Below are 71,808 nucleotides of genomic sequence, written 5' to 3' on the forward strand. Positions count from 1 at the left end.
ATATGTGTATCACTACTATCGAGATTTAACAAAAATAGACCACTCTTCAAGGGTGCATGACCATAAAAGATATTACTCATATAAATAGAACAACCATTATTCTCAGATTTAAATGAATAACCATCTCGCATCAAACAAGATCTAGATATAATGTTCATGCTCAACGCTGGCACCAAATAACAATAATTTAGGTCTAAAACTAATCCCGAAGGTAGATGTAGAGGTAGCGTGCCGACGGCGATCACATCGACTTTGGAACCATTTCCTACGCGCATCGTCACCTCGTCCTTAGCCAGTCTTCGCTTAATCTGTAGTCCCTGTTTCGAGTTGCAAATATTAGCAACAGAACCAGTATCAAATACCCAGGTGCTACTGGGAGCTCTAGTAAGGTACACATCAATAACATGTATATCACATATACCTTTGTTCACCTTGCCATCCTTCTTATCCGCCAAATACTTGGGGCAGTTCTGCTTCCAGTGACCAGTCTGCTTGCAGTAGAAGCACTCAGTCTCAGGCTTAGGTCCAGATTTGGGTTTCTTCTCTTGAGCAGTAACTTGTTTGCCGTTCTTCTTGAAGTTCCCCTTCTTCTTCCCTTTGCCCTTTTTCTTGAAACTGGTGGTCTTGTTGACCATCAACACTTGATGCTCCTTCTTGATTTCTACCTCCGCAGCCTTTAGCATTGCGAAGAGCTCGGGAATTGTCTTATCCATCCCTTGCATATTATAGTTCATCACGAAGCTCTTGTAGCTTGGTGGCAGTGATTGAAGAATTCTGTCAACGACACTATCATCAGGAAGATTAACTCCCAGTTGAATCAAGTGATTGTTATACCCAGACATTTTGAGTATATGTTCACTGACAGAACTATTCTCCTCCATCTTGTAGCTGTAGAACTTATTGGAGACTTCATATCTCTCAATCCGGGCATTTGCTTGAAATATTAACTTCAACTCCTGGAACATCTCATATGCTCCATGACGTTCAAAACGTCGTTGAAGTCCCGGTTCTAAGACGTAAAGCATGGCACACTGAACTATCGAGTAGTCATCAGCTTTGCTCTCCCAGACGTTCTTAACGTCGTCAGTTGCATCTGCAGCAGGCCTGGCACCCAGCGGTGCTTCTAGGACATAATTCTTCTGTGCAGCAATGAGGATAATCCTCAAGTTACGAACCCAGTCCGTGTAATTGCTACCATCATCTTTCAACTTTGCTTTCTCAAGGAACGCATTAAAATTCAATGGAACAACAGCACGGGCCATCTATCTACAATCAGCATAGACAAGAAAAATACTATCAGGTACTAAGTTCATGATAAATTAAAGTTCAATTAATCATATTACTTAAGAACTCCCACTTAGATAGACATCCCTCTAATCATCTAAGTGATCACGTGATCCAAATCAACTAAACCATGTCTGATCATCACGTGAGATGGAGTAGTTTTCAATGGTGAACATCACTATGTTGATCATATCTACTATATGATTCACGCTCGACCTTTCGGTCTCAGTGTTCCGAGGCCATATCTGCATATGCTAGGCTCGTCAAGTTTAACCCGAGTATTCTGCGTGTGCAAAACTGGCTTGCACCCGTTGTAGATGAACGTAGAGCTTATCACACCCGATCATCACGTGGTGTCTCGGCACGATGAACTTTGGCAATGGTGCATACTCAGGGAGAACACTTTTATCTTGAAATTTAGTGAGAGATCATCTTATAATGCTACCGTCAATCAAAGCAAAATAAGATGCATAAAGGATAAACATCACATGCAATCAACATAAGTGATATGATATGGCCATCATCATCTTGTGCTTGTCATCTCCATCTCCGAAGCACCGTCATGATCACCATCGTCACCAGCGCGACACCTTGATCTCCAGCGTAGCATCGTTGTCGTCTCGCCAACTATTGCTTCTACGACTATCGCTACCACTCAGTGATAAAGTAAAGCAATTACAGGGCGATTGCATTGCATACAATAAAGCGACAACCATATGGCTCCTGCCAGTTGCCGATAACTCGGTTAGAAAACATGATCATCTCATACAATAAAATATAGCATCATGCCTTGACCATATCACATCACAACATGCCCTGCAAAAACAAGTTAGACGTCCTCTACTTTGTTGTTGCAAGTTTTACGTGGCTGCTACGGGCTGAGCAAGAACCGTTCTTACCTACGCATCAAAACCACAACGATAGTTCGTCAAGTTAGTGCTGTTTTAACCTTCTCAAGGACCGGGCGTAGCCACACTCGGTTCAACTAAAGTTGGAGAAACTGACACCCGCCAGCCACCTGTGTGCAAAGCACGTCGGTAGAACCAGTCTCGCGTAAGCGTACGCGTAATGTCGGTCCGGGCCGCTTCATCCAACAATACCGCCGAACCAAAGTATGACATGCTGGTAAGCAGTATGACTTGTATCGCCCACAACTCACTTGTGTTCTACTCATGCATATAACATCTACGCATAAAACCTGGCTCGGATGCCATTGTTGGGGAACGTAGTAATTTCAAAAAAATTCCTACGCACACGCAGGATCATGGTGATGCATAGCAACGAGAGGGGAGAGTGTTGTCCACGTACCCTCGTAGACCGAAAGCGGAAGCGTTAGCACAACACGGTTGATGTAGTCGTACATCTTCACGATCCGACCGATCCAAGTACCGAACGTACGGCACCTCCGAGTTCAGCACACGTTCAGCTCGATGACGTCCCGCGAACTCCGATCCAGCAGAGCTTCACGGGAGAGTTCCATCAGCATGAAGGCGTGATGACGGTGATGATGTTGCTACCGACGCAGGGCTTCGCCTAAGCACCGCTATGATATGACCGAGGTGGAATATGGTGGAGGGGGGCACCGCACATGGCTGGAATAGATCAACAGATCAACTTGTGTGTCTAGAGGTGCCCCCTGCCCCCGTATATAAAGGAGCAAGGGGGGAGGCGGCCGGCCAGGAGGAGGGCGCGCCAATGGGGGAGTCCTACTCCCACCGGGAGTAGGACTCCTCCTTTTCCTTGTTGGAGTAGGAGAGAGAAGGAAGGGAGAGAGGAGGAGAAGGAAAAGGGGGGGGCGCCCCTCCCTCCTTGTCCAATTCGGACTAGAGGGGGAGAGGGCACGCGGCTGCCCTGGCCGCCCCTCCTCTTCTTCCACTAAGGCCCATGAGGCCCAATTAACTCCCCGGGGGGTTCCGGTAACCCCCCGGTACTCCGGTTTTTCTCCGAAACCACTCGGAACACTTCCGGTGTCCGAATATAGTTGTCCAATATATCGATCTTTATGTCTCGACCATTTTGAGACTCCTCGTCATGTCCGTGATCATATCCGGGACTCCGAACTACCTTCGGTACATCAAAACACAAAAACTCATAATACCGATCGTCACCAAACTTTAAGCGTGCGGACCCTACGGGTTCGAGAACTATGTAGACATGACCGAGACACGTCTCCGGTCAATAACCAATAGCGGAACCTGGATGCTCATATTGGCTCCCACATATTCTACAAAGATCTTTATCGGTCAAACCGCATAACAACATACGTTGTTCCCTTTTTCATCGGTATGTTACTTGCCCGAGATTCGATCGTCGGTATCTCAATACCTAGTGCAATCTCGTTACCGGCAAGTCTCTTTACACGTTCCGTAATACATCATCCCACAACTAACTCATTAGTTACAATGCTTGCGAGGCTTATAGTGATGTGCATTACCGAGAGGGCCCAGAGATACCTCTCCGACAATCGGAGTGACAAATCCTAATCTCGAAATACGCCAACTCAACAAGTACCTTCGGAGACACCTGTAGAGCACCTTTATAATCACCAAGTTACGTTGTGACGTTTGGTAGCACACAAAGTGTTCCTCTGGTAAACAGGAGTTGCATAATCTCATAGTCATAGGAACATGCATAAGTCATGAAGAAAGCAATAGCAACATACTAAATGATCAAGTGCTAAGCTAACGGAATGGGTCAAGTCAATCACATCATTCTCCTAATGATGTGATCCCGTTAATCAAATGACAACTCATGTCCATGGCTAGGAAACTCAACCACCTTCGATTAACGAGCTAGTCAAGTAGAGGCATACTAGTGACACTATGTTTGTCTATGTATTCACACATGTATCATGTTTCCGGTTAATACAATTCTAGCATGAATAATAAGCATTTATCATGATATAAGGAAATAAATAATAACTTTATTATTGCCTCTAGGGCATATTTCCTTCAACACTTTGCTACAGATATTAAGTCTTTCAGGTGTGGTTGAATTGACAACTCAGCTGCTAATACTTGAGAATATTCTTTGGCTCCCCTTGTGTCGAATCAATAAATTTGGGTTGAATACTTTATCCTCGAAAACTGTTGCGATCCCCTATACTTGTGGGTTATCAAGACTATTTTCTGGCACCGTTGCCGGGGAGCATAGCTCTATTCTTTGAGTCACTTGGGATTCATATCTGCTGATCACTATGAGGAACTTGAAATACGAAAGAACTAAGATTTTTCCCTCAACTACGAGGGGAGGTAAGGAATTGCCATCTAGATCTGCACTTGATTCTCCTTCTGTTTTGAGTAAACTTGCGACACCTACTCCTGCTATTGATTCTGATATGTCGCATGTTATTGATGATGCCACTTCTGCTATGCATGATACTTATGATGAGACTACTTCTATGCTTGATAATACTATGCCATTAGGTGAATTTCTTGATGAACAACTTGCTAGGGTTAGAGAGAATTAAATTATTGAAACTGATAATATTGATGAAAGTGATGATGAAGATTCTCCCCCTAGATATGAATTGCCTGATGTGTCTAAGGGTTATGTTATGGATGAAGAAACTGCTAGAGACCTTTTCGCTTGCAAAGATAGATATGATCTTAAGAAACTGTTAGCTAAGATGAAAGAAAAGTCTTTGAATGCTAGAATGAAATATGACCCTGCTTTTGCTACTTCACCTATATGTATTTCTGATAAGGATTATGATTTCTCTGTCGATCCTGAGTTAATTACTTTGGTTGAATCTGATCCTTTTTATGGCTATGAATCTGAAACTGTTGTGGCACATCTTACTAAATTGAATGAAATAGCCACCCTATTCACTCATGGGGAAAAAATTCTTTACTACTATATCCTTAAGTTATTTCCGTTCTCATTAAAGGGTGATGCTAAAACATGGTTTAATTCTCTTGCTCCTGGTTGTGTGCGTAGTCCCCAGGATATGATTTATTACTTCTCTGCTAAATATTTCCCCGCTCATAAGAAACAAGCTGCCTTAAGGGAAATACATAATTTTGTGCAAATTGAAGAAGAGAGTCTCCCACAAGCTTGGGGGGCTTCTCCGATTACTTAATGCTTTGCCTGATCATCCTCTCAAGAAAAATGAAATACTTGATATCTTTTATAATGGACTAACCGATGCTTCCAGAGACCACCTGGATAGTTGTGTTGGTTGTGTTTTCAGGGAAAGAACTGTTGAGCAAGCTCAATTGCTATTGAATAATATATTGAGTAATGATAATGATTGGACACTTCCTGAACCAATTCCTAAGCCAACACCGAAGAAAAGGGGTATTCTATTTCTCAGTCCTGAAGATATGCAAGAGGCAAAGAAATCTATGAAAGAAAAGGGTATTAAAGCTGAAGATGTTAAGAATTTACCACCTATTGAAGAAATACATGGTCTTGATAACCCGACACAGGTAGTAAAGGTAAATTCTCTCTATAGATTTGATGAAGGTGATATTCATCGTAATAAGTCTGCTAGCCAATGCTTGGATGAGTTTGATAATTTTATTGTTAAGCAAGAAAACTTCAATGATTATGTTGGTAGACAATTGAAATGTAATGCTTATATGGTTGAACACTTGAGTGATTATATGTCTAGAGTTAAAGGTGACCTTAAACTTATTAGTAAACATGCTTCTATGGTTACCACTCAGGTTGAACAAGTGCTTAAAGCCCAAGATGATTTGCTCAATGAATTAAATAATAAGAAAAATGATAATGTTGTTAGAGTTGTGACTAGAGGGGGTAGAATGACTCAGCTGGAACCTTTGTATCCTGAGGGCCACCCTAAGAGAATTGAGCAAGATTCTCAGAGAACTAATGCTGATGCACCTAGTCCTTCTAAGAAGAAGAAAAAGAAAAATGATAGGACTTTGCATGCTTCTAGTGAAACTGTTGTTGACACACCTGAGAATCCCAATGATATTTCTATTTTTGATGCTGAAACACAATCTGGTACTGAACATGAACCTAGTAATAATGTTAATGATGATGTTCATGTTGATGCTCAACCTAGCAATAGCAATGATGTAGAGATTGAACCTGCTGTTGATCTTGATAACCCACAATCAAAGAATCAACGTTATGATAAGAGAGACTTTGTTGCTAGGAAGCACGGTAAAGAAAGAGAACCATGGGTTCATAAACCCATGCCTTTTCCTCCTAAACCATCCAAGAAAAAGGATGATGAGGATTTTGAGCGCTTTGCTGAAATGATTAGACCTATCTTTTTGCATATGCGTTTGACTGATATGCTTAAAATGAATCCTTATGCTAAGTATATGAAAGATATTGTTACAAATAAAAGAAAGATATCGGAAGCTGAAATTTCCACCATGCTTGCCAATTATACTTTTAAAGGTGGAATACCTAAGAAACTAGGAGATCCAGGAGTACCAACTATACCATGCTCCATTAAAAGAAACTATGTTAAAACTGCTTTATGTGATCTTGGAGCCGGTGTTAGTGTTATGACTCTCTCTTTATATCATAGACTTTATTTGAATAAGTTGACACCTACTGAAATATCTTTGCAAATGGCCGATAAATCAACTGCTATACCTGTCAGTATTTGTGAGGATGTGCCTGTTGTGGTTGCAAACGTTACTATTTTAACGGACTTTGTTATTCCTGATATTCCCGAGGACGATAGTATGTGGATTATCCTTGGTAGACCTTTTTTGAATACTGCAGGGGCTGTTATTGATTGCAACAAAGGCAATGTCACTTTTCATGTTAATGGTAATGAGCATACGGTACATTTTCCGAGGAAACAACCTCAAGTCCACAGTATCAATTCTATTGGAAAAACTTCAACGGTTATTATTGGAGGTTTTGAATTTCCTCTTCCTACTATCAAGAAGAAATATGATATTCTTATTGTTGGGGACGTGCATATCCCCGTTGAGGTAACCTAGTGTTATTCGAAAATTCTCCGCTTTCATGCGATTCAGAAAGAGTTTGTTAACAAGACTTGATCAACCTTGTTAGTGGATTCCTTTTGATGAGCATGAGATGGATGAAGTTCGAAAGCACAACTCTCTATACCCTCCTTTTACTTTTTGTTATTTAGATTAAATAAAGCAAAAATCGTATTTTCTGTCTGTTTTCTGAATTACCCTTGCAATAAAAAATACCCCAAAAATAAAAGTTCTCCAAACATCCTAAAAATGAAATATGATTTTTTGTAGAATATTTAAGAATTTCTGGCACTGAGAACACACCAGGGGGGCTCACCATTTGGCCACGAGGGCACAGGGCGTGCCCACCTCCCTGGGGCGCGCCCCCTGCCTCGTGGGCCCCACGTGGACCCCCTCCACTTATTCCAACACCTACTCACTTCGTCTTCCTCCAGAAAAAATCCTCCCATAGCTCAAACCCGTGTTCTAGCTCATCTTGCTGCCATTTTCGATATCCTTGCTCAAAGCTCCATTCACAAAACTGTTTGGGGAGATTGCTCTTCGGTATGTGACTCCTCTAATGGTCCAATTAGTTTTTGTTCTAGTGCTTTATTTATTGCAAATTTTTGCTGCTAAGGTGACCTTGTTCTTGAGCTTGCATGTCAAATTTATATGGTCCAAAGTAGTTTTAATGCATGATATAGCCTCTAGAAGCTTGTGGGAGTAGTTTCTATCAATCTTGTTGAGTTTGGTTCACTTTTATTTTGAGTCACTAAAATTTCAGAAATTTTTCAGAGAAAGAAAAATGTTTAGGAAAATGTACCAAGGTTGTTCCTCAAGGAAGCAAGGACCAAGGCTCGCGATACGTGAGCCGGACGATGAACCACCGAGGGAAGCTCAAGTGCGGCCTTGTGAATGGCCGTCAGAGGAGTTTATGGTCCAAGTAGGCATCAAGGATGAATTTGACGCGTATGTGCGCAACGCTGATCTTGAGGGCTTCATGTCAGATAAGTGCCCACAATACTACTACCTAACTGATTCCTTTGTGAGAAGGTTTAAATTTACATCCTCGCGCAATTCTCACACTGTTTTATTTGATCTTTATGATAAATCATATACCATGGACCTAGAAGATTTTAATACTGCTTGTAAACTCCCGCAGTGGGGCAATGTTAGCGAACCTCGCAAATCTGAATATAAAGACTTTCTTGCTAGTATCACTGTGGGGGAATCTAGAGAAATCACACAAGCTACCATAGGGAGCATTCATTTTCCTTCCATACATTATTTTGCTCTGTTTATAGGTAGACACATTAATGGTAAAGATGAGGCTTGTCACATGTGCGTTCCAGATCTTAGTGTCCTCAAGAGTGCGATGTTAGGTGATAAACAACATAACTTGGGGGCCATTGTTGCACGAGGGTTGCATCTTAACGGTACAAGTGGAGATTTGTTTGGTGGAATGTATGCAACTCGTGTAGCTAATTATCTTGATGTACCCATACATGAAAATGATATGGAGTTACCTCCTGCTTATCTAGATTATAATGCTATGGTTCGCCATCAGTTTCTTGAGAGGAATGAACAGCCCCTCCTGTATCGACTAATCTTTGACAGACAGCGCACTGTCCATGTAGCCCTGCCTGCTCCTACTTTCTTTAACTTTCAGGCAAAAAGGAGATATGTTATAACCAGGGAGGAGACGAAAAAGTACGAGAGGAGGACGAAGGCAGCACGCCTCCAAGCTGCAGCTCGTCAGGCAGTAGCTGCTGCATCTCAGTACGACCCCAGCTATGACTTTGGATATCCGCCAGGCCATCCGTGGGCATAGAACAACTTAGGCCAAAAGCCTAAGCTTGGGGGAGTACGTATTTCTCACCGACATTACATTCATGTTCACACACTCATGCCAGTTGGCGGTGCTCATACTTTTTCATTGTATTATCCATGCTAGTTTATTTTGTTTTCTAAGCCTTCTTCTTGTGTGTTTGAAAAACCTTAAGAAAACCCAAAAAAAATTAGTTATAGCTTTTAGCTAGTTTACTTTCCGTGCCTGTAGTAGTAGTAATTAAAAGAAAACCCAAAAAGATTTATCGTTCTTCTTTTGCTTGTTGAGAGCTTTCCCGTGTAAATAGTTTTATTTCTTTTCTTTTCTTTTCTTTGGGGGTCGAGAGGAGAAGACCACGATGAAAATGTTGACTGGCTCTCATATGCATTATTGTTGATTTAACCAAGAGCCCATATTACCTTGTCTTCTCCCTTGTATTAAATGCTTGCAGATTCCAGCTTAGTCCAATGCACGTGCACTATTATTATTATCCACACCGTTCGGTCGTGCGAGTGAAAGGCAATAATGACGATATATGATGGACTGGTTGAGATGAGAGAAGCTGGTATGAACTCGACCTATCTTGTTTTTGTAAATATGATTAGTTCATCGTTCCTGATTCAGCCTATTATGAATGAAAAATGTTTGCAATGACAATTAGAGATTATAGTTTGCTCATGCCCTGCTTAATTAGCTAGGAGTTTATAATGGTTTACCTTGCGTGCCAACATGCTATTAAAATGATTGTGATGTGGTATGATAGGGCGGTATCCTCCTTTGAACGATTTGAGTGGCTTGATTTGGCACATGTTCATGCATGTAGTTGAAACGAAATCAACATAGCATCCACGATATTTATGTTCATGGTGATTTATATCCTACTCATGCTTGCACTCATTGTTGATTAATCTTAATGCATGTTCATGACTGTTGTCGCTCTCTAGTTGGTTGCTTCCCAGTCTCTTTCTAGCCTTCACTTGTACTAAGCGGGAATACTGCTTGTGCATCCACTTCCATAAAATCCCAAAGTTATTCCATATGAGTCCACCATATCTTCCTCTATGCGGTATTTACCTGCCGTTCCAAGTAAATTTGTATGTGCCAAACTCTAAACCTTCAAATGAAATTCTGTTTTGTATGCTCGAATAGCTCATGTATCAATTAGGGATGTCTGTATCTTCCATGCTAGGTGGGTTATTCTCACGATGAGTGGACTCCACTCATCATTCACGAGAAAATGGCCGGTAACCGGGATGCCCAGTCCCATGCTCAAATCAAATCAGAATAATTGCAAACAAAACTCCCCCAGGATTTTTGTTAGTTGGACGGCACCTGTTGTTTCGGACAAGCCATGGATTGATGTTTGTTGGTGGTGGGGGAGTATAAACTTTACCATTCTGTTTGGGAACCGCCTATAATGTGTGTAGCATGGAAGATATCGAGATCTCTTGGTTGTTATGTTGACAATGAAAGTATGCCACTCAAAATATTATTTATCTCTGTTTCAAAACTCGAGCTCTGGCACCTTTGCAAACCCCTGCTTCCCTCTGCAAAGGGCCTATCTATTTACTTTTATGTTGAGTCATCATCCTCTTATTAAAAAGCACCAGTTGGAGAGCACCGCTGTCATTCGCATGCATTGCTATTAATTTACATTGAGTATGACTGTGACTGGATCTCTTTTACCATGAATTACAATGTCTAGTCAGTCCTTGATCTTCAGGGGTGCTCTGCATTTATGTTTTGCGGTCTCAGAAAGGGCTAGCGAGATACCATCTTGTTATATCATGTTATGATTGTTTTGAGAAAGTGTTGTCATCCGAGATTTATTATTATTGCTCGCTAGTTGATTATGCCATTGATATGAGTAAACATGATACCTAAATGTTATTGTGAATATGGTTAGTTCATAATCTTTGCTGAAAACTTGAATGCTGGCTTTACATATTTGCAACAACAAGATAAAACAGAGTTTGTAAAAGTTTTTTTTATCACTTTCAGTTTGTCAACTGAATTGCTTGAGGACAAGCAAAGGTTTAAGCTTGGGGGAGTTGATACGTCTCCAACGTATCTACTTTTCCAAACACTTTTGCCCTTGTTTTGGACTCTAACTTGCATGATTTGAATGGAACTAACCCGGACTGACGCTGTTTTCAGCAGAATTGCCATGGTGTTATTTTTGTGCAGAAATAAAAGTTCTCGGAATGACCTGAAAATCCACGGAGACACGTTTTGGAAATAATAAAAAATACTGGCGAAAGAATCAGCATCAGGGGGCCCACACCCTGTCCACGAGGGTGCAGGGCGCCCCCCGGGGCGCGCCCCCTGCCTCGTGGGCCCCCTGGGACTCCACCGACCTCAACCCTAACTCAATATATTCATGTTCGGGGAGAAAAAAATCAGAGAGAAGGATTCATCGCCTTTTACGATACGGAGCCGCCGCCATGCCCTAATCTCTCTCGGGAGGGCTGATCTGGAGTCCGTTCGGGGCTCCGAAGAGGGGAATCCGTCGCTGTCGTCATCATCAACCATCCTCCATCACCAATTTCATGATGTTCACCGCCGTGCGTGAGTAATCTCATCATAGGCTTGCTGGACGGTGATGGGTTGGATGAGATTTACCATGTAATCGAGTTAGTTTTGTTAGGGTTTGATCCCTAGTATCCATTATGTTCTAAGATTGATGTTGTTATGACTTTGCTATGCTTAATGCTTGTCACTAGGGCCCGAGTGCCATGATTTCAGATCTGAACCTATTATGTTTTCATGAATGTATGTGAGTTCTTGATCCTATCTTGCAAGTCAATAGTCACCTACTATGTGTTATGATCCGGTAACCCTGAAGTGACAATAATCGGGACCACTCCCGGTGATGACCGTAGTTTGAGGAGTTCATGTATTCACTAAGTGTTAATGCTTTGGTACGGTACTCTATTAAAAGGAGGCCATAATATCCCTTAGTTTCCAATAGGACCCCGCTGCCACGGGAGGGTAGGACAAAAGATGTCATGCAAGTTCTTTTCCATAAGCACGTATGACTATATTCGAAATACATGCCTACATTACATTGATGAACTGGAGCTAGTTCTGTGTCACCCTATGTTATAACTGTTGCATGAGGAATCACATCCGATATAATTATCCATCATTGATCCATTGCCTACGAGCTTTTCACATATTGATCTTTGCTTAGTTACTTTTTCGTTGCCACTGTTACGATTACTACAAAAACTGCTAGTGTTACTTTTGCCACCGTTACCGTTACTTCCATACTACTTTGCTACTAAACACTTTGCTGCAGATATTAATTCTTTCAGGTGTGGTTGAATTGACAACTCAGCTGCTAATACTTGAGAATATCCTTTGGCTCCCCTTGTGTCGAATCAATAAATTTGGGTTGAATACTCTGTCCTCGAAAATTGTTGCGATCCCCTATACTTGTGGGTTATCAGCCATACATCATATCATCCTATGGAGAAAGGATTGCATCATCTTTCCAAGGCCACCGACACCGCGTCAGCCGACTCCTCCTCGAAGTCCGCCACCGTGTCAGCAGACTCCCGCTCCTCCAAGTCCACCGCCTCAGCAGAGTCCTGCTCCTTCAAGTCCGCCAACGCATCAGGCCACTCCTCCTCCTCCAAGTCCGGCACCGCGTCAGGCCACTCCTCCAGCTCCAAGTCCGGCACCGTGCCAGCCCACTCCTCCTCCAAGTCAGCCACGCCAGCCGTCTCCGCCGTCTCAGCAACAGCGGAAGAGAGCCACCGCAGCTATGGTGCGTAGCGGTACAAGTCAAGGTACAAGAGGTACAGGAGGCAAGCGATTTCAATATGGTCCAAGCCTCACGCCTCTTCCAAAGAGGCCTTACGACCTAACTCCGGAGGAAAACGAAGCCGAAGTGCGAGCCCAAGTGGACGCCCATTTTGGACCAAAACCGCCACCGCCGCCAAAGGAGAAAGTGCATGAGCATGTTGTTGACCACTTTATTCGTATGGCTGAAGCACCAGCTCCCAAGCCTGTTGACTCAAACTATGAGCGCCAAATCAGGAAGGCACATCGAGCACAACAAAATAAGGAGTCGAACTCGATCTCGAGCCAAGCAGCTGCCAAAAAAAGCGGGAAAATTGTTCCCCAGCTGGGAGAACAGGCGGTGCAATCGACCCCCCCCCCCACTCATTGTACCAACACATGCGAGTACCGGCGCCGATCAGCTGGTAATAACCGACGAGCATAGAAGGCAGGCTGCAGAGCTCGGTATCATCGTTTATCAACTCCTAGAGCTGGAGCCCATGGATACGCTTAGAGAGGAGGACATAAAACGGAAATATGCCCGCGGTGAACCTTTGGTCAAGCCTGAGGAGGTCAAGAAGCTCCCAACGAGAATGTATGAATTGCATGAATGGTACATGAAAATTGCCAAGACTACCAATCAAGAGTCCCTCATGGTGAAAGTCAAGGCAGAGCATTACTTCAATGAGTTAGCTCTGTATGTTGAGTTTACAGAACTGTTTCGGTTATTCAATCAAGACGCACTCGACAAATCTATCATCAGTTGCTATTGTCTGTAAGTGATTTCTTTCTGTAATTTAAGTCTCAAGCTAGTTGTAGTGCTCGTTGATCATTACCTGTGGTATTATGCAGGATGAAGATCTATGAAATGAAAAAAGCTGGACGGTATGGCATTGGGTTCATTGACCCAAATACCATTAATCAAGAGACATGGACATTGGAATGGTATCGAGCAGACGTAGAGAAAAACATGCTAGAGTTCTTGGAGCGCCTCAATAGGATCGGTTCTACGAGAAATTCTATTTATATATATATATATATATATATATATATATATATATATATATATATGCATAACGTGTACAATATGTAGTATCGTAAAATACCAGCAAATGAAAAAGAATTAAATGAAAACACAAAATTAAAGGAAAAAAGAAATCATAAACCCCAAACCCCCAAAACCTTTTAGTACCGGTTGGTGTTACCAACCGGTACTGAAGGCCTCCCCGCCCCCGGCGTTGGCTCGTGCCACGTGGTGGCCCTTTAGTGCCACTAAAGGGCCTTACGAACCGGTGCTATAGCCCGGTTCTGCACTACTGACTATTTTTAGAGAGGAGATGGGCTTAAGGTTAGATTTGACCCCCCCCCCCTCCTTGGGCTGGCCGACCCATGCCTCATGTCTCTCGGTAAATACCCACTAGGTCGTTTTAGGGTTTTGGTTTTGTTTGATTGAGTTTTACCATTTGCTACTCTTTGACATAGACACGAGAGCCGGCGATACCTCATGTAAGGGTTGCAACAATCATGGGCGGACAGAACAAATATGAAGCAGTAACCATGCAACTCAACTCGATGCAAATTAAAGCATTCTTAGTCTGGTGTATCCATCTAAATCCATTTTTAGATGGCAGACACCAAACTATGACAATAAAAATAGCAACCAACGATTAGTTCTTGTACTGAGCCATGAAAGCATCATATATCATCAATCTACACCACATGAATTAAAAAAACTCTCAACATAATGTACATATTGGCAAAAACTAAAGCATGGGGTCTAGTAACATTCTCTTTGGCAGTTTGGCACTATTTGTGTACACACCATTATTAGAGAGCCAGAAATATCAACATTAAGTCGGAACTTATGGCTAATTTGTTCGATATAGTCCATGTCTGAAGTAGTGGTTCACAATCTACCATGTCAAATTTTCATGTAACATACTTTTTGTTCCCTCTTGAGAAAGTAAGAAGCACACAAATTATGCCAAGTAGAATGTAGATGTGATGGTTTCATACTAACCTGGGAGTGTAGGACATAAACGCCACAGGCAGAGTGGTCGTTAGAATGGAGATCTGACCATGCAATGAACTAAATAATTCTCAATTTACTGTTTCTCAGCATGTCAACTAAAAGAAGGCAATTATCTCTATTAGGCAGCACAAGCAAATATCCGAAAATGAAGAAAAACAATTTGCTTCAACTGTATCCTAGACATTGTTGTTCACATTCATGGAGACCAAATCAATGAAATGCTCTCAGAATACGAGATGCACAATAAACACAAAACCTTGAATGTTAAATATTTAGGTGAAATTGCAACTAGAACATAAAAGTTATAAAACTAAAACACTCTACCTTTAGGGGTTGCAATGGAGAAATGAAGTGAAGCTCACCATCATGGATGTCTTTTGTCATGTTCTTTCGACATGCTTAAGATCATCAATTCACCATGGATGCATGTCTGTCGGGCATGCAAGAGCGACAAGTCGCCCAAGCAAAAAATGTTGAAGGAAATATGCCCTAGAGGCAATAATAAAGTTGTTATTTTATATTTCCTTATTCATGATAAAGGTTTATTATTCATGCTAGACTTGTATTGATTGGAAACTGAACTACATGTGTGAATACATAAACAAATACTGTGTCCCTAGTAAGCCTCTACTAGACTAGCTCGTTGATCAAAGATGGTTAAGGTTTCCTAACCATAGACATGTGTTGTCATTTGATAACGGGATCACATTATTAGGAGAATTATGTGATGGACAAGACCCATCTGTTAGCTTAGCATATGATCGTTCAGTTTATTGTTATTGCTTTCTTAATGTCAAATACATATTCCTTCGACTATGAGATTATGCAACTCCCGGATACCGGAGGAATACCTTGTGTGCTATCAAACGTCACAACGTAACTGGGTGATCATAAAGATGCTCTACAGGTATCTCCGAAGGTGTTTGTTGAGTTGGCATAGATCGAGATTAGGATTTGTCACTCCGTGTATCGGAGAGGTATCTCTGGGTCCTGTCGGTAATACACATCATAAGAAGCCTTGCAAGCAAAGTGACTAAGGAGTTAATTACAAGATGATGTATTACGGAACGAGTAAAGAGACTTGCCAATAACGAGATTGAACTAGGTATGAAGATACCGACGATTGAATCTCAGGCAAGTAACATACTGACAGACAAAGGGAATTACGTATGTTGTCATAAGGTTCGGCCGATAAAGATCTCCGTAGAATATGCAGGAACCAACATGGGCATCCAGGTTTCACTATTGGTTATTGACCGAAGAGGTGTCTCGGTCATGTCTACATAGTTTTCGAACCCGTAGGGTCCGCACGCTTAACGTTCGTTGACGATATAGTGTTATATGAGTTATATGATTTGGCGACTGAATGTTGTTCGGAGTTCCGGATGAGATCACCGACATGACGAGGAGCTCCGGAACGGTCCGGAGGTAAAAATTGATATATAGGACGATGCTATTCGGACACCGTAAGAGTTCCGGAGTGCAGCGGGTAGTCATTGAATCGCCGGAAGGGGTTCCGGACACCTCTGAGAGGTCTATGGGCCTAACGGGCCAAGGGGAGGGACACACCAGCCCACAAGGGGGCTGGCACGCCCTCTCCCTGGCCACCAGCCCTAGGGGGAGGGTTGGCCCCTCCTGCCTTTCCCTCCTCATGTGAGAAAGGAAGGGATTTAGCCCCACTTGGGGCGCCTCCTGGCTGCCTCCCCTCTCCTCCACCTATATATATGTGGGAGGTGGTGCCACACATAGCCCACGACAATCTCTTAGCAGTGTGCGACACCCTCTCCACAGTTTCATCCCTCGGTCATATTTTCGTAGTGTTTAGGCGAAGCCCTGCGGAGATAGCATCACCACCACCGTCACCACGCCGTCGTGCTGCCGGAACTCATCCACTATTTCGCCGTCTCACTGGATCAATAAGGCGAGGACGTCACCGAGCTGAACGTGTTCTGAATGCGGAGGTGCCATACATTCGGTACTCGATCGGTTGGATCGCAAAGAAGTTCGACTACATCAACCGCGTTACTAAACGCTTCCGCTTACGGTCTACGAGGGTATGTAGACACACTCTCCCCTCTCGTTGCTATGCATCTCCATGGATAGATCTTGTGTGTGTAGAAATTTTTTTGTTTGCCATGCAACGTTTCCCAACAGATGTACTGGTTGTAGGAAAGATAAATCATAACATAGGAAAACTCTGGATACATGTATTGCCGAATATCATTACGAACGTGACCAGCAACCCACTAACAACAAAGAAAAGAAGCATGGACAATACAGAACATGAGGTGAAAATGCACTACATTTTTCAAAAGGACGACTATCACCAAAGCACATAATTAATTCGTAAATACAAGAAGTAGCGGCTTGCTACTTGCATATTCAATAAGCACAAAACTGGGCGAATCAAAAGGAATTGCCTCATAACACATCAATGAGACGAAGGGATGTGTTTCAGTCGCTTAATGCATAACATAGGGAAGTAAGAGCAACAACCTCATTTCTGCATCAAACTCGGAGTTGACAGAGGCAAACACTAAATACTGACGTGAAAGAAAAAATGATGAAAAATAGGAGCACGACAATAATCAACAATTAAAAAAGAAAAAGAGTCATACCAAGCTTTTGTTTTTCTTGTAGTGAGAGTTTTAATGTATTGCAGACATGCATGACACTATATATAAATTCAGAAATAGCTAGCATTTCGACAGCAAGGATCTCAACTTCTACCCCACCTAGCACACAAAATTTTTATTACTCAACTCAACTTCTCAGCCGGCGGCGCATATGGTGGAGAAGCGACAACGTCGACAGTAGGGTGTAGAGGGAGAGGCAAAGGGGCGGGGTCAAGCGGGACGGGATGAGAAGGAGGACACATGGCGTGAGCAGAGCACAAGAAGGACGGCTCAGATCGAGGGACAAACAAGACCGGACGGCCCAAATGTGCAGAGCTCAGAGTTATGGTTTTTATTTTGGAGGGTTTTTGAGAATTATTTTTTTAGCAACTACACCCTTTATTAAATGTTCAAACACATGGGGATACAGATGATATCGGGCAGAACACTAAGCCACACATGGCGCCCGGGACTAAGAGAAGCAGCCGCCTTTGCTAAGGCATGGGCCTCCCCATTATGCTTCCTATTTTCATGAATAAACTTGATATCCTGAAATAACCTTCTCTGGTGCTTGATGTCTTGCAGGATGGAATAATACCGGCAAGGAACTTCATCTTGTATGTTCGTAACTACCTCCAAACAATCTGAGGCCACACACACGGACTGGACCTGCAGATCGGATGCAAGTGAGAGGGCCTCGCTGCATGCCTGTGCTTCGAGTATTGTTGGATCAAGGCGACCTTCATAAATGATAGCCGAGGCACCCAGATAATTGCCTCCCTTGTCCCTGCAGATCACCGCTGAAGCAGCACGATCGCCGATCTTCGAGAAGCCTCCATCAACATTCATCTTGACATCATGTCTCTCAGGCGGAAGCCACCCGGTCGACGATGTCGGCTCCGCGCCACTTCCTGTAGTCACATGCAGGTCCCTGGAGTTTGCATGCAGGTCCCTGGGAGTTACATGCAGGTCCTTGGAGCGTGATTTTCTCTCTGGGGTCATCTCGAGCTCTGCTAGGGATTTGTTGATGAAAATATGGGTACTCAGCGGACTCTGGAACTGCTTATCGTGTATGGCTCGGCGTCTCACCCACCATATTGCCCACATCAATACCAAAACATGTGCTAGATCCGTTGTAGTTAAAGTGTCGACAAGCCAGAGCATCCAGCGCTTTGCGTCTTCCACCCTGTTTGAGATGATAGTCTCTGTAAGATCCTCATCGGCGAGGGCCCAAACACATCATGCCATATGACAGTCAAAGAGGGAATGGCGCCATGTATCAACTGTCGCGTGACAAATCGAGCACTCCGCCGAATCAGCCATACTTCTATGCTTACGAACATCTCCTATAGGAATGGAACTTTTGGCCAATCTCCAAGCGAAAACTCGGACTTTCGAAGGAACCGCTGCGCCTCAGAGGTTAGACCAAGACCTGCGGTCTGTTTCGACATGCGAGTGTCCCTCATTATGTTCTAGCCAATCTGTGCGCTGCTGCTTAGTAGAGGACAAAAGCTTGTACGCAGACCTCACTGTAAAGACGCCCTTTCGTTCATAATACCATGACCAGAAGTCCTAGCGTACTCGGGAGCTGAGAGGGATATTTAGAATCGCTTCCTTGTCCATCGTATAGAAGTGTTCTTCAAGCATGACGCTATCCCATGATGAGGTGATGGAATTGATGAGTGCTGAGACCTTCTGCGGGGGGTTCGACGTTTTTGGGTACACCGGTCGCAGTTTAAAGTCTCGCGGTATCCAATTATCCAGACAGATATTGGTGTCTTCTCCGGGTCCAATTCGTTTAACTAGCCCAAGCTTTAATGTGTCTCTACCTTCCACTAAAAATCGCCAGACTTGTGATGGGTTCCTGCCCAACTCTGCTTCAAGGATCAAAGATGTAGGATAATAGACAGCCTTGAGAATCCGGGTGCTCAGGGAGTTTCCTTCCTGGAGAAGACGCCAAGCTTGCCGCGCAAGCAAGGCAAGATTAGAAAGCTCGATGTCACGGAACCCCATGCCCCCCATGATTTTTGGATGTGTCTGATGTCTACTATGCAACTTTATTCTTGTAGACATGTGTTGGGCCTCCGAGCGCAGAGTTTTGTAGCACAGTAGCAATTTTTCCTCAAGTGGATGACCTAAGGTTTATTAATCTGTGAGAGGTGTAGGATGAAGATGGTCTCTCTCAAATGACCCTGCAACCAAATACAAGAAATTTCTTGTGTCCCCAACACACCCAATACAATGGCAATTTGTATAGGTGCACTAGTTTGGCGAAGAGATGATGATAAATGTGTAATATTGATGGTAGAAATATATTTTATAATCTGAATAAATAAAAACAGCAAGGTAGCAAATAGTAAATGGGCACAAAAATGGTATTGCAATATATGCTTGAAAATGAAGCCTCGGGTCCATACTTTCGCTAGTGCAACCTCTCAACAATGCTAATATAATTGGATCATATAACTACCCCTCAAAGTGCGATGAAGAATCACTCCAAAGTTCCTATCTAGCGAAGAACATAAGAATAAATTGTTTGTAGGGTACGAAACCAGCTCGAAGCTATTCTTTCCGTTCGATCCATTCAAGAGTTCGTACTAAAATAACACAAAGCTATTCTTCGCGTTCGATCTATCCTAGAGTTCGTACTAAAATAACACCAAAGCAAATTAATATTCATAATACTCAATCCAACACAAAGAACTTTAAAGAGTGCCCCAAGATTTCTACCGAAGAAACAAAGACAAGAACGTGCATCAACCCCTATGCATAGATTACCCCAATGTCACATCGGGAATTCGCAAGTTGAGTGCCAAAACATATATCAAGTGAATCAATACGATACCCCATTGTCACCACGAGTATTCGATTGCAAGACATATATCAAGTGTTCTCAAATCCATAAAATTATTCAATCCGATAACAACAAAATCTCAAAGGGAAAACTCAATTCATCACAACAAGATAGAGAGGGGAAAACACCATATGATCCGACTATATTAACAAAGCCCGCGATACATCAAGATCATGACATCTCAAGAACATGAGAGAGAGAGAGATTAAACACATAGCTATTGGTACAAACCCTCAGCCCTGAGGGTGGACTACTCCCTCCTCATCGTGGTGGTCGCCGGGATGATGAAGATGGCCACCGGAGATGATTCCCCCCCCCCTCCGGCAGGGTGCCGGAACGGGGTCTAGATTGGTTTTAGGTGGCTATAGAGCCTTGCAGCAACGGAACTTCCGATCTAGGTTAACCCTGAGGGTTTTCGGAATATTTGTGAATTTATAGGTTAAAGAGGGGGTGCGGGAGGCCACCGAGGTGGGCATAACCCACCTGGGCGCGCCTGGGCCCCCAGGCGCACCCTGGTGGGTTGTGCCCCCCTCGGGGCACCCCCAGGTGCTGCTCTGGCCCATCGGGAGTCTTTTGGTCCATAAAAAATCCACAAAAAGTTTCGCGGTGTTTGGACTCCGTTTGATATTGATTTCCTGCGATGTAAAAAACAAGAAAAAAACAGCAACTGGCACTGGGAACTGGGTCAATAGGTTAGTCCCAAAAAATGATATAAAGTTGCTATAGAATGATTGTAAAACATCCAATAATGATAATAAAATAGCATGAATACTTCATAAATTATAGATACGTTGGAGACGTATCAGTGTCATAACTTCCCAAGAAACACAAGCAGTCTTCCTCTCGCCATTTTTTGATCCCCACCAGAATTTCCTCAAGATACCATTGATGTGCTGACACAGGCCTCTAGGTAGCTTGAAACATGCCATAGAGTACGTAGGGATTGTTTGAGCAACTGACTTGATGAGCACCTCCTTTCCTCCAACAGAAAGTGTCTTCTCCATCCAGTCTTGCACTTGCTTCCAAATCCTGTCCTTAAGATACTTGAAGGACCCTTCCTTGGCTCTGCCCACATCAGCAGGAAGGCCGAGGTATTTTTCAGACAATTTCTCATTTTGGACTTCAAGGATTTGCTTGATCTCCTGTCTCAAGGTTTCCGAGCAGCCCTTACTGAAGAATATTGAGGATTTCTCCTTATTGATGCGCTGCCCTAAAGCCGCACAATATCTTTGCAGGAAGCTATCAACTCTGTTTGCCATCTCAGGTGTAGCATTAAAGAATAAAAGGCTATCATCGGCAAAAAGTAGGTGATTTACCTGAGGGGCGCCAGCTGCCACCATAATACCATGAACACTCTCATCTGGCCTTGTGGATTTCGAAAGACAGGAGAGCCCTTCGGTATCCAATAAAAATAGGTATGGAGATATAGGATCACCTTGCCTGAGCCCTCGGGAGGGACTGAACTCCTCTTGCTTACCTCCATTAAAGATGACAGAAAAAGAGACAGATGTAACACACCTCATCACTGTTTGTGTAAAACGCGGGCTAATCCCCAGTTTGAGCATAACTCTTTCCAGATAATGCCACTCGAGCCTATCATAAGCTTTCATCATATCAAGTTTTAATGCACAAAACCTGTTACCCTTCAGCTTCCTTGTTTTCATATAGGGGAGACACTCATAGGCAGATATGAAATTGTCGGTAATAAGACGTCCTGGTACAAATGCTGACTGTTCCTCAGAGACGATGTCGGGGAGAATGAGCTTGAGCCGATTAGCCAACACCTTGGATGCAATCTTGAAGATCACATTGCAGAGGCTTATCGGTCAAAACTGTGCTAAATTGTTTGGAGTAGCAATCTTGGGAATTAAAACAATGAACGTTTTGTTGATCTCCTCCGGAGAATCCTCTCCATTAAGAACTCGAAGCACCATATCATTAACCTCATCACCACACAACTCCCAGTGCCACTGAAAGAAATGTGCAGGGAAGCCGTCAGGCCCTGGAGCCTTTGTCGGAAACATCTGAAACAAAGCCGCTTTCACCTTGGCCTTGCTATACTGTGCATTAAGGGAGGCGTTCATAGAAGCGTCTACCTGGCCTGGGCGGTACGTGAGAAAGGACTTCCTCGATTCCTGCCGTATTTTCTGAAGCGTACAAATTACTGTAGAAGGATGTAGCCATGTCCGCAATCTCATGCTGCTCCTTACAGATAGTTCCGTCAACCCGTTGCAGCTCAACTATACAGTTCTTTGCCCTGCGAGCACTAGCTTTGCGATGAAAGAATTTTGTGTTACTATATCCTTCCGCAAGCCACTGAATTCGCGCCCTCTGGCGCCACATGATTTCTTCCCTTAGGCAGAGATCTACCATGCGGGCTTCTACCCGTTCCTCCTCAGTCGACGGCCCCATGCAATTTGGGAGCGAGCGCATCACCTCTAGTTGCTTCCGTAATTGGCGCAGTTCAGATTGGACCGCGTCCAAAGTGGTTCGTCCCCAACTCTGTAACCTGCCAGCAACCGAGGCCAACTTATCGGACAACTCTGTAACGGTTTGGGCTCTTCCAGTTGGGTTCCAGGCTTTGGTAAGCACATCTCCAAACCGTGTATCTCGTTTCCACATACATTCATAGCGAAAATGCTTTTGCTTTGCTCACACGCTTGTATCAATCAGTTCGGTCTCCAGAAGAATAGGGCAGTGGTCAAACTTTGCAGCGGTAAGATGCTCAACCGAAGCGAAAGGAAAAAGAGCAGACCCAGTAAGACGAAGCCAAAGCTCTGTCTAGGCGAACACGACAGAAGTGCCCTCCAGCAACTTTCTTCTCCCACATCTAGTCTAGTCCACGGTATCCCAAGTCCGCTAATCCACACACACCAACAGCTTCTCTGAACGCATCGATCTGCGAGCTCTCACGTTCATTAGGGCCATGCTGCTCTTCAGGCCTCACGATCTCATTGAAATCACCTATGCACATCCACGGGAGGGTGCTTTCTCCCCTCAATATTTTCATAGTATCCCAGGTCTTGTAACGTAGACTCCTGGTAGCTTCTCCATAAAAACATGTCAGCCTCCACTGCTCTTTACCTGGTACTGTGACCCAGGCATCAACATGATACTCTGAATAGTTCTTTATTGCAACATCCAAGGAATTTTTCCAAAAGATACAAAGACCGCCACTGCGACCACTACTATCGACTCCAAAACTAAAATCATAACCTAAAGAAGACCGAAGACCTTCAACACGACTTTTTTGTAATTGAGTTTCAACTGAACACAAGATAGCTGGCGAACTGATCTCCATGAGATCGCGGAGCTCTCAAACTGTCGTGGAGTCGCCTATCCCACGGCAGTTCCAACTTAAGATTTTCATTGGGCCTGGTGGCACCCCGTGTCGGAGCCCGCCAATAATGCCAACTTTTTTGTGTTTTGCTTCATTGGTGAAACTGATTTCCTTGCTTTCTTGGCATCTCGGGGAGACACATATGATGGGGGTAGTGGTGGAACGGCCACAAGAGCCTAGCCCACGTCGCCCGACGCTATCATGTTTCCAGCGTCAGACCCCCCTGTCGCAACCTTGGGTTGCTGATCCTGATCAGGTGTGCTACCAGACATGGCGAAGTTCAGATTCCTTCGAGCCCCCAGGCCTTCTTCATGCTCCTTTCCCCTTGTATCAGCTAGTTTCAGAGGACTTGTAACATCTTCTTCTTCTCCCTCTTCTGTTCCCGAGTCCAGCCCCGCCTCTTGAGATGATCGTTTACGCACTAGTGAAGCTTGGCGAGGCGGTGGAGCGCCCCGCCTGATCTTTCTCTGCCTCGTCCCCCATAGTGGCCACCTCGAGAAGCTCGGCCTCCTCCTTGCTGCTCCTGTGTTATCTCCCTTCTCTATGCCAACATCCAGCTTCCCCATTGCTTGTCTTTTGCCTCCCAAACTCCATCTCCACATTCCTCATGATTATGACCCATGAGTCCGCAAACTTGGCAGAAGTAGGGTATCTTCTCATACTTGACAGGGAGGAATTTTCTGCCCTCGCCCACAACGTTCAACGGAGTCACCCTGGTAAGGGGTTTATTCACCAGAACCCTAGCTCGGGCCCTTACATAGTCACCCTCATAAAAGAGCCTAGGTGAAAGTTGTGTCTCCTTAACCCGGCCGATACGACGTGCTAGCTGATCGACTACCTCGATTTTACGGTAAAGCTCTAGTATATTGTGGATCTGCGCCCAGACATACAGGCCATCAAAGACGAAGGATGCCGGATCTTGCTTGCTGTCATAATCTTCAATTAGCATCCCCATCCCCCTGAACAACTATGGTCCTCCATGAACAACTTTCTTCCAATCTCCCAGGCAAAACATCTGAAAGATATAAAGATTTTCTCCAGCCTCCCTGTACTTCGACACTTGTGCTAATCCCCAGATTGACTTCATGGTTTCGAACATCGACGATGAGCTGAAGGGGCGGGTCGTGTTTACCTTCCCGATCGCCAACCATCTCGCATCTGCTTTGTACTTCTTTGTTTCCTCCTCCCCCACAATCACATCATCCAACTCATCATCCTGGAGATCCAGGTGCTGCAACATCTCCTTCAGCTTCTTCCCAGACCAACCTGCAGAAGACGATCCCGCTTCGGCCGCCATCTAGGGTTTCGCCTGTCAACGGCTCGCCGAGTCAGGCAAAAAACAGACGGTCCTCTCCTCCTACTTCCCGGCAGCAGGACGGGCTGCACGGAGGGGCGGACCGACGGCGGATCAGAAAAACTCTAGATGGCAATGGAAGGGCCGCCAGAGGCGAAAAACCTTTAGGATTTGTTGACGAAATTAGTTACGCTGGTATCAGCAGCACATGCATTTGACTGCACTGTCAGCCCATTTGTTCGAGCGGTAGACTGAAGCCCGCCCAGGCCCACGAATGGCACGGGCGTCGCGCATAAGGTCGCTGAGAGAGCCCATCACTCCGCCGCATCCATTCCAGAACCCTAGCTAGAGCAGCGTCTCCCCCGCCCCCGCCGTCCTCGCCTCCGGGCGCCCCCCAAACCCAAACCCGCTCGCGCTGAGGAGCGAAGATGGCGCTAGCGATCTCGATGGAAGCCATAGATGCGCGCGCGCGGGAGCTTGGGATCGATCTCGACTCCGTCGACGTCGACTCCATCACCCTCCCGCCCGGCGAGGACTTCGACATCCTCAGGTATCCACCCGCACCTCCTTCCAGATCCGTCGCGTGGTTGCTTGATGGCGTGTCTCCTGCCCTATTTGATTAGAGTACATCTGTCTCATCGGGAGGATTGTTAGAATCTATGAAATAATGATTTTCTTTTGCCGCAGATTCATTCTAGTGGTGTGTAGTTTTCAACAGAATGCTTGCTTGCTTGGTTTGTGTTCAGTACACTAGTATGCTGACCCACTCTATGGCATGTTTAAGAAGAATGACTATAATACCTCAATCCTGCTTAACCAGGAGGGGAACTGATTCCGGGGCATCTTCACATTATTTATCTATATATAGCTTTCCTGGCTTGGGGTATTTCTTGACTTTGTTACCTGTGTTGCGGTTATATTTTCAGTGATGATGAGGATTTACTTCAGAATGAAGACATTCCAGAGCTTGAGATGGGCTTTTCAAACATTATTGTGGTGGACAATCTGCCGGTTGTTCCCCCAGAAAAGTATGAGAAGCTGGAGAACGTTGTACGCAAGATATACAGTCAAATTGGTGTCATCAAAGAAGGCGGGCTTTGGATGCCTACACACCCAGAGACCAAGAAGACCTATGGCTACTGCTTCATCGAATATAACACTCCGCAGGTATGTTGCTTCTTGTCAGTTACATTTATTTACTTGTCTGCATGATGGAATGAGGTAATGCCTTAATTCTGTTGCCTTTGCAACTCATGTGCATTCCTTCTATGAAAAAGGTCATCCCAGTTTCATTTGAACTATCTACCATGATTCACATTTTTACTAGTAGTTAACATGGATTGGAAGAAGATAATCAGTAGAGAGGAAACACACATGAAAAACATCTTTGTTTGGGTAGAGTTTGTTCGATTGCTTAATTAATAAGATTTTCCTGTAGAAAGACGATTGCTCGAAGCAAGAGTATTTGTACTTCTAGTTTTACTGGATTATTGCTATTATGTAATAGTGTTTTGCAGTTATGACGAAATTTATTTAAATGTCCATCCAAATCAAACTCCACTTTTGCTTTCATAAATTGTTTTGCGTTTTGTGATTGTCAAATTATTCATGTCCCTCAAAGATGATTGTTTGACAATGTGCCAGGAAGCTGAGCTTGCTAGGGAAAAAACAAATGGCTACAAACTGGACAAATCTCACATATTTGCTGTTAATATGTTCGATGACTTTGAGAAGTACATGAAAGTTCCCGATGAATGGGCACCTGCTGAAATCAAGCCATACACTCCTGGAGTATGTACCCCCCTCCCCCCCCCCCCCCCCCCCCACACACACACGCACACGCACAATGTTGTTTCTTTATGTTATGACAGGTTTCATGTAACTTGGGTGTTATATGTGTGTGTTTTGCAGGAAAATCTTCTGAAGTGGCTAACTGATGATAAGGCCAGAGATCAGTTTGTGATCCGTGCTGGGACGTTCACTGAAGTGTACTGGAACGACGCCAGACGGGCAATGCCTGAGCTTGTGTACCAAAAGCAGGTGCTTAACTTTTTGTGGATTTAGATTGTATTACAAAATGGAAATAAAGTTCATGGGAGGCCTATTCTATATGGAGAACTAACTTTAATTAATATCCTATATCCTTCTTCTTTGCCAGTACTGGACGGATAGTTATATCCAATGGTCCCCTCTTGGAACACACTTGGCTACCGTGCATAGGCAGGGCGCACAGGTGTGGGGTGGCGATGATAAGTTTGTTCGTCTAATGCGCTTTGCTCATCCACAGGTAATGGTTTCTGCTAACAGTTAATCTGTGCAATACGTGATGTTCTTTTAGCTGACAGCTACCTGTGACAGGTGAAACTCATTGATTTCTCTCCCGGTGAGAAATATTTGATCACTTACAGCAGCCAGGAGCCCAGCAACCCTAGGGACACACATGTAAGTGAATATGATAAGACTTATTTTCTGTCATGTCTTGTGTCCTATCTGACTTGCATTGTTATGCTTGTAGAGGGTCGTACTGAATATCTTTGATGTACGCACTGGAAAAGTGATGCGGGACTTCAAGGGAAGTGCTGATGATTTCACTACTGGTGGAAATATGGGTGTCTCTGGTGTTTCATGGCCTATCTTCAGGTGAAAACACTAGTTTTATAATTTGAAGTGAATGCACAACTTATTAGGTTGCCCTGAATCGATGCTTAATATGGTTTTTTATGTGTCTTTTAAGGTGGGGTGGTGGAAGAGATGATAAGTATTTTGCTAGACTTGGAAAGAATGTTATATCTGTCTATGAGACTGATACGTTCTCTCTTATCGATAAGAAGTCCCTAAAGGTAGAAAATGTGGTTGACTTCAGTTGGTCTCCTACTGATCCTATCATATCACTCTTTGTGCCTGAATTAGGTGGTGGAAACCAGCCTGCCAGGGTAAGTACAAATTGCTACAGTTACCTCTTCTAAGATGTTCTTTCAGTTAGCATCGAATGCTAAAATATGTGCTTTGTGTTAAAAGGTGAGTCTTGTGCAAATTCCGGGCAAAGAGGAGATTCGGCAGAAAAACCTTTTCAGTGTTAGTGACTGCAAAATGTACTGGCAGAACAATGGAGAATATCTGGCTGTCCAGGTAGACAGGTACACCAAAACAAAGAAGAGCATTTACACTGGGTTCGAGCTGTTCAGAATCAAGGAACGGGACATCCCAATTGAGGTCTTTGAATTGGAAAACAAGAATGACAAGATAATTGCCTTTGCATGGGAGCCTAAAGGTCACCGCTTTGCTGTTATTCATGGTGATGGGCCTAAGCCTGATATAAGTTTCTACACGATGAAAGCAGTCAACAATAATGTTAGTCGTGTGTCCAAGCTCACCACACTCAAGGGCAAGCAGGCCAATGCATTGTTCTGGTCTCCTGCTGGGCGTTTCATTGTTCTGGCAGGGCTGAAGGGTTTCAATGGCCAGCTGGAGTTCTTCAACGTTGATGATCTTGAGACCATGGCGACAGGAGAGCATTTTATGGCGACTGACATCATGTGGGATCCTACTGGAAGGTGAGCTTATCACTTAATGAATTTTTCCTGACGTCACTATCTGGTGAAGTTTACAAAATCAAGTGTTAAAGCAATAACAAACATCTACTGAATTGGTTATAGGAATTATTATACATAACCTGAACACTGGGAACATAGAGGCTCAGCTGATATTGATGGAAACTTTATTTTTCTTCACCTGTTAAAACACTCACCCTCAAATTGTATGGCCTTACTAGTTGAAAGCAACAAATAGTAATAGAGTGTTTCATTTTCCATGGATTGATTTCCTTGTAATTTAGTAGAACTAAAATAGAATGTGTTCCATTTACCACTGATGAACTAAGATGATTGTGGAACTTGCTTGTTCAGATTTCTCGCAACTGCAGTTACTTCGGTTCATGAGATGGAAAATGGTTTCCAAATTTGGTCCTTCAATGGGAAGCTAATTTACAAGATTTCAAAAGATCACTTCTATCAGGTAGAGCTTTGGTCCATACTTTGTTCTTTGAATCTCCAGTTCTCCATGCATATGCTGTAGTAATGCTTCATCCTTTACTGCATGATGGTACAGTTCCAATGGCGCCCAAGGCCACCATCACTACTTACTCCTGAGAAGGAGGAGGACATCTCAAAGAACCTCAAGCGGTACAGCAAGAAGTATGAACAAGAGGATCTGGACGTGTCCAACCAGGTGGGCGAGCTAGAGCGCAAGAGACGGACGCAGCTTCAAGAGGAATGGCAAGGATGGGTGGCCAAGTGGAAGCAGCTGCACGAGGAGGAGCGTGCATACCGGATGGAGCTGAGAGGCGGGGAGGAGAGCGACAAGGAAGAAGAGGCGGAGTACAAGGAGATTGAGGCGGAGGAGTTGGTTGATGTCACAGAAGAAATTGTTGCCTTTGACCTCGACCAGGAGTGAAAGCGCACGAGTCTCTCATGCTAGTCTCTCTGCTGCCGACTGTTCATTTTCTGCCTGTCGAGTAAATCGCTGTTGTTTTGCATGATACGTGCAAGCGGATAATTTGTCGTTCTTTCTGCCAGTACACTTTTCCTAAATTCACCGTCATGTTTATGGAGACCAAATTTTGTGGTTGGAATGTTATAACCATCATAATCTGTTTCATTGCAAATCTGGTTATTTCATTTTCTTAAGTATTTGCATGTGATATCGAAATTGTCTGAAAAACGATGCTCTTCCTGGTGTTTCACTTCAGCCTAGTTCTGTCTATTACTGTTTGATCAACATTGTGTTACACGTCAGGAGTCCGTCTTCAGAAAATACTCGCCTTGCTTATTTGGCATGCATGGCGTCATGTTTTCAGCAGAACCTCCCACCCAACTTGCGGCATTTTGGCAAGGTAAACATGTTCAACTCAGGTTTTGGCAATTGCACAAGTGAAATGCGTCCGGTCAACATCAAGTGGCAGCAATTACAGCCAAACACAGGTATGCCACGAACAAATCATAAGTGTTGAACGACTTGGTACACAGTGGCAGCCTTGTTTCCATTTGAAATAAGCAGAGGACATAGGAAACCGTTAGAAGATACTACAAAATGTAAGCAATTTTCAAATATTCATTTTTGAGCCCGTGCTCATATGCACCATATGAACAGTAAAATTGGAAAAAAGAATTCAAACTTTAGTGATAAACTGCATCAATATTTGGTCCTACGAGCATAACTTATTAGAGCATCTTCAGCCGTCCCCCAACAAGGCCCCCGGGATCGCTTTTTTGACGCCGGCCAAAGAAAAATGCCCCAGCCAGGCCCTCAAGAGCTTGTTTTTCGCTGGATTTGGCCAATAGTAGCACCGGCGAACCCACCCCAAACCTAGCCCTCTGGGGAGCAGCTGGGGACGCCGGCGGTACTCTTTTGCATGGCTGACTATGGGGCTAGTGGATCTCTTTCTCCTCTCTCCTCTCTTTTTCTTCCACATGCATGCGGCGGGACCATAAATAAAGCAAGACCAGCATGCGGCGTGCACCAATAAAAAGCAAGAGAAAAACATGAGGTGGGGGACCGGCTGGGAATAAACAAGCCCCCAACCCAAAACTTTCGCCGGCTCACCTCTGGCCGGTGAAAAAAATGGCCCTGGGGAGGCCAAACGGCTGGAGATGCCCTTACAAACCGGTGGTACCAAAAAACCTTTTCTAAAAGTATCAGCGTATGTTCTGTTGATATTTACACAAGGGGTTCATGGCGCCAGCAACAACGTCCGGTCAGCGATCCCCCTTGTGGCCTCTAGCACCAGAGCAGCATATGGTGGATGCTACAATTCAGTGACTCGTGCTAATGTAGAGTGACAACGGCAGATCCATGGCGCATCTTGATGGCCATGGCGGTGGTACAAGGTGGGAAGACATCTCACCGATTTGCTAGTGTCTTCTTTGCGAAGCATGGAGCACAGCCAGATGCGACTACCGAACAGTCCGTTATCTCTTGTGCTGATCTTTATTAGCCGGGCGCTATTAGGCGCCGGCGCACCGGCCAAACCTTTCGGCCACCCGATCTAAAAGCCGCGAACCGTCAGATTGCGTATTCTTTTTTTTTCCTTCTCTGTCTTTTTGCCTTGCATGCACAAAAAAAAACATAACAAAACGCCATCCATCCTTGCCCGCGCGACCTCGAAGCTCCGCTGGCTCCTCGCCGTTCCCCGCTCGATGCTCGTCGTCGGGGTCGGCGCTAGGCGATTGTAGCCAAAAATAGCAACGCCAGTTTGAAAGCAAAACACATGGTTCCAGCAAATAACTGATATGGTTCCAGCAAAACAATAATGTGGTTCCAGCAAAAATGATGTGTTTCCAGCGAAACACATTGATATGGTTCCAGCAAAAAACAAACATGGTTCCAACAAAAAAAACATATAGTTCCAGCAAAATATTGAAAAAGGGGTTTCCAACAAAAAAAACGATGCAACAAAAAAAGTCATGGCGTCGCCGTCGTAGCCGCTCCAACACCATCCTCGGCGATTGCAGCAGGTCAAAAAGCTGGTTCCAGCAAAAATCCTATGTAGCAAAAAACATGGCACCCCACCGTCGTGGCCGCCCAGCACTGTCCTCTCTTGTTGCAGCAAATCGAGAAACTGATTCCAGCAAAAATCAGAAGTGTTTCCAGCAAAAATCAAAAAAGGCAGCAACTTACCGCAGCCCACCACCGTCGCCGCTCACCACCATCCTCGCCGGTTGAAGCAAATCCCCGCGTCGGTTGTAGCAAATCCCCACGCCGGTTCCAGCATCGCATCTCACCGGTCGAACGTGTTACCTCGGACATCGTCGCCGGTCAGAGGACGCAACAGGCTCTGCCGCAGGACGGCCCCTACACGGCCTCGCATCCATGGGCCCGGCTCGCCGTGGCCGTGGGCGCAGATCACCGCGGTGGTGTTTGGTGGAGCAGCCATGGAAGAGATATAAGAAACAAAAGGTGGGTAGTGGCCATGGACGGCCGGCACCGCGTCGGTGGTGGCTGAGAATCCCGGCGCCGACACGCTAAGACGAGGTGGAGCGGAGCGAGATGGGAGGAATGGATGTGGTCGTTTAAGCCTCCGAGAAGATAAGGTGAGGGGAGAGCGGTGGACGGGCCCACTGAAGATACGTACGCACGCGCGACGCTCGTGCATGACCGGCCCAATTTTCAGCCGGTCCGCCGGGTACAAGCATTTACCTTATTAGCCGGGCTTCGCTGCGACGAACTTACCGTTACATGTTGTATCACTTTCTTCTTACACACCTCCCCCTCAGGTTTGAAGGAGTTTTTACAACACATCAAACACATTTCTCCTCACACTATTTCCGCATTTTTTTTTGAGGAATCTTGATCAAAGATGAAGTTTGCTGGCAATAATATCAAGCATTTCTTTTTACCAAAGCCGGTAAATGATTTGAACTAGTTGAAGACGGTTTATGTACGGACGCGCTTGAACTTCCTCCCGGCGTCGACGCGCAGCGACGTGGACGGCACCACGACCCTGCCGCGGTGATGCCTTCCGCCCCCATGGCTTCTCGCCGTGGCGTACTGCTCCTTGTGGGAGGTGAGTCTCCTCAGGCGCAGCGACCGGCGCAGCCTGTCCTTCCTCCTCTCCCTCACCGACGACGACGACCCCTCCCTCGCCCTGCCCCACCTCCTTGTACCATGACCGTGGCCACCATCGCCGTCGCTCTCCTCGTCGGAGCTCCAATCTCCAACTCCCGTCTCCACGTCCGGATGCCGCCGGCGGCGGCCGTGGTACACGCGCTTGGTGTCCCGCAGCTTGCGCCAGAGGAAGCACGACGACCCCTTCAGCGCGTGGCAGCAGCCGGAGCACGCCGCCCCGGCGACCTTGCAGGCGTTCTTGGCCACGCAGCGGACGATCCCGGCTTTGCACACGAGGTAGGCGAAGAAGAGCACGACGTAGGTGAGGACGATGACCATGAAGAGCCTGGCCAGGCTGGCGGCGCAGAGGTGCTCCAGGAAGCAGGCCACGTCCCACGTCCCCGAGCAGACGCCCTCGCAGGACGCGCCGAGGATGGCCCTGAAGGGCGCGGCGACGGCGCCGCCGAGCAGCGTGCCCACGCCGCTCGCCGCCGTGCCCACCACGGATCCCATCTGATCTGTCGTCAAGTAACTCCCTCCCTCTCTGCGGTTGATCGATGGCGTCTGTCTGGATTGTTAATCCGTTTTGTACCAAACCGTCGGCAGTTGCCTTTGGCAACGTGCGCGTTGGTTGGCTCACGTCGTCAGGTTACTACTACTACTACTACTTCAGGGCATGAGACAGAACAGATAGTACAGTAAACATTTCCCTGGATCTTTTGCCAAATTCACCGACCTTCAGACAACCTTTTTAAAACAAAAGTGTTTTCTCATGCTCATTTCGGTTCGGCAAGAACCAGGTAGGGCAACATAAATTTTGCGAAAGAAAACATTTCCTCTTGCTTCTTCTTCGTGGCGAAAAGTTTGCCGCGCTGTTCATGATGAAATCAAACTGGTGTTTTTTGTCTCTATTTGATCGTATTTGCATCAAAATCACTTTTTCTTGTCCAAGTGGCGAAATCTGCCATGCCTAAACATGGATATTTCAAGTAGGTGCTTGGAGTAGTGAAGCTACAAGATGTTACAAACAAAGCACTAGCAATAATAACAGGTAGAAACAGCAATTGGTTAGAAGCCGCAAGCGCCAGGTTACTACTGCTGCTCCAGGGAACGACACAGAACATATGAACAGTAAACAGTTCCCTGGATCTTTTGCCCAATTCACCGACCTTTGGGCAACCAACCCGAGACTAAGGTTGGTTCAAGTGCAAATTTCATCATTTACCACTTCCCGCAAGACAAAAAGGAAAAGCTAACGAGCCAGTTACATTCTCCGGGCTCCGGCGCTACTCGGCGACCCGGCAATGCCATACGACCACCGTGCCATTCATGCCATTGCAACCACCGAGGGCCAATCCCAGTCCGCACAGGACCAGACCAACCTCGGAATGGCTGCCACTGAATTCCATGATCCAACAACCAAAGATAGAACAAGCTTAACGTTCAGTGACGATAAAGTTTGTCGACACTTGAACTGGAATCAAGATACTACGGTTAGCGACTGCATCCAGTTTACAAACGATGGGTACCATGGAAGTCTTATAAAAACCACAGGATATTCTTGCTGGAAGTTTCAGACTAACAAAAGGTGCTAGCAACGAAACAAAGCCTCAGATTCTGCACGCAAGACAGGCGCGTCAGTTACTTTCCAGGGCAACGAGCATTCTTCGCTGCCTCCTGGGCTTCCCTGCGACCAAAATATTTTGAACATGAACATTGTCAGAAATCTGTGTACAACTCCTTTCCCTGAAGATCAATCCTAATAACACAGGTCAACACTAGGTGCTCTTTCCACGATTAGTAAATCGCTCCGACTCAAGAAAAGAACTCAACAGACTTGAATCCATGTAATGTAATGTATCATTTATCCTTTCACTTAACTTATGAAAACATGGACCAGTTACCTCAAAGCATTTGCGAGATCACCATTTGTAGGGTCAAGCTTCAAGCCATCCACAAAAGCCTCACATGCTCTCTCGTACTTCTACAAGTACACACCATAAAATGATCAGTTATACGATCATGATCACGGATGCTTGAAGAAAACTACTGTGTTATTTTTACCTTCAATAACATAAGAGCTGCCCCTTCTCGGTAGCAGGCTTTTGGCCAAAGAGGTCGCGCCATTCTGCACATGGCAGCATCAGAGAGAGCATCTCTTCCGTTTCCAGCACGCAACACGCAGAGACTCATATTTGCCAATATGGTTGCATAATCATCTGGACTAGGGTCAAATGACATTGCCTACAACACATCAATCACATGCAGCTTTTAGCAATATCTAAAAAACTGAGTACTGATAATAATCATATCTTTTACGATGGCGCTCAGATAGTGTTGTTCTGATTGATATAGAGATCCCTGTACACATGAAACCAGCAAATGTATTGGATAAATTTCAAAATAGGCACTTTTGTATAACAGTAATGTGTTACCACAGCCCTTTGAACACTGTTAAACATGATATGTCACGTAGTTGAAAGGCGCACTACTTAGGTGCACCGGTTTACCTAAACCGTATTGGCTAGATAGAGTTAGTTAGTCAAGATCTCATGTAACAATATCCATCTCTATATCTCCATTCTTTCTTGATTCTCAAGATGTAATCTCAACTATATGTATGCTTATCTCAGGGAGATGCCTCTGCCTATATAACACGCAACCGTCGCCTCCAACGAGGTACGAAGCTCACCGCTCGCTTACATGGTAATAAAAGCCTCCTCTATCCACTACATCTAGCCAAACCCATCCCCAGCCATGTCGTCCTCCTCCGGCATCGTCCAGACCGCCCTCACGCAGAGAAGCTCTCTCGCACCAACTACGTGTTGTGGCACGCACAGGTGACACCGCAGCTGAGGGGAGCTAGTTGCTTTGGCTATGTCGATGGCATCACGCCAGCGCCCGTCAAGTTCCTCACCACGAAGGACAAAGACGGAAAAGATGCGAAAACGCTCAATCTTCTCTACTCGATTTAGGTCAGAGAAGGACAACAGGTACTCAAGACACTTGTTGAATAACCTCTCCAAGGAAGTCCTTGTGCAGGTCACTTCCATTGCCATGCCGCACGAGATTTGGGCTGCTCTTGTGAGCATGTTCTCGTCGCAGTCCAAGGCCCGCGTCAACAACATCCAGAACGTGCTCTCCACGGTGCAGAAGGGGCCGCAAACCGTGGTGGCATACTTTGCTCACATTTGGTCTCTCACAGATGAGCTTGCAGCCGCTAGGAAGCCGATCGACGACGACGAGCTGATCTCCTACATCATCGCCGACCTCGACATGGAGTACCAGCCCCTTGTCTCGGCCAATGAAGCCCTCACCGAGAGCATCAGCCTCAGACGACGTCTTTGCTCAGATGAGCAACTTTGACCAGCTCATCGCCCTCTTCCATGGTGCGAGTTCTGGTGGGGGATTCAAATTCTCTGCCGACGCCGCTTTCCGTGGCCGTGGCAGCGGTGGCTCATGTCGCTACCGCGGGCCTCCATGCAGCAAGGGCAAGCCATCAAGCGGAGGCGGATGACCCTCCTACAACAACAAGGGCCGCCGCAAATCCTCCGGCAAGACCCGTCCGAATGTCACGCGCTGCCAGATCTGTGGCAAGCCAGGCCACACGGTGCGCGACTGCTAGTATCGTTTCGAGGAAGATGATGAATCTTCCCAAGATGAGAAAGTGGTAGTGACGGTAGATGGCTCCTACGGCGTCGATACCAATTGGTATGTCGACAGTGGCACCACAAATCATACCACGAGAGAGCTGGAAAAGGTGACCATGCATGAAAAGTACCGCGACCAGGAGCAAGTTCACACTGCCAATGGAGAAGGTATGAGAATTAGTTATGTTGGTCATTCAGTAATAAAAAACCTTCATAGAAAAATTCATCTCAGATTCTTTTTGCATATTCCTAGTGCTTTGAAAAACCTCCTTTTCGTTCATTGTATTATCATTCATAATCATGTCTTCCTCAAATTTCACCCGTTCTTCTTTTTGATCAAGGATCAGGCCTCGAGGAAAATCCTATATTGAGGTAGATGTGTTCGATGGCTTTACCCGTTGATTCCAGAGGTTAGGAGATTCAATAAATAAGCCTATGGTGTCACCAAAGTCTCTCCAACACGGTGGCATGATAGATCTTTTTCTTTAATCAAGCAAGTAATTAGAAGAAATAAGCTCTTGTTTGTTCTTTGTTGGTGAGCGTAGTTGTGAAACAATTTGTGATTCCTGTCAACGCGCTAAAAGTCATCAATTACCTTATCCGGTTTCTACGAGTGTTTCTACCAAACCACTTGAGCTCATTTTCTCGGATGTTTGGGGTCCTTCTCCTACTTTTGTTCAGTAGACATTCCTGTTATGTGAGTTTTATCGATGACTACAACAAATATACTTGGATCTACCTTCTTAAAAAAGATTCGATGTATTTCAAGTTCTTCACAACTTTCAAGCACTTGTCGAAAGAAAATTTGATTGTGAAATTCTAGGCCTACAATCGGATTGGTGAGGGGAATACAGAAACCCCAATTCCTTCTTCCAACAAATTGGCATGCCACATCATGTATCATGTCCCCATGCTCATCAACAGAATGGATCTGCTGAACATAAGCATAGACACATCGTTGAAGTAGGGTTATCATTGCTTGTTGTCGCATCCATGCCCTTGAAATTTTGGGACGAAGCCTTTCTTACCGAGTTTATCGTATCAATATGTTGCCTAGTCGTGTCATCACAATGAAACTCCGGTAGAACGTATTCTCCATACAAAACCTAACTACACATCTCTACGAGTGTTTGGGTGTGCTAGTTGGCCAAATCTTCGTCCTTATAACAATCGCCAGCTCATGTTTAGATTAAAACAATGTGTTTTTCTCGGTTATAGTCCACACCACAAAGCTGTCAAATGCCTTGATGTATCCACTGGACGTGTCTACATTTCTTGTGATGTTCTGTTCGAAGAAACCGTTTTCCCCTTTGCACATCTTCATCCCACTGCTAGCGCCCTCCTCCAAATAGAAATCCTTTTGCCATCTCACCTCACCGTTATTGATCAAGGGGAACACTATAATACTGGTGATCAATTGTTGACTAATCCTCTTACTAATGATGAACATGAGTCTTGTGATGAAGCAGAAAAAACGGTATAGAAAATGATGAAGAAATTGACCCAAATCGGTATTCTATGCCTACTGGACAAGGCAACAACAACGACGGAGCGGATCAGCCTCAGGAACAAGGCGAATCGGCCTCAGGATCCTCACACTGCAGGTCTGCACTGCGCCAGTGAGTGGGATCAACCCCGGGATCCACACCGCACTTACTATAGCGACCCACTCCAGAATCCGTGCCATGTCATGACGCCAGCAGTGGATCGGCTGACCGTGTTGCTCCGCGCCAATCATCTGAGGCCGCGTGGTCGCATGCAGACCAGTCGGCGCACATACAGTTCGGGGACGAACCACGTTGCTACACGTGGCGTGTGCAGCGCCAGGACCCTGGCTCGGAGTCCCGCATTGATTCCGCCCAGGCCACTCCATCATCGGCTCATGATGAGACTGCCGCAGGTGCGGGATCTTCTGCGCCACCTGGCTTCTCTGAGCCGCGCGCTGCAGCCACAGAACACCCGCCAAGGTTGTCGTGCCCATCCTCCTCGGGCTTGTGTGTTGCCCTGCTGCGGGATCTTCCGCGCCGTCTGCTAAACCTTCTGTGCTGGCTCCTTCGCCACCACGGACAAGGCTTCAAAGGGAGTAACTCAACCCAAAAATTATAAACACACAGCAAAAGTTGGTCTTACTTGTAGTACAAATGAACCAAATATTGTTGCAAAAGCCCTGAGCGACCCACGGTGGACGAAGGCTATGGAAGAGTAGTACATGACGCTCCAGAAAAATAAAACTTGGCATTTAGTTCCTTTCGTCAAGGTAAAAAATGTGATTGATTGCAAATGGGTCTTCAGAATTAAAAAGAAGTCTGATGGGACCATAGATTGCTATAAAGCTAGACTAGTTGGAAAAGGCTTTAAGCAAAGGTACCTCATAGATTATGACCTGTTGTAAAGGCTGCCACTATTCGTCTTGTTTTGTCTATTGCAGTGTTCATGGGATGGAGCTTGAGACAACTAGATGTACATAATGCGTTTCTTCATGACATTCTGGAAGAGGAAGTGTTCATGAGACAACCTCCTGGGTTTGAGGACAGAAATACATCCCATCATGTGTGCAAGCTTGATAAGGCCTTGTATGGACCGAAGCAAGCTCCTAGGTCATGGTACTCCCGTTTAAGTTCAAAACTTCAAGCACTTGGGTTTGCTCCTTCCAAGTCAAACACCTCATTGTTTATTTATAATAAGTCAAATACTTCCACATTTGTGCTTATATATGTTTATGACATCATTGTTACAAGTTCATCAAATGAGGCTATTACAAGATTGTTAAAAGATTTAAACTCTGAGTTTGCTCTCCAGGATCTAGGAGACTTGCATTATTTTCTTGGCATTTGAAGTGTAGAGAAATGGAGATGATCTTCATCTATCTCAAGAAAAGTATGCAACTGATCTTGTAGCTAGAGCTGGGTTGCCGGGTTGTACACCATCATCAACACCACTGTCTAGCACAGAAAAATTATCCTTGTCACAAGGAGAACTCTTGAATCAAGAGGATAGTACCAAGTACAGATGTATGGTTGGTGCTTTACAGTACCTAACTCTGATCATGCCTGATATTTCCTTTGCTGTCAACAGGTATGTCAGTTTATTCATGCACCTACTACAATGCATTTGCCAGCTGCAAAACGCATACTTAGATATGTTAAAAATACTTTGAGCATTAGACTAACATTCAGCAAGTCACCATCAACTCTTGTCAGTGCATTCTCTGATTCTGACTGAGCAGGTTGCCTAGATGATAGGCTCTCAACAAGTGGCTTTGCAATGTTCTTTGGACCAAATTTAATCTCCATGTGTGCAAAGAACATGCCACAGTTTCAAGATCTAGCACAAAGGCGGAATACAAAGCATTGGCAAATGCCACAACAAAAATTATTTGGGTTCAGTCTTTGCTGAAAGAACTTGGGATGCGTTGTAAGAAGGTCCCATGTCTATGGTGTGACAATCTAGGTGTCACCTATCTTTCTGCTAACCCGTTTTTTCATGCAAAGACCAAACATATCAAAATAGATTCTCACTATGTCAGATAAAGAGTTGCTGCAAAGAAACTTGATATTCGTTTTATTCATTCCCAAGATCAAGTTGCATATGGTTTCACCTATGCCTTATCTACAAGGAGCTTCGAAGAATTCAAACGTAATCTCAACTTAACAAAGCTGTGATTATGGAAGGGTGTTAAACATGATATGTCACGTAGTTGAGAGGCGCACTACTTAGGCACACCGGTTTACCTAAACCGTATTGGCTAGATAGAGTTAGTTAGCCAAGATCTCATGTAACAATATTCATCTCTTCTCTCCATTCTTTCTTGATTCTCAAGATGTAATCTCAACTATCTGTATGCCCCTCCTATATAACACGCAACCGTCGCCTCCAACGAGGTACGATGTTCACCGCTCGCTTACAAAACACAAACTGCTCAACTACATCGTAATTACACATGTTTTACCAGAAAGAGGTGGCAGTACATGCAACCTATTTTCGATGTGAACAAAAATATAGTATGGACTGAGATTAACAGTTTACATATATAAAAAATAACAATCACTGCAGGCAATAAAAATGGGCCCTAGTGACTTACACAACTATACATCTCCGATGCCATAAAATATTCCCCTCTCTTAAAAGTCTCCGAAGCTTTCTGTTTTAGTTCTATTCTTCTCTTTGCGCACATTTGTTTATCCTGATGACAGAAAAACTGCGGTTAGGATACATATGTAGACATATCCTGTAATGTAAAACATGAAAAATGTACAAATTTGTAAGTCTCAGCCTACATCACCTAATTAATGTATAAGACTAGAAAAATTGAAAGTGTTCTTCTACTCCCGAGCTCAAATGAGCTCGTGTGAACAGTAAAATAGAGAAAAAAATGAATAAACAAAAAAACTGTTTTTTTTGGTGATAACCTTTGACAAATATGTTCTATTCTTGAAAATTTTCATCGCGAAATAACATTCTTGGAAGTCATGGCAAAAATAAAAATAAAATCAGTACTCCAAAATGCTTTGAAAAATAGCATTCTAGGAGCATTGATTTCGATTTTTTTGCCACGGCTTCCAGGAATGTCCATTCATGACAAATTTTTGCAAGCACATAAAACATTTCTCAAAAATTGGCACAAAAAAACGGATTTTTTTACTTTTTTTTTTTCTGATTTTACTGTTCACCAGGGAGCATTTGAGCTCGGGTGCAAATACTCCACTTCCTAGAAAAATGTGCTGTACTGCAGTGCTGCAGGATTTATCCGGAGCTCAAGGTGTATCCTAATTAATGTATAGGACTATAAATTTGTAATAAAAACTATTGTCCGGTGTTGCAGGGCTGGAACAATATCATCCAAGATAACTTATTAGTCTAGCACATTAATAGTTCACCGTACGGTCATACCCAAAGGCACCAAAAGTAAAATTTGTGAATGGAATGTTTTGTTTGCACAATATAATCTACAATAATCGTGAATTAAAACTATTTCTACTCTAAATGATAGGCAGAACTGCATGCCAAAGACCAAAACTACAGGGTGATGCATGATAAATAACATATGGAACTGCAAGTGAGCACAGAAGGAAACACATACCCCTGGCTTCAAACCATAGTGTTTCCCATGAGAAATGATTCCATCAATACTCCAGTCCGGCAGCGTTGAAATAGGAGAAGTTAAAGGGAATAACATTTCAACCATGTCCCTACTGCCTGTAGAGGCAGCAACTTCAATTGGTGTGCGACCACACTGCAACAGTAAACGCCAGATATAAATACAAAATGTAATTGGGAGATTTGCACATTAATAGTTAGGAATCACAGCCTAACATTTCACCCAAATGGTTGGATGGACTTCAAGAGAATCACTATGCAAGGACAAACGGTGGAACAGCCTACCTGTCCTAGTACTATATGACACACCTAGGTTTCCAAGCCAAAATAACGCGTTACATGCAACCTACTAGCGAGTACTACACATCCAACACGTTTAGATTACTCTAACATTGTACACCCTACTTCGGGGTATAATCTATCATGCTGATCTGAGAGTGATATTATTCAGATGGATTTTTGGAGATCCACTTTTACATGGAGGTGAATCAACGATATCAAAGCATGACTAAGTGAGATGGATTGAAGAGATTGAGGAATACTGCTATAAATTTGGTATCTCCGATTAATTGAGAGCCTACGGTATAATAACCAGCAACTTTGCTCTACCATAAGTTCTCTATTTTTACATCCTTTTGCTTATGTATTTAGTATTTACAGTACCTATAATACTACTTAAACCAAGTTGCAAGAAGGTACCCTCACAGAATAAGAAGTGACATAAGCTTACTGAATTCCCCTGACCATGTGTCATCAGGAATTGACGAATGTCAGATGTATATGTACAACCTAACAATTCCATTTTATAATCCCACATAGGTATAACTCATGCATTTTTCTTGTTCGCAACTCAAAAATGGATTTCGGTTATGCATAGAAGCAGCATCTTCTCTTCTACTTGCTGCACTGCATACTGCATATACAGTCATCACAAACGTCTTAATCCTTGATCTTAATAACCAATACAATGTGGGTTATGTGTCACAAAAATTATACCATTAAATTTGTATATAAAGAATTTTTCAATGGTATAATTTTTAAGTTACATGACTTGTGTATTATTTCGCTAACTGTTAAATCTCAAAAAGCATGTGTGCCGTCTTTTGTAGTCGGAGGAAGTAGTGTTTTCTCCTCATGCAAGCCTATTCCTGGCGTCAGACGAAGTGTCGGTAAGAAGATTATCCTAATCTGTCAAGTGTCAAGAGTCTAAAGCCTAACATGACCTCATAGAGAAGAAATGGAACAATGTTCAGCTAACAGCATATGCATGAAAAGTAGATGATGACAAGTGACAACAGCAAAATAGGAAAACAAGTAAAGCTCACTTCATCAGGAATATTGGGGTTAGCACCAGCATTTAGTAAGAACTTCATGATACCAGGTAAGCCAAACTTCACTGCCAACATCACGTAACTATCACCACCGAAGTCAATAAAATTCAGATCAGCACCAGCCTGTGCAAATGAATAATTAGTTGATCATTTGCTTCAGCTAATGCTTGATATGTCAGCCACAGAAAACATATACACAAGGAAAATGAAGCTGTGCCTACAGAACTTTAACAAAGCTCCATATGAAGAAAGAGTACTGACCTTAACAAGCAGCTTGACACATTCCAACGACTCTCTTGGCATGGGCCTGATGGCCCGGAGGGCCCAACTCAATGGGGTGTAACCAAGACCACAAACCTTGTTAGGCTGTGAAAAGTGGAAGAATCAATCACTTACACAGTTACACTTGTCGGAAAAAAAGAGTGATCAATAAAGAAATTGATTTCAAGATATGTCAATAGAGAAATAAAATCGACCCATGGTGTGTTAAATACGCCCTACGTCCCAAAATAACTGTCGTAGATTTAGTCAAACTTGTACTAATTTTGTAGTAAATTGGGCGACACTTATTTTGGAACGAAGGGAGTATATTGGTATTTTTGAAGGCAACAGAAAGAAATATATTTACGTAGAAATTAGACATAGCATGTACTTGGCTTCTGGGAAAGTGAGCACATTTTACTATAGGATAATTAAGTACTGTCCATGATGAATTTTTGTTGCTTCAAATACAACACAAATCTTTTGTTCAGATGGATCACAAGTATCAAATGCAATAAGTTTTTCCATTCCAGTGCATTCCTAAATAGAATATACAGATGGAGCACGAGTACCACTGCCCACATGAGAGAACCAAGAAACTGGTGTCTTACATCGGCATGGTGCTCCAACAAAATCTTCATTGCGTCATGTCGTGTAGAAATAGCAGCTGCATGCAATGGTGTCCCTTGTGCATAATCTAAATTCACATCGATTCCTCTTGAAAGCAGCAGTTCTACTATTTCACAATGTCCTGGAAAACAAAGTTAAAAAAAAAAGAATGAGACATGAATATTTTCTAACATGTAACTGACTTTACACATCTGCACTAAAATTTAACTCTGGGCCAGTTTTCAGTTTTGTGATCATGAACTGCCCAGTAACCTTTTTGGTTACCACATATCTCATCCAGGATAAGGTTTACAAAAGTGGTTGGACTGGGACTACTCAAATTTTATTTGTTTATCCTTGGAAATAGAAGAAAGTCGTCATCAACACCTTGGATAAGATTGGATATCCAACTTCAAAATTCCAAGCCTCAAAGTTCTCCCCACACTCGATAATCTTTCTGCGGCCATCATCCAAATCATATATATGGGAGTCTTGTTCGATGGAAATCACATAAAAGCATATGGCAAGATCTGCTAAAATAGTAACATCAAGCATCACACTAGCCAAGAGAGGTGTCATAGTAGTCAACTGTCACGATCCCAAGACTGAAGGTTATAGCTCCATGCGCTGTGACGCGTGTCTCTTGCTTACTTTATTCCTTAGCCAAATCTATTCAAACAGAGAGAGGCTACCAAACAAATGTTAACAAAACTAAGACTAATCTTATCAAAAGAAAACTAATAAGTAATTTGAAGGAATGGCTCGAATTTGGATCAATCGACCCAGAAATGTTTACTTCTCTCTCGATGATATGGGGCACTGATTTCATCTAACAGTGAAAATTTCAGAATTTATTATAACCGGATAAAACAAAAAAAAAAAGAAGAATCCTGAGACTAATCTTGGACTGACTAAGAATTAGGAAAACTATTAGGAGAAAGGTTTATCCAGTTATCTCCAAGGCTGATTCGGTGCCTTTTGCACCTCCTACGACTAATTAGGATCGCTATACCTGCTAACTCGCAGCTGCGGGGCCATGTTGGCAGCCTTATTCCCATAGAGAAGCTTTTTTTTTTCAATGAACTTCATTGGAAGTTTGGTACTCTAACTACATTTCCAAATCTTACAAAGCAAACTACAAGTTTGAAACATTAGGCGATAAATTTCAGGATGAGAGGAATCATGTACTTTTGCAGCTTGCCATCTAGAGGTGAGAATATGTTGCATTGTTTTGGGAGATATTTTCTGACATATTGAACAACAGGATCTTTTTCGTGAATACACTAGGCACGTATCTTTGCGTTGACAGCCTCGATGATCATGTGAGCGGAGGGCGTCTCGCTGTCAAAGATGCAGGCGTTCCGATGCTTCCAGATGTGCCAGGCCGAGATGGTGATGAGGAAGCCTAGTCAGCGCCGGAAGCACGGGGTGCAGGTCGGCTGCCATGGTCCACCAATCTTAGAAGCTAGTGGAGCCGTCAGGCGGCATCAGAGGTAGTCGTGCCCAAGAGAGGATCTCATGCCAGGAAATCCGCGAGATCACGCAGCCAACAAGAAGGTGATGTAAGGTTTCGTCCTCCCGAGAACAGAGGATGCAAGTGGGCTCGTGGTCAAGGTTGTGCCGTGCCAGTCGGTCGGCTGTCCAGCAGCGGTTTTGGGAGGCCAGCTAGAGGAAGAATTTGACATTTAGCGGGGCCCAGTGTTTCCAGATGAGGCGCCAAAAGGAGGCTTCCGTGGAGCTGTGAAACAAGGCAAGGTAGGCAGACTTGGCAGTGTAAGTGCTAGAGGCGGTTCATCACCACACGATCGGGGGGGGGGGGGGCGGTGGGGGGGGTGAGGAGTATCCCCTGAATCTGGCACCAAAGCTCCACGTACTCGACAATGGCCTGGGGACCCAGAGCACCGCGGATGTCGCCGATCTAGATGCGCTGGTGGAGGCCCTCGCATACGAGCCGGCGGCGTCTGCATACAAGCGAGGGCGCGAGGTCGATGACAGAAAGGCCAACTAGCCAGTGGTCCTCCCAGAAAAGGCAGGTCTTACTGTCGCCAAGAGCCCATGTAGTAGAGGCCCGAAAGAAGGCCTTGACTCGTAGGGAAGGTGAAGATGGCGCCACGGTCGCGAGGCGTCGATGGCCTGAAGACAAAGCCATCGGGTGCTAAGGGTGATGCCGGATCGGTGGAGGTCACGAACGTCGAGCCCGTCCAGCCTGATCGGTCGGCACACCTTGGGCCAAGACACGAGGCAACAGCCGAACTTGGCGTCGCGGCGCCCCTGCCAAAGGAACTCGCGGATGATTCTGATTGCCTGCTTGAGGATCGAGGGAGAGATGGCCATGGCCATGAGAATGTGCATCGGGATAGCAGACATGACATGCCGAACCAGGGCAAGGCGCTCGCCATGCAAAAGTAGGGTGGCTTTCCAGGTGGTCAGCCGCACCCGGAGGCAATCCAGGAGGGGAAGCAGGGCCTAGGTGCACACCCTACGCACGGGGAGCGGCAGTCCCAAGTATTTGATTGGGAAATCAGCCATGGGGCAGGCGAGGGCAACCTGAATGTCAGCAGGTGCAGACGGGAGGCACTGGATGGCCATGGCGGTGAGGAGTATCCCCTGAATCTGGCACCAAAGCTCCACGTACTCGACAATGGCTTGGGGACCCAGAGCACCGCGGATGTCGCCGATCTAGATGAGCTGGTGGAGGCCCTCGCATACGAGCCGGCGGCGTCTGCATACAAGCGAGGGCGCGAGGTCGATGACAGAAAGGCCAACTAGCCAGTGGTCCTCCCAGAAAAGGCAGGTCTTACTGTCGCCAAGAGCCCATGTAGTAGAGGCCCGAAAGAAGGCCTTGACTCGTAGGGAAGGTGAAGATGGCGCCACGGTCGCGAGGCGTCGATGGCCTGAAGACAAAGCCATCGGGTGCTAAGGGTGATGCCGGATCGGTGGAGGTCATGAACGTCGAGCCCGTCCAGCCTGATCGGTCGGCACACCTTGGGCCAAGACACGAGGCAACAGCCGACCTTGGCGTCGCGGCGCCCCTGCCAAAGGAACTCGCGGATGATTCTGATTGCCTGCTTGAGGATCGAGGGAGAGATGGCCATGGCCATGAGAATGTGCATCGGGATAGCAGACATGACGTGCCGAACCAGGGCAAGGCGCTCGCCATGCAAAAGTAGGGTGGCTTTCCAGGTGGTCAGCCGCACCCGGAGGCAATCCAGGAGGGGAAGCAGGGCCTAGGTGGACACCCTACGCACGGGGAGCGGCAGTCCCAAGTATTTGATTGGGAAATCAGCCATGGGGCAGGCGAGGGCAGCCTGAATGTCAGCAGGTGCAGACGGGGGGCACTGGATGGCCATGGCGGGGAGGAGTATCCCCTGAATCTGGCACCAAAGCTCCACGTACTCGACAATGGCTTGGGGACCCAGAGCACCGCGGATGTCGCCGATCTAGATGAGCTGGTGGAGGCCCTCGCATACGAGCCGGCGGCGTCTGCATACAAGCGAGGGCACGAGGTCGATGACAGAAAGGCCAACCAGCCAGTGGTCCTCCCAGAAAAGGCAGGTCTTACTGTCGCCAAGAGCCCATGTAGTAGAGGCCCGAAAGAAGGCCTTGACTCGTAGGGAAGGTGAAGATGGCGCCACAGTCGCGAGGCGTCGATGGCATGAAGACAAAGCCATCGGGTGCTAAGGGTGATGCCGGATCGGTGGAGGTCATGAACGTCGAGCCCGTCCAGCCTGATCGGTCGGCACACCTTGGGCCAAGACACGAGGCAACAGCCGACCTTGGCGTCGCGGCGCCCCTGCCAAAGGAACTCGCGGATGATTCTGATCGCCTGCTTGAGGATCGAGGGAGAGATGGCCATGGCCATGAGAATGTGCATCGGGATAGCAGACATGACGTGCCGAACCAGGGCAAGGCGCTCGCCATGCAAAAGTAGGGTGGCTTTCCAGGTGGTCAGCCGCACCCGGAGGCAATCCAGGAGGGGAAGCAGGGCCTAGGTGGACACCCTACGCACGGGGAGCGGCAGTCCCAAGTATTTGATTGGGAAATCAGCCATGGGGCAGGCGAGGGCAGCCTGAATGTCAGCAGGTGCAGACGGGGGGCACTGGATGGCCATGGCGGGGAGGAGTATCCCCTGAATCTGGCACCAAAGCTCCACGTACTCGATAATGGCCTGGGGACCCAGAGCACCGCGGATGTCGCCGATCTAGATGCGCTGGTGGAGGCCCTCGCATACGAGCCGGTGGCGTCTGCATATAAGCGAGGGCGCGAGGTCGATGACAGAAAGGCCAACCAGCCAGTGGTCCTCCCAGAAAAGGCAGGTCTTACCGTCGCCAAGAGCCCATGTAGTAGAGGCCCGAAAGAAGGCCTTGACTCGTAGGGAAGGTGAAGATGGCGCCATAGTCGCGAGGCGTCGATGGCCTGAAGACAAAGCCATCGGGTGCTAAGGGTGATGCCGGATCGGTGGAGGTCACGAACGTCGAGCCCGTCCAGCCTGATCGGTCGGCACACCTTGGGCCAAGACACGAGGCAACAGCCGACCTTGGCGTCGCGGCGCCCCTGCCAAAGGAACTCGCGGATGATTCTGATCGCCTGCTTGAGGATCGAGGGAGAGATGGCCATGGCCATGAGAATGTGCATCGGGATAGCAGACATGACGTGCCGAACCAGGGCAAGGCGCTCGCCATGCAAAAGTAGGGTGGCTTTCCAGGTGGTCAGCCGCACCCGGAGGCAATCCAGGAGGGGAAGCAGGGCCTAGGTGGACACCCTACGCACGGGGAGCGGCAGTCCCAAGTATTTGATTGGGAAATCAGCCATGGGGCAGGCGAGGGCAGCCTGAATGTCAGCAGGTGCAGACGGGGGGCACTGGATGGCCATGGCTGGGAGGAGTATCCCCTGAATCTGGCACCAAAGCTCCACGTACTCGATAATGGCCTGGGGACCCAGAGCACCGCGGATGTCGCCGATCTAGATGCGCTGGTGGAGGCCCTCGCATACGAGCCGGTGGCGTCTGCATATAAGCGAGGGCGCGAGGTCGATGACAGAAAGGCCAACCAGCCAGTGGTCCTCCCAGAAAAGGCAGGTCTTACCGTCGCCAAGAGCCCATGTAGTAGAGGCCCGAAAGAAGGCCTTGACTCGTAGGGAAGGTGAAGATGGCGCCACAGTCGCGAGGCGTCGATGGCCTGAAGACAAAGCCATCGGGTGCTAAGGGTGATGCCGGATCGGTGGAGGTCACGAACGTCGAGCCCGTCCAGCCTGATCGGTCGGCACACCTTGGGCCAAGACACGAGGCAACAGCCGACCTTGGCGTCGCGGCGCCCCTGCCAAAGGAACTCGCGGATGATTCTGATCGCCTGCTTGAGGATCGAGGGAGAGATGGCCATGGCCATGAGAATGTGCATCGGGATAGCAGACATGACGTGCCGAACCAGGGCAAGGCGCTCGCCATGCAAAAGTAGGGTGGCTTTCCAGGTGGTCAGCCGCACCCGGAGGCAATCCAGGAGGGGAAGCAGGGCCTAGGTGGACACCCTACGCACGGGGAGCGGCAGTCCCAAGTATTTGATTGGGAAATCAGCCATGGGGCAGGCGAGGGCAGCCTGAATGTCAGCAGGTGCAGACGGGGGGCACTGGATGGCCATGGCTGGGAGGAGTATCCCCTGAATCTGGCACCAAAGCTCCACGTACTCGATAATGGCCTGGGGACCCAGAGCACCGCGGATGTCGCCGATCTAGATGCGCTGGTGGAGGCCCTCGCATACGAGCCGGTGGCGTCTGCATATAAGCGAGGGCGCGAGGTCGATGACAGAAAGGCCAACCAGCCAGTGGTCCTCCCAGAAAAGGCAGGTCTTACCGTCGCCAAGAGCCCATGTAGTAGAGGCCCGAAAGAAGGCCTTGACTCGTAGGGAAGGTGAAGATGGCGCCACAGTCGCGAGGCGTCGATGGCCTGAAGACAAAGCCATCGGGTGCTAAGGGTGATGCCGGATCGGTGGAGGTCACGAACGTCGAGCCCGTCCAGCCTGATCGGTCGGCACACCTTGGGCCAAGACACGAGGCAACAGCCGACCTTGGCGTCGCGGCGCCCCTGCCAAAGGAACTCGCGGATGATTCTGATCGCCTGCTTGAGGATCGAGGGAGAGATGGCCATGGCCATGAGAATGTGCATCGGGATAGCAGACATGACGTGCCGAACCAGGGCAAGGCGCTCGCCATGCAAAAGTAGGATGGCTTTCCAGGTGGTCAGCCGCACCCGGAGGCAATCCAGGAGGGGAAGCAGGGCCTAGGTGGACACCCTACGCACGGGGAGCGGCAGTCCCAAGTATTTGATTGGGAAATCAGCCATGGGGCAGGCGAGGGCAGCCTGAATGTCAGCAGGTGCAGACGGGGGGCACTGGATGGCCATGGCTGGGAGGAGTATCCCCTGAATCTGGCACCAAAGCTCCACGTACTCGATAATGGCCTGGGGACCCAGAGCACCGCGGATGTCGCCGATCTAGATGCGCTGGTGGAGGCCCTCGCATACGAGCCGGTGGCGTCTGCATATAAGCGAGGGCGCGAGGTCGATGACAGAAAGGCCAACCAGCCAGTGGTCCTCCCAGAAAAGGCAGGTCTTACCGTCGCCAAGAGCCCATGTAGTAGAGGCCCGAAAGAAGGCCTTGACTCGTAGGGAAGGTGAAGATGGCGCCATAGTCGCGAGGCGTCGATGGCCTGAAGACAAAGCCATCGGGTGCTAAGGGTGATGCCGGATCGGTGGAGGTCACGAACGTCGAGCCCGTCCAGCCTGATCGGTCGGCACACCTTGGGCCAAGACACGAGGCAACAGCCGACCTTGGCGTCGCGGCGCCCCTGCCAAAGGAACTCGCGGATGATTCTGATCGCCTGCTTGAGGATCGAGGGAGAGATGGCCATGGCCATGAGAATGTGCATCGGGATAGCAGACATGACGTGCCGAACCAGGGCAAGGCGCTCGCCATGCAAAAGTAGGGTGGCTTTCCAGGTGGTCAGCCGCACCCGGAGGCAATCCAGGAGGGGAAGCAGGGCCTAGGTGGACACCCTACGCACGGGGAGCGGCAGTCCCAAGTATTTGATTGGGAAATCAGCCATGGGGCAGGCGAGGGCAGCCTGAATGTCAGCAGGTGCAGACGGGGGGCACTGGATGGCCATGGCGGGGAGGAGTATCCCCTGAATCTGGCACCAAAGCTCCACGTACTCGACAATGGCCTGGGGACCCAGAGCACCGCGGATGTCGCCGATCTAGATGCGCTGGTGGAGGCCCTCGCATACGAGCCGGTGGCGTCTGCATATAAGCGAGGGCGCGAGGTCGATGACAGAAAGGCCAACCAGCCAGTGGTCCTCCCAGAAAAGGCAGGTCTTACCGTCGCCAAGAGCCCATGTAGTAGAGGCCCGAAAGAAGGCCTTGACTCGTAGGGAAGGTGAAGATGGCGCCACAGTCGCGAGGCGTCGATGGCCTGAAGACAAAGCCATCGGGTGCTAAGGGTGATGCCGGATCGGTGGAGGTCACGAACGTCGAGCCCGTCCAGCCTGATCGGTCGGCACACCTTGGGCCAAGACACGAGGCAACAGCCGACCTTGGCGTCGCGGCGCCCCTGCCAAAGGAACTCGCGGATGATTCTGATCGCCTGCTTGAGGATCGAGGGAGAGATGGCCATGGCCATGAGAATGTGCATCGGGATAGCAGACATGACATGCCGAACCAGGGCAAGGCGCTCGCCATGCAAAAGTAGGGTGGCTTTCCAGGTGGTCAGCCGCACCCGGAGGCAATCCAGGAGGGGAAGCAGGGCCTAGGTGGACACCCTACGCACGGGGAGCGGCAGTCCCAAGTATTTGATTGGGAAATCAGCCATGGGGCAGGCGAGGGCAGCTTGAATGTCAGCAGGTGCAGACGGGGGGCACTGGATGGCCATGGCGGTGCACTTGGCAATTCGTGCACAGGCCCGATGCGCTACCAAAGATGTCGAGGATGGCACGCACCATGGAGAGCTCGATGGGATCGTGGTGGCAAAAGATCACCACATCGTCCGCGAAGAGCGAGATGCTGGACACGGCGTGCCTCGTAGTGAGCCGGCGAAAGGCCCCGACGTGAACCGCGTACTGGGGCAGAGAGTTCAGGGAATAGATAGCGATGGCAAACATCATAGGGGAGATCGGGTCACCCTGCCGGAGACCACAGGCGTGGTCGATCGGCGGCCCGAGGGTGCTATTGATCACGACGCAGGTGGACGCTGAGAGGAGGAGGATGGAGATCCAGCCGCACCAGCACTGGCCAAATCCAAGATGGCGCAGGGTCTCAAGCAGGAATGGCCAGGAGACTGAGTCGAAGGCGCGAGCAATGTCGAGCTTAAGCAGCACTCTGGGGAGCTTTAGGTTGTGAAGAAGCTTCGCCGCTTGCTGGACTAAGATGAAATTATCATGTACGCTCCGACCAGCGATGAGAGCGCCCTGGTTGGAGGAGACGATCTCGGCCAATTTGCGGGATGAGCTGAAGGGAGAGGACCTTGGCAAAGAGCTTGGCCAGCAGGTGGATCAAACTAATAGGCCGGTAGTCGAACAAGGTGGTGACATCTTGCTTCTTGGGGATCAGGGTAAGGAGAGCTTCATTGAGCTTATGGAATCCACGGCCATTGTTGAGGTAGAGCTTGTCAAAGACTACACATATGTCTTCCTTGATGGTGCCCCAGCGGGCGGGAAGGAATTCGGCAGTGAAGCTGTCGGGGCCGGGTGCCTTGCCCGTGGGGAGTTGCTTGATGGCCGACCAAATTTCGTCCTCGGTGAACGGCTGTTCAAGCTCCAAGAGATCAAAGCAGCGGTGATGGAAGACCCCAAGGTTGAGGGACCTGACGCGCGGCTCGGACGAACCAAGAATGGCAGTGAAGTGGTCGAACGCGGCTTGAGCCAGATCGGTCTCGCCGGAGATGGTAGCTGGGCCAGAATGCAGTTCCTGGTAGTGCGGTGCGCCGCATGGATCTTGAAGAGGGCCGCCGCGGTGTCACCCTCCTGCAGCTAGTGGAAGCGGATGCGTTGACGGGCGATGGACCGGTCAAGAGAAGCCAGTCCAAGATAGGCGCGCTTGAGCTCACGACGCAACCAAGACTCGGCCGAGGACAGAGCGCGAGAATCTTGGGCGGAATCCAGACGTAGAATAAGCTCGCGGGCGAGGAGGAGCTGAGTGGCGATGGCGTTGGTGGAGCACGTGCCCCAGCCCCGTAGGCGCCGCGCGGTGGCCTTCAGGCGCGCAAAGATGCGTCGGAGGGGGTCCGGATCAGGCTCGACAGAAGCCCACGCGTCTGCCAGTCTCCTAAAAACCATCGAGCTTGGGCCAAAAACGCTCAGAGTGGAACCGCCTCTTTGCGCCCGGTAGAGGGGATCAGTCCAGGAGCAGTGAGCGTGATTGGAGGTAGCCGTGGACAGGCAACGGAGCTAGTGCTAGGGGTGGTCAGTCGCCCAGGAGGGGGTACCGAGGATACAGTCATTGCGGATGAGAGTGGGGTTGTCCTGCTCATTCGACCAAGTGTAGCGACGACCGTGGAGATAGATGTCGCGCGGGGTAAAGTCAGCGATGAATCGTCGAAATCGATTCATGGTGCGCTGGATGAGCCTATTTTTGTCCGTTGCGGAAGTGATCATGTTGAAATCCCCACCCACACGATCCACGGGCCGACGATGGTAGCGCGAAGGTCATGCAGCTCCGCAAGGAATGCTAGCTTCTGATCGTCCCCTTGCGGCCCGTAAACGCCCGTGATCCACCAGTGCGCGCCACCGAAGAGCGTGGTGACCGCAGCGGAGACGTGGTGGTCACCAACATGGGGATTAGTAAGGGCAATGGGGTTGCGGCTCCAAGCAAGAAGGATGCCGCCCTGGGTACCGTCTGCGGCGAGCCAGAAGAAATCCAGGAACAAGCTACCAAGCGTTTCTATGACAAGGTCCGATGAGATCACAGCGAGCTAGCTTGGTTTCTTGGAGACATACAATGGAGGAAGTAGCGGCGGCTATCATGCTACGAACGGCAGTACGCTTGGCCGTCGAGTTGAGACCGCGTACGTTCCAGAATATCACTTAGGCTGGGAACAACAGGAGTTATGATCTACCGATTAGTAGTTATGTAGGAATCAGCTCCAACGTTTAGAAACAACCTTGTGCAAAAGAAAGAAAGCACTGACCTGTTTCTTCTGGCTATTCTCGCCTATAAGCCTGGTGTATTGCCATAATTGTGACCCGGCCAGGCGGCCAATTACCATCTTAAATTGGTACATCGGCCAAAGTTTGACAAATGTAGTGCACAAGTTGCTTAGGACAAGTATCAAACGAGTTAGGAATAATAAATCCTGAAAAATCTAGAACGGGCCATCCTATGCATCACATCGGGCTGTGCCACTGGGCAGAAGCAACAGCGTTTGGATACATGGATAGTGAGGCCGGGAATATGGAGAGTTGGAGACAGATCGAGGTGTGAGGATGTGTGGGTTAATTATAGATAATCCACTCGAATGATTGGTTTGTGATGGAAGGAATAGGTAGTATCAAAATTTAAGATCAAAATATCCTCACTCATTCAAGAAAGGAAAAGATCCAGCAAGTGGGTATCCAGGGCATTTTGATAATTTTGGTTAGCCATTTCCATTTCCATCAGAAGTTCAGAACTAGCCTCCCCCTTGGGTTGAAAACGCAGGTTCATATCTGATATCTGATATCCCTATCCTTCTCCTCCTTCTCCAATTCCCTCCATCCAAATATAGGAATATGATTAGATTTAACTCGTGCAAGCAGTTGCGATTCCAAGCCTTCATATCCCGAAATCCAAACGAACTCTAAAGGAATAGCAACAAAACGGTTGACAGCATCAAAGCAGAGAATCACGTCTCGGGAACCCCTTTCCAGTTCTTCTTGCTCTCCCAGATATATCAATAGTTTGTCGGAGTCTACTGCTGTTTATATCGAGTGATCGATGTGGCTTTCTAAGGCAAAAAATCAAATTGACTATGTATACACTGACATACACACACACACACACACACACACACACACACACACACACACACACACACACACACACACATATATATATATGACAAATAAGCATACAGAGAGACCTTGCATTGCAGCGCCACAGAGAGGCGAGTGTAGTTTGCCAGCTAGTGGATCAGCACCATGATCAAGAAGATATCTTGCAGCATCAGCTCTCCCATAAGTGGCAGAAAGGAACAGTGGCGTGTCACCTGCAACAGCCAGAAAAATAAACATCAGGAGCTCAACAAAATTCACGCCAATCCTGCCCTCAATACAAAAAACTGTACACAAATTAAAGAGCCAAACGTGGAAAGAGGACTTCACTGGTGAAACTGTGAAAGGCTTTCCATCTGACAAATGTTTAGTGCTGACAAAATTGCACAACGACAGACAGAGGAGACACTTCATACAGCGATTTGCCTATATATAGCATACCCAAAGAAATTTGATGTTAAGGATAAAAAAAATTATGTTTTTTTAGGGGGAAAATCGATGTTTCTGGTATGGTGCATGGACTTTCTGAGCATGGATGTCTATATATTGGATATTTCAACTCCCCTTGTCACTTCATCACAATTTACAAATGCATACAACATATAAGACCAAATTCGAAGCCCCAAATGCATACTTCACATGGTATAATAGTAACTAGTAAGCAGTAGCAATCAACATAAATAAATAAATTTTAAAAGTGATAAAGGAGCTACAAATTGACGCGAAGGGAAGCAAGGAAGGGGGCGTCACCTATGAAGTTGAGTTGATTGACATCGAGGCGGAGGTCCTCGACGAGGTACCTGCAGACCTCGACCCGCCCCGCCCCGGCCGCCAGGTGCAGCGCGCGGTCCCCTTGGCCGTCCTCCACCGCCGCCAGGACGGCGCCCTCGCCTTGCCCGGCTGAGCCCATCCACCTCGCCATCTCTTGGCGACGCGAGAATTGGGAGCCAAGTCAGAGTCGGGCACTAATCCGTCAAGCTACTACCATACCATCATCAAACCCTAAGAAGAAAGAGCATGAGGAGGAGGAGGCGGGGTTACTCTTGAGGAGTCGGAGGTTGCCGTCGGAGGCGGCGCGGAGGAGCGCCTCCTCCCGCTGCTGCTTCCCCATCGCCTCCATCTCCATGGCGATTGAGAAGTCGGGCGGGTTGTTCCCTTGCCGATACGTGGGAGAGAGAGCGGCACGCGCTGCGGGGTAGTATTAGTGTGGACAGTCTGGAGAAGACGAGGAGACCATTTGATGCTCACTCCGTCAATTTTTCTTCTTCTTTTTTATATATACCTATCCTATATTTTTTTAAGAGAACTTCCAATCTGCTCAGAAATAAAAAATATCCAGATCCATAGATCACCAACTATCATTGGTAGTACAAAGAACACCAGAAATAAAAATTACATCCAGGTCCGTAGACTACCTAGCTAAGACTACATGCACTGGAGCGAGCCGAAGTCACGCCACCGTCATCGCCCCTCTCTCATTAGAGTCGGACAAACCTTGTTGTAGTAGACAGTTGGAAAGTCGTCGTGCTAAAAGTGACTCTAACGCAGCGACCCAATTCGTCCGCGCAGACAAAAAATACGGCCCAACGCAGAGACCCATTTCCATTTTGTGTTCGCTCGGACCCATTTTCGTCCCAAATTTGGGTCGGAGGCAGACACAAAGTGGGCGTTTTCTATGTCCTCTTCGTTCACTGCATGCGAGATCTGGCCCACCTGTCACAGACCCACCAGCTCCCACCTCCCGCTCCTCCTCTTTCTCTACCCACCCGACGATGCCACCAAGCACCCACTCCGACGGCCGGCCTCGTCTCGCCCCTCCCTCCTCCCACCCCCAACGCTGCTGCTGCTGGAGCGGGAGCGCCGCCGCCGCCGGTGCTGCTGAAGAGCGCATGGCATTGAGACCATGTGGATCCCGTCCACTATGGTTTGTCGCAATCGCATGGCGTCGAGGGCGAGCGTGTGGACGCCGTGCCGGGTGCGTCGTAATGCGTCCGTCCCCGTTGGGCACACCGGCTGACCCAAACGAAAAGTGGACACGCATGTCCGCTCGCCGAGCCAAACGGACAAAAGGCGGAAAAAATCCGGGTCTGTTTGGCTAACCGCGTTGGAGTTGCTCTAAGGCCCCATAAGACCAGCGCACTAGAACAACAACCGCTGCCGATGAAGAGAAGTGTAGATCGGAAGGATCCAACCTGCAGACACACGGTCGCAGACGAACGAAGACCGAATCCAAGCGGATCCACCTTCATCAAACATCTACCGGATCCCACGAGATCCGCCGGAGACACACCTCCACATGCCCTCCGACAACGCTAGAAACACCACCTGGGGATAGGCGAGAAAAACCTTATTTCATCTTCAGGAAGCCACCGCCATCTCATCTTCCTGAGCATGGCAGAAACCCTAACGAGACTGAAAAAAACACCTAAACACGTAGCCCCCTCTCGCCGGCAAGGGCCGGGATCTATCATGTCTCCATAGTCCTAGAATCATATAGGAGACCAAGCGGACCAGCGGCGGCCGGCGAGAGGCAGAGGAAACCCTAGTCGTGAGCCGCTTGGGTCTTTCTATTTCTACTCTTTTTAAATTTTTATTCTCAAGTTTTATTTTATTTTTACTCTTTATTGAGTTATGTTTTCTACCTTTTATGGCTTAATTTTTTTAGTAGTATATACATGAACATATATTCGTACTAATAGTAGCAAGATTTAAATTTCTAATTTTTTTAAAACATACTCCCTCTGTCCAAAATAAGCGACGTGGTTTTAGTTCAACTCCACGTCGCTTATTTTGGGACGGAGGGAGCAAATGATTATTTTAGTACTTGAATCTATTTTATGCATTAATTATTTTGAATACGCGATGATCATTTTATTTCATATATACTTACATTTTTATCTAGTACATAAACATTTCCCAATTGCTCGTAATATGCCTCTCTCCTTTTTAATCTGGTTTCTGATAACATCTTTTAAAGTTTGTCAAGCAAAGTATGGTTTTCAAGATAAAAATAAATAAAGGCTTTCGCGAGTCACACCATTGAGTGGGCACATGTAAGAGAGTTGGCGGACTCCTCAAAAGCCCTTGAACTGCATAATAACCATCAATCTGGAGGCAAAAGGCCAAAAAACCACTATAAGAGAGTCGTCCTAGCTGTTAGAATCGCCATATTTCTTGAAATGCCCTTGATACCGGCATCCCCCTAGCGACTCGCGGCAAGCAAACCTAACCGTCACCAATCTTTTTCGTCCCTCTTGCCGCCAATAAAGGGCGTTAGAGCATCTCCAGCAGCGCCACCAATAGCCCCCACCCCCCCTCCCAAGGCACTTTTTTATCGTTGGCGCCGAAAAAACGGCCAGTTACGCCCTCAGAAGCCCAATTTTCGCCGGTTAGGCCCGAAACTGGCGTCGGCGGACCCAGGCCGAACCCGGCGCGCTGGGGCACCCGGGGGCGCCAGGGAAAGCGTTTGTGGCGCGAAAGTCGGGCGGGCCCGCCGAGTCAGCGGTCAGCCGCGTCTCGTCTTCCTCATCGCCTCATTTTCCCGCGGGGAATCAATGCCAAGGCTGCCGCCGGTCAGCCTTCCATTGATTCCTCACGGACGGCGCAGTGATGGCACGTCGACGCGCCGTCCCCCTCCCGCCACGCGTACACACACGCCTGCCGCGCCTCCCCCTGGCGGCTATAAAAAGCCGTCCCTCCCTCGCCGGTGGACGCACTCTCCTTCGCCCCCACAGTCCTTCTCTCGTCGCCGGCGCCCCATCCCGTCTCTCTCTCCCCCGCCACCAGCCTCCGATGGGTGAGCATTTCCCCGGCGACGGTGCGGCGGCTAACGCTTCGGCCGTCGCACCCTGCACGAGTGGCAGGCGCACCTCCTCCAGGAGGCCAACTACCCGGCGCCGCCTGACATGCGCGCGCCGGGGCGGTGGAGGCTCAGCGCCGGAGGCGTCCCTGTCCCGCGGCAGCCCAACGCCGACCACTTCCACGACGAGATTGAGCGCGTTCGGGCCTCCCTGCCAGAGGAGGTGCGCGGCCATCCGAAGTACGCCGCCAACAACCACGCCAGCTGGGTGGCGTACTTCCAACGCCGCCACGAGGAGCAGGTCGCCTCCACCAACAACGCGCCGGTGAGGGGGCGCCACAACGCCGATGGCCGCCGCCTGTGGTGGGGCGTCCCCGGCGGACGATGCACTACGTCCTCGAGCACCTCGAGGGCGGCAACCAGCCGCCGCTCCAGTACCCGGCGGCCCCGGCCGAGGCGCACGGGTGGGTAGTCCTCCTTCTCCTCTTCCCTCTCCTCCTCCTCCCTCTCCTCTGGTTCGCCGGCGCTCGCCAGCGTCAAGGCCGAGCCCGTGGAGACACCACTCGTGGCGCCCTCGTCATCAACGAGGGCGCCCGTGGTTCCTCTTCCTCTCGCTTCGTCAAGCCGAAGACGGAGCCGGGGCTCATCACCGTGAAGAGCGAGCACGACGACATGGCCGCCGCCGAGGCCGCCCTCATGTGGGCGCGCGAGGACTACGTCAAACTTGAGATGGAGCGCCAGCGCCGCGCCCTCGATGAGATTGCCGCCCGGCGTCGCGGCCGCGACGAGGGCGGTGTCATTTTCGTCGAGGACAGTGACGACGACGCACCACCGCCGCCAACCAAACCCGTCCGCCAAGGCGACGCAGGGCAGGGGTGCAGCAAGGACAGCGGCGGTGTGAAGAAGGAGGAGGCCGGCGATGACGGGGACTACAGCGCCTTCGGTGCATTCTTCGGCCTGTAGGAGGGGCGGCGGACGGCGGCGCTTAGTTTATGTTTTTAGTTTTTGAATTATGTTTTAAGTTTTTATGTACAAATATCAATGAAATCACCATTTTGGCCGAATATGTGTCGCGTTGGCCGAATTTTGGCTGAGTTTGTTTTTCAAAAAATCGGCGTCTGGGTTGGGCGTGGGTCGGCGGTTGGGAATCCGACCACCCCCACGCCGATATTTTTGCCGACGCGCCCCCAGGCGGCGCTATTTCAAGCTCCTGGGGGGCCGAACGGCTGGAGATGCTCTTCCAGCCGCGCCCTCAACAGGCCCCCAGGCCACTTTTTCGGCGCCGGCGCCAAAAAAAACGCCCCAGTCGCGCCCCCAGGACGAAGAAAAGCGCCGGTTCGGCCCTTTTTTCGCCCGGCGCGCGCAGGCCGAACCCGGCGCACTGGGGGGCGATTGGGGGCTCCAGCGCAAGGGAAAAGCGCGGCTGGCCCACACCCTCAGGTGAAAAGTCAAGATTTTCTTCCCCGACTCGCCTTCCACCCCCCGCGCCCTCGGCCGCCACTAGCTATATCCCGGCGCCGCTCGCCGCCCTTCACCGCTAGATAGCCATTCCTCGCCGGAAAAATAGCAGAGGTTCGCCGCGGTAGCCCCTCCAACAGCAGCTAGGCGTTTCCGGCCGCGGAGGGGCAGTTTAGCGGCGGGTGCACGCCAACCGGGCGCAAGGTGTTCGGCATTTGCCTGCCTCAGCGATGGACTCGGATGACGAGGAAGCGCTCGCCGCGCTGCTGGAGGAGGAAGCCGAGGCCGACGTCCAGGAAGAAGAGCATCTGATGGTACTTGCCGCCCTCGCCCAGCTGTTGGCGAGCAATGAAAAGCCGCGGCGAGGTGGCTCGGCGCCGGGGCGGGTGAAATCAAAAAACCAGCATCGTCTCGAAGGCTAATGCATGCTCTACTCCGACTACTTCGCCGATGCTCCACTTCACGGCGACAAAACATTTCGGCGCCGTTATCAAATGAGCCGAAAGCTCTTCCTCAGAATTGTGAATTCCATCCGGGAGTTCGACAACTACTTCAAGTGCAAGATGGATTGCACCGACAAACTTGGATTCACCTCGATCCAGAAGTGCACGACAACGATGAGGATGCTTGCATACGGAGCTCCCGGTGATTCACTCGACGACTATGGGCGCATGGCCGAGTCCACCAGCATAGAGTGCTTCTACAAGTTCTGTCGGGCAATGGTGGCAGTGTTTGGAGCACAATACTTGAGAACACCCAATGCGGAAGACACTGTTCGGATCCTAGCACAAAATGCAGCAAGAGGATTTCCTGGGATGCTTGGAAGCATCGACTGCATGCATTGGAAATGGAAGAATTGCCCATTTGCTTGGCAGGGGATGTACAAAGGCGCCAAAGGCGGTTGCAGTGTGGTACTTGAGGCGGTGGCCACACAGGACCTCTGGATTTGGCACTCCTTCTTTGGTATGCCAGGAACTCACAATGACATCAACATGCTGCAGTGCTCTCCTGTCTTTGCCAAGCTTGTTGAAGGTCATTCTCCTTCGGTGAACTTCGAAATCAATGGGCGGCACTACAACAAGGGGTACTATCTAGCTGATGGCATCTATCCGAGATGGTCGACATTTGTGAAGACAATCTCAAACCCTGTGCCAGGAGGCAAGAACGCCTGGTTTGCGAAGATTCAGGAGGCTTGCAAGAAGGATGTCGAGCGGGCATTTGGTGTGCTCCAATCTCGATTTGCTGTTGTCCGGTACCCCGCTCAGACCTGGTCGAAAGATCAAATGTGGGAGATTATGACTTGCTGTGTCATCTTGCACAACATGATCATCGAGAGCGAGCAAGAAGACCCAGTGTTTGACACTGAACCATACTACAGGCAGGATCCTCTAGCCGAAGTTGATCACCAGCTACCGGCAACCTGGACTGCCTATCTCAGTATGCGTCAGGAGATCCGAGACCCACAGGTGCATCATCAACTGCAGAAAGATCTGATTGAGCACCTATGGAGGCTCAAGGGGGACGCCGGGCGCGACGTGTGATGAAATATGAGTTTTTATTTGTTGAACTATATAATTTGTATTGAACTATTTGTTGTTGTACTATTTTGTTGGAAGTATTTGATTTTTCTGTGATGAAATATGTTATAAGAAAAAATTTACATTGATAATTGAACGCCGAGCCACGGTGAACCACGCCGAATATGGGCCTATTCTCGCCCATATGGGCCTTTAATTCGCCAAAATGGGGCTGAAAAGTGGGCCAATTTCGGCGCCTGGGGGCGAGCTGGGGGCAACGACTGGACGCAAAACCGCCCCCAGCGCCGATTGTGTCGCCGGCTCGCCCCCAGGGGCGATTTTTATGCGTCCTGAGAGGGCCAACAGCTGGAGATGCTCTTATCCCCACAAATCCCATCTCTTGGGGGGAGTGTTTGGCGAAGCTGAAACCTGTTGCACACCATCGGCCCATGCTACGCGAGCGGTTTAATTACAATGTCCCTCAACTCCACGTCGAAATACCAACAGCCCCACTTTACGTAAATTAATGAAAAAAAGTGCATTGACTCAGGCTGGTTGCGTCGGGCTGCAGATACAAATGGCTCAAATTTGATGCAGGCAACCAAACATGCCCATAATATATTGCATCAATATTTGGTTATATGACGGGGTGAAGGGGTTCATGTTGCCAGCGGTAGTGTCAGACGTGACGAGTAAGGGGCGCACGCGCACCCATGATTTCCCACATGCATCTAGCTCTAGGGCAATGGCTCTGATGGTAGGGTGGGTGCTACAGTGTAGCTCCCGACTCATGGCCTGCAAGTGCATACCACAGGGAGCACATGAATTAAGCGTTGCCTCTTGTACTGAATTATGGATTTGTGCCTCCAAGTAATTGTAGACTCCAGGCAAAACGAGAGCGGAAATAAATAGTTGTTTTGGTTCTCAGAGCATCTCCAGCCGTTGGCCCCTCAGGGGGCTCGTAAAATCGCTGCCTAGGGGCGAACCGGCGCAAAAATCGGCATGGGGGCTCTGGCGTTCCCAGGCACCGGCCCCAGAAGGCGTTTTAATTTTTTTTGAAAAGGAATTCGGCTAAAATTTGGCAAACGGGATGAAGATTCGGCTAAAATTCGGCAAACATGACATTTCTTAGGCGACTTTTACATAGAAAAGTGAAATACTTAAAACAAAGGCCGCAACTACAAGCCGAAGAACGCGCTGAGTGCGGCGAAGTCGCCGCCATCGCCGCCATCGCCATTGTCCTCGTCGTCCTTCTCCTCCTTCACGCGGTCGCCCGCGCTGGACCCTTGCCCGAGGTCGCCCTGGCGGACCGGTGGCGGCGCGTCCTTGTCATTGTCGTCGTCGAGAACGACGACACCTCCCTCGTCGCGGCCACGGCGCCGAGCGGCGATGTGCTCTAGGGCGCGGCACTGGAGCTCTAGCTCCGTCCACGCCCAGTCTTCGCGCGCCCACTTCAAGGCCGCCGCGTCAGAGAGCTCCGGCTCCGTCTTCACAGCGGCGAGCCCTGGCTCTGTCTTCACGGAGGCGAGCCCGAGCTCCGTCTTCACGGCGTCGGCGAGCCCTGGCTCTGTCTTCGGCTTGACGAAGCGGGGAGGAGCCGAGGAGGAGGCACGCCCGCCCTCGTTGATGACGATGCCGGCGCTGCGGGTGCACCGGCCGAGCGGCGTCTCCGCGGGCTCGGCCTTGACGCTGAACAGCGCCGGCGACCCGGAGGAGTGTGAGGAGCGGGAGGAGGAAGAGGAAGAGGACGCCGCCCTCCTCGGCATCCATTGGCGTGGCGGGGCGGCAGGGTAGGTCAACGGCGGGTCATTACCGCCCTCGAGGTGCTGGAGGACGGCGTGGAGAGTGCGGCCGGGGGCGCCCCACAACAGGCGGCGTCCCTCGCTATTCTTCGTCCCCCGCACCACCGGCGCCCCGTTGGTGGAGGCCAGCCGCTGCGCCTACCGGTGCTGGAAGTACGCCGCCCACGCCTCGTGGTTGCCGGCGGCGTACTGCGGGAGGGCCCGCTGCTCCTGCGTCAGCGACGCCCGCACGCGGTCGACCTCGTCGTCGGCGCGCACGGTGACGTCAGGCAGCGGGGCGATGGGGACGCCACCGGTGCTGAGCTTCCACCGCCCCGGCGCGCGCATGTCGGGAGGCGCCGGGATGTTGGCCTCGAACAGCAAGTGGGCTTCCCACTCGTGCAACGAGCGGCGGCCGAAGCCATTGTCCGCCGCCCCATCGCCGGGGAACTGCTCGCCCATGGGCACGGGGAGAGAGGGGGGAGGAGCGGCGGCGGCGGCTGCGCACGGGGAGAGAGAGGGAGAGGCAGAGCTCAGGCGGCGGTGGGCGGGGTGTGGCCACAGGCAGGGGGAGGCGTTGCTTTATAGCGGCCTGGGCGCCGTGTGTACGCGTGGAGGGAGGGGGGCGTCGCCGCGCCACCCGTGAGGAATCAATGGAAGGCTGACGGCGACAGCCTTGGCATTGATTCCCCGCGGGAAACAGAGGCGCTGTGAGGACGACGAGGCGAGTGTCGCTGACTTGATAGACCCGCAGTTCGTTCGCGCCAAAATCGCTTGCCCCGGCGCTCCCCAGCGCGCCCGGTTCAGCCTGGGTTCGCCGGCGCTAGTTTCGGCCCAAACCGGCGAAAAACAGGCTCCTAGGGCCGCGACTGGGCCGATTTTTGGGCGCCGGCGCTAAAAAATCAAGGGGGGGGGGGGGGGGGGGGGGGGGCTGTTGGCGGTTGGAGATGCTCTCAGTCCAGGCTCCCTCGCTACTCAGGGACCCGACAATGCCATACGACCACCACGCCCTTCATGCCATTGCAACCACCAAGGGCCAATCCCAATCCGCACCGGACCAGACCAGCCTCAGAATGTGGCTGCCAGTCACAATGCCAAGTTCAACGAGAAACCTCAGTACTGAATTCCATGATCCAACAACCAAAGATATAACAAGCTTAACGTTCTGTGACGATAAAGTTTGTCGACACTTGAACTGGAATCAACATACTACGGTTAGCGAGTGCATCCAGTTTACAAACGATGGGTACCACGAAAGTCTTAAAAAACCACAGGATGTTCTTGCTAGAAGTTTTCAGACTAGACAAAAGACGCTAGCTAGCAGCAAAACAAAGCCGCAGATTGTGCATTGTAGGACAGGAGCGTCAGTTACTTTCCAGGGCAACGAGCATTCTTCGCTGCCTCTTGGGCTTCCCTGCGACCAAAATATTTTGAACATGAGCATTGTCAGAAATCTGTGTACAACTCCTTACCCTGAATATCAATCAACCCTAGTAACACACGGGTCAACACTAGGTGCTCTTTCCACGATCAGTAAATCGCTCCGACTCAGAAAAGAACTCAACAGACTTGAATCCATGCAATGTAATATTCTCTAGAGATGGAGACCATCTTTCATGCACACAATTGTCTATAAGATATCATTTATCCTTTCACTTAACTTATGAAAACATGGACCAGTTACCTTAAAGCATTTGCAAGATCACCGTTTGTAGGGTCAAGCTTCAAGCCATCGGCAAAAGCCTTGCATGCTTTCTCATAATTCTACAAGTACGAAACAGAGGATGATCAGCTCTATGATCATGATACGAATGCTTGAAGAAAGCTACCATCTTCTTTTTACCTTCAATAACATAAAAGCTGCCCCTTCTCGATAGCAGGCTTTTGGCCAAAGAAGCCGGAGCATTCTGCACCTGCTAGCATCAGCGAGAGCCGTTCTTCCGTTCATAGCGCGCAATGAGCAGAGACTCCTATTTGCCAAGATGGTTGCAAAATCATCTGGACTAGGGTCAAATGCCATTGCCTACAATACATCAATCATATGCATCTTTTAGAAACACCTAAAACAGAGTGCTCCAAGAACTTTTGTACAACAGTATTGTGTTACCTCAACCGTATACAAACTGCTCAACTACCTCCTAATTACTAAGAGAGCAGGATGGCTGGCCTAGATTGTGCATGCCTTGTACTCCCTCCATCCATATATATAGGGCCTAATATGTATTCCGATATTTACTTTGACCATCAAGAAGATCAATAATTCATGAGATGTATGCTATAAAATTGTACAATTGAAAACTCCTTTCAAATACAAACTCGAAGGTATACTTTTTATAACATACTCCCTCCGTCCCATAATATAAGATCGTTTTACAAGCTAAAAACAGCTTGCAAAACGATCTTATATTATGGGACGGAGGGAGTATAATATATATGTGGATAGAGGGGGTACTGTAGAATGGAGTATCTAACAACACATGTTTTACCAGAATATGAAACCTATTTTTCGTGTGAACAAAACTATAGTGTGGACTGAGATTAGCAGTTTACAAATATAGAAAACACCTGTCGCTCCTTCAAGCAATAAAAATGTGCCCTAGTGACTTACACTACTATACAGCAGTGCTGCTATATAATACTGCCCACTCTTAAAAGCCTCTGAAGCTTTCTGTTTCAGTTCAGTTAATTTCTTTGCACGCTTTTGCTTATCCTGATCACAAAAAAAAAAATTGCAGTTAGAACAAATATGTAGAACTAGCCTGTAATGTAAAACATAAAACGTACAAATTTGTAAGTCTCAGCCTATATCGCCTAATTAGTGTATAAAACTACAAAAATTGTTGTACTGCAGTGTTGCAGGGTGTATCATAAGTGCGTACTAAAACCTTGTTGTCTGAAGCTGCAGGGATTGGCAGAATATCAATGAAGACAACTTGTTAAGTCTAGCTAGCACATTAATGTTCATCATACAGTCAATACCCAACGATAGAAGTTCGCTCATAGTGATGTAATGCACCAAAGTAAAATTTGCATTGATTTTTTTGTTTTGCGGGTAAAAATTGTATTACTCATCAACAGTGTCCTTACAATCAATCGCAGCCAGCTCCAAAACATCGGGAAGGCCAGAACCTAACCATGTCATGGTTCTAAAATTTGCATGGAATGTTTTGCTTGCACAATGGAGTTTACAACAATCATGAATTAAAACTAATTCTACTCCAAATGATAGGCAGAACTGCCAAACAAGAGAACTACAGGGTGATGATAAATAACATACGGGCAAGCGAGCATAGAACTAAACACATACCATCGGTTTCAAACCAAAGTGTTTCACATGAGAAATGATTCCATCAATACTCCACTCCGGCAGTGTTGAAATAGGAGAGGTTAAAGGGAATAACATTTCAACCATGTCCCTACGGCCTTTAGAGGCAGCAAGTTCAATTGGTGTCGTACCACACTGCAAGAATAAATACCAAACATAAATACAAAAGTAGTTGGAAGATTTCCATCATTAATAATTAGGAATCACAGCCTAACATCTCAACCAAATGGCTGGATGGACTTCAAGAGAATCACTATGCAAGGGCAAATGATGGAACAGCCTCGTTCATCCTTCCTAATGAAATTTGTAAGGCAAAGGTTACGTTAAGTACAGTAACATTAATAACTGAAAGCTTCAACTAATATGTTGTATTGCATAAACTTTTCAAAACAGAATAGGAAGAAGATGATACGGACACCAAAATATACATGGAAAGGGCAGAAGGAATCTTTGAAGATGTTGCATTTTATGTTTCTTTAGACCAGGCTATGAAGAAGCTGGAGTTTTTTTTCAATTCATAATTTGCTAGACAAGAAACATTTACATGACATACCCTGCAATTTACAATGTTTCAAAATCATTTTTACAACTGTAAACATGCAGTTTCGTCGTCCATCCTCCTGGCTGCACAGTCAAAGTTCAGGTGCATGAAGGGGTCCTTGATGGGACACATGGTACGATCCTCTTATAAGCATCTGATGCATTGATAGTATCCCACACCAAATCACCTAGGTACGGGGACATTGGCGCCAGGAGAAACCTCTAGGTAGTGATGGATTTCAATCCTGAATACCCCCAAGTTTTCAGGTTTGCGATACACACGCACAAAAGCACACTAGCATATAAGGGAGGACCGAGGTTAGTAGGACAGGCAAGAACACACGCACAAAAGCACACTAGCATCCATCGTTTGAAGAGCACCAAGTAGTAGGAAGGGAGAAGGTTAGAGATGGGTGCTCGGGCACTCTAGGTAGATCCCGACCACCACTGGTTGCACCCCAACCACCATCATTGTAACACAGAAGCACTTATATCACCCCCCCCCCCCTTCATATCAATACCAACAGGAAGTAATATTACGCTCAGATAGCGTCCCGAACATGTATAAATCCCCTGTGTTTGTGTGAGATCCTTTGCTCGTGGATTGACAAAGTGTTTTAGCCCCCGGCCAAACTCAAAAATACGGGGTTTCACTGATCCCCGGTGTCCTAAGTACACACTCCGACATCTGGCGCGTCAGGTAGGGGGCTAAGGCTCTAATTTCCCCACGCGAAGGTAAGGTCTAAGCTATGGACAAGAAGGATCCGGGAGATTCTCCCCAAATGCTGGCACTAGGGAGAGCTAAAAGGAAAGTATGGTGTGAGGCACCTCGTGAATCTCAGCTCCTAAAAAGAAGGCATCGAAGGCATCGAAGGCATCGTCAGAGACCACTAGTCTCAGGGACGATGGGACGTGAAGAGGGAGATGCAGCATCCATAGATCCACTGAGAAGTAGTTGGGTTCTGATTGTGGCCAAAAGCTCTAGGGAATACCATAATATCTATCATGCTGGTCTGAGTGAAATTATTCAGATGGATTTTTGGTGATCTGCTTTTACATGCATGGAGGTGAATCCACGGTATCAAGCCTGACTAAGTGAGATCGATTGAAGAGATTGAGGAATATTGCCATAAGTTTCCTATCTCCAATTAATTGAGATGCTATGGTATAATAATCGGAAACTTTGCTCTACCATGAGTTCTCTATTTTTACATCTTTTTGCTTCTGTATTTACAGTACCTGTAATACTTAAACCAAGATGCAAGAAGGTTTCCTCACAGAATCTCTACTCTCTACTACCTAAAAAGAACGTAAGGTTCCCGTTTCACCTTTTCTTTCCACCGCCCCTTTGTCCAACCTTCCATGTATGATAATCAATCACCTTAATCTACTTACCTTCTGAACCAATTTCATTTTAATTTACTTACCAAACTTCTGATCAAAATATAAGGTAAATCACGGGCAGAATTTGATGAACGTTTATTTACACAATTGCATATTATAGGCAGGTAAATCACAAGCTCACATAATAGAATATTTATATCCCGTTGCAACACACGGGCATTGTTCTTAGTGAATTCCCCTGACCAATGTGTCTTCAGGAATTAACCAGAGTGGATTTCAGATGTATAAATACACCTGACCATTTATAATCCCACATACATTTGACTCATGCCTTTTTCTTCTTCGCATGTTAACTGAAAAATAGATTTCAGTTATGCACAGAAGCAGCATCGTCTATTCTCTTCTTGCTGCATACAACCTGACCATTTATAATCCCACATACATTTGACTCATGCCTTTTTCTTCTTCGCATGTTATCTGAAAAATAGATTTCAGTTATGCATAGAAGCAGCATCGTCTATTCTCTTCTTGCTGCATTGCACACCGCACATATCAGCACAAATGTCTTTAACAAGTGGCGAGACTCGTTAGCTATCCTAAAACCAACAATCAACAAATGTCTTTAAGCCTTGACAATTTGGAAGTCCAAGATTCCACTAAAAGTTAAAATCTTCATCTGATATCTTCGAAGAGGAGTTATGCCAACCAAAGACAACCTCAGCCGTCACAATTGGCAAGGAAGCAAGAAGTGTAGCTTTTGTACTCAAGAAAAGACAATCAAACACCTCTTTTTCTAGTGAAAGTGAAAGTCAGCACGTTCTACGTGGTCAATCATCCAAATAGCGTCCAATTTGTATCCGCCCACAAGTGCTGCCAATATTTTTGGTCATTGGTTGGGCGGTACTCCAAATAGGTATAGAACGCTAATAGGTTTGGGCGCGTACAACTTTTTATGGTCGCTTTGGCTGTGTAGAAATGATTTATTGTCCTTTACAGGTTAGTTTCTGTTGTACGCACTTGCTTTGTACGTGGTCTACGTTGCGCTGCACCGAACAGAGTACCAACTGCTGTTCAAGGTGGTGTGTATGCGGTTGTCTTGCCATCCGTCTCTGCCTCTGTAGAAGGTCCCCTGCGCTCTCGGCCTGCATCAAAGGACACCGTGTTGTAGCCAAGCAGAGTTGCTCATCCCCGAGCACGCATGACCTGACCCAACCACTATGGGAAACAACTAATTTGCCGTCAGGGAAGTACAGACGGCACGGGTTGCCGAGGAGAGGATGACAAGCACGGCGACCTCATCTCGCAAAGCAACACCCCATACATCGCCACCGCCTCCGACAAAGATCAAATGTCACCGCAAGCAGCCGAACAGGAGCATCACTGTAGATATCCCAGCGGCCCACCCCCAACGCCGAAGCCCCATCCATCAACTCCACAATCTCAAAGTGGCGCCTTCAAGAAGAAAAATGGCGTTGAAGCGTCGTCGCCACCCAATCAAGAGATTTTGGCTTTCACCCGAGACATGGAGGTGGAGGGCAGGAGCAGGATCTTGATGGCACCTACAAGAAGGGGAACAACGCCCAAAGTGTCGCCAGTATTGTGGCCGCCGCCGGCAGCCAAGGGATTCCCCCCATCCTGAGCCCCCAGCCTCACCAGCCCTAATCAATTACCAGATCCGACCAACCAGAGGTTCACCGCATCACGGATCGGCGGGGCAGGATGAGGAGCGAGGGAGGGGACCACCACTCCTTATTGGCTCCAAGAACCAACGGGGAAGCCCTGGGAGCAAGATCCACACCCGCCGGTGACCCGCTGGCCATGCGGCCCAGGGTGACGCACCTCAGCATCCGCGCCAGCCACCCGCTGCCGTGTAGGAGGTGTGCTCCTCGACAGGGCCAACGCCCCAGATACAGGCACTCCATGCGCAAACCACCACCTCCACGCAGCCCTTCACACCGTTGACATCGCCCGCCACCGCCCAATACCACCGGCCCACGCCGACCTCCATCGAGCAGGGAAGAGAGGCCCGCCACCGACGACTTTTCGAGATTCAGTTTGACCATGAATTTAACCAATAAAATGTGGGTTATTTGTCACAAAAAGTATACTGTTAAATTTGTATCCCAAAGAATTTGCCAGTGGTGTAATTTTTAAAGTCACATGACTTATGTATACTTGGTATAATTGATGGTCAAAGTTAAATCTCGAAGTGTGTGTGCCCTTTTTTTGTAGCCGGAGGGAGCAGTGTTTTCTCCTCATGCAAGTCTATTCCTGGCCTCAGAAGTGCGGTTAAGATTACCCTAATCTGTCAAGAGTCTACAGCGTAACATGACCTCATTGAGAAACGGGGGAACAATGTTCAGCTAACTAACAGCATATGCATGAAAAGTAGATTCTGACAAGTGACAACAGCAAAACAGGAAACAAATAAAACTCACTTCATCTGGAATATTGGGGTTAGCACCAGCATCTAGTAAGCACTTCAAGATGCCAGTGCCAGGTATGTCATACTTCACTGCCAACATGACGTAACTATCCCAGTGAAGTCAATAAAATTCACATCAGCACCAGCCTGTGTAAATGAATAGTTATTTGATCATTTATTTGAGTTAATGCTTGATATGTCAGCCACAGAGAACATGTACACAAAGAAAATGAAGCTGTGCCTACAGAGTAAACTTTAAGAAAGCTCCATATGAAGAAAGAGTACTGACCTCAATGAGTAGCTTGACAGATTCCAATGACACTGTAGGCATGGGCCGGAGAGCCCAACTCAATGGGGTATAACCAATAGCGAAAACCTTGTTAGGCTGTGAAAAGTGGAAGAATCAACCGCTTACACTTGTCAACAAAAAGAGGGACCAATAGAGAATTTCTTTTGAGATATATGCTAATAGAGAAATAAATCAGCTCGTGGTGTTTAAAAACATTAGTATTTCTGAAGGAAACAGAAAGAAATATATTTATACAGAAAATAGACATAACATTTACTTGGCTTCTGGGAAAGTGAGCACGTTTCACTTTAGGATAACTAATTACTGTCCATGTTGAAATTTTTGTTGCTTCATATACGACACAAACCTTTTTTCAGATGGAACGCAAGTATCAAAGGCAACAAGATCCCATTCCAGAGTTTTCTTTTGCACTGCAAAGGAGAGAATCAACAAACAATGTCTTACATCGGCATGGTGCTCCAATAAAATCTTCATTGTGCCATCTTGTCTATAAAGAAGAGCTGCATGCAATGGTGTCCCTTGTACAGAATCTATATCCACATCGGCTCCTCTTGAAAGCAGCATTTCTAACATTTCACAATGCCCTGGAAAATGAAGTTCCGAAAAAATGAATGAGGCAAGAATATTTTCCAGCATATAGCTGACTTTAACCTTTTTCGTTACCACATATCCAATCCAGGACCAGGTTTTGAAATGCGGTCGTATTGGGACTATTTAAACTTCCATTACTTGTGTATCTAAACCTTAGAAATAGAAAAAGGCATCAATATTGAGCTTCTACGATTATAATCAACACCTTGG

General features: G+C 47.6%; 3 protein-coding genes, 1 non-coding gene and 1 pseudogene across 4 annotated transcripts; 2 read left to right on the forward strand and 3 right to left on the reverse strand.

The window, feature by feature from the left end:
• Positions 1-25,212: 25,212 nt before the first annotated feature.
• LOC109785667 (eukaryotic translation initiation factor 3 subunit B) lies at positions 25,213-29,611 on the forward strand. The gene is made up of 11 exons (XM_020344264.4): positions 25,213-25,498; positions 25,875-26,115; positions 26,593-26,739; positions 26,860-26,988; positions 27,107-27,235; positions 27,307-27,390; positions 27,464-27,588; positions 27,683-27,881; positions 27,967-28,502; positions 28,854-28,962; positions 29,056-29,611. Exons 1-11 carry the CDS (start codon positions 25,377-25,379, stop codon positions 29,398-29,400), a joined length of 2,166 nt encoding a protein of 721 aa, XP_020199853.1. The 5' UTR covers positions 25,213-25,376; the 3' UTR covers positions 29,401-29,611.
• Positions 29,612-32,177: 2,566 nt separating this feature from the next.
• Positions 32,178-33,103, reverse strand: LOC109785661 (uncharacterized). The gene is made up of 2 exons (XM_073498716.1): positions 32,343-33,103; positions 32,178-32,291 (listed from the first exon to the last, which is right to left on the reverse strand). Exon 1 carries the CDS (start codon positions 33,061-33,063, stop codon positions 32,380-32,382), a length of 684 nt encoding a protein of 227 aa, XP_073354817.1. The 5' UTR covers positions 33,064-33,103; the 3' UTR covers positions 32,178-32,291; positions 32,343-32,379.
• Positions 33,104-34,596: 1,493 nt separating this feature from the next.
• LOC109785664 (uncharacterized) lies at positions 34,597-55,721 on the reverse strand. The gene is made up of 8 exons (XM_045229265.2): positions 55,550-55,721; positions 55,259-55,432; positions 43,501-43,640; positions 42,890-42,994; positions 42,623-42,751; positions 41,281-41,433; positions 40,282-40,383; positions 34,597-34,794 (listed from the first exon to the last, which is right to left on the reverse strand). The coding sequence occupies exons 1-8, from the start codon at positions 55,632-55,634 to the stop codon at positions 34,597-34,599; spliced, it is 1,086 nt and encodes a 361-aa protein (XP_045085200.2). The 5' UTR covers positions 55,635-55,721.
• On the forward strand, positions 35,779-35,918 carry LOC120965696 (small nucleolar RNA Z247). Its single transcript, XR_005758724.1, has one exon. It is a non-coding gene; the product is annotated as a small nucleolar RNA Z247 (small nucleolar RNA).
• An 8,485-nt stretch (positions 55,722-64,206) lies between the features above and the next one.
• LOC141022452 (uncharacterized) lies at positions 64,207-67,394 on the reverse strand (annotated as a pseudogene).
• Positions 67,395-71,808: the final 4,414 nt, after the last annotated feature.

Source organism: Aegilops tauschii, chromosome 5 (genome assembly GCF_002575655.3).
Source record: "Aegilops tauschii subsp. strangulata cultivar AL8/78 chromosome 5, Aet v6.0, whole genome shotgun sequence".
Taxonomy (NCBI): domain Eukaryota; kingdom Viridiplantae; phylum Streptophyta; class Magnoliopsida; order Poales; family Poaceae; genus Aegilops; species Aegilops tauschii.

Coding starts and splice junctions, on each gene's coding strand:
- LOC109785667 (XM_020344264.4), top strand. CDS start 25,377: ATGGCGCTAGCGATCTCGATGGAAGCCATAGATGCGCGCGCGCGGGAG. Junction 25,499..25,874: donor GAGGACTTCGACATCCTCAG/GTATCCACCCGC, acceptor TTATATTTTCAG/TGATGATGAGGATTTACTTC. Junction 27,882..27,966: donor GTGGAAACCAGCCTGCCAGG/GTAAGTACAAAT, acceptor TTGTGTTAAAAG/GTGAGTCTTGTGCAAATTCC.
- LOC109785664 (XM_045229265.2), bottom strand. CDS start 55,634: ATGGAGATGGAGGCGATGGGGAAGCAGCAGCGGGAGGAGGCGCTCCTC. Junction 55,433..55,549: donor CAACCTCCGACTCCTCAAGA/GTAACCCCGCCT, acceptor CGCGTCGCCAAG/AGATGGCGAGGTGGATGGGC. Junction 42,752..42,889: donor GTGTCAAGCTGCTTGTTAAG/GTCAGTACTCTT, acceptor TCATTTGCACAG/GCTGGTGCTGATCTGAATTT.
- LOC109785661 (XM_073498716.1), bottom strand. CDS start 33,063: ATGGGATCCGTGGTGGGCACGGCGGCGAGCGGCGTGGGCACGCTGCTC.